Source organism: Lytechinus pictus, chromosome 12, assembly GCF_037042905.1.
Source record: "Lytechinus pictus isolate F3 Inbred chromosome 12, Lp3.0, whole genome shotgun sequence".
Lineage (NCBI taxonomy): Eukaryota > Metazoa > Echinodermata > Echinoidea > Temnopleuroida > Toxopneustidae > Lytechinus > Lytechinus pictus.
The window spans coordinates 17,559,065-17,616,997 of NC_087256.1; the positions used below are offsets into that span (position 1 = coordinate 17,559,065).

Here is a 57,933-nt window from a genome sequence, read left to right on the forward strand (position 1 = left end):
CATAGGTGAGTAACATCACAGTCCCACATGTGCATTTGTATGTATGTTGTTACTTGGTTTCTTTCGAAGCTGTGTCTTTTCCGGTCTTTTCTAGCCAAAAATAAACAGACAGTTACTTTCTTTCTTGTTTATAAATGACTTCTTAAACAACTCTTGAGAAAGTAAATACTTTGGGAAGGCATTTCATTAATATGAAATGTGAATTTTTCCAACATTTTGGCAAAAGTTTAGGGAAGGAATTTTCTCACACTTTTTTTTGCCCTTTCATTATTTTCTTTCATTTTTTTTGACAGTGGTTAAACCATTTATATCCATTTATTCATTTTTAATGTTTTTCTTTATATTTTTCGGGCCACCAAACTTTAATTTCGGGCCACCAAAAAAATTATTTGAAGGTTTTGGTGGCCCGAACGGGCCACCACCAAATAAAGTTAATGTGGAGCCTTGATTTATGACTTTAATATTCAACATTTTCACAAAGATTTTTACTTGATTCAATCATGTCAATCTTGTAATTTGTATTTGGGGCTTAAGCCTGCGATTTGTACTTTACTCTACTTGCTCTAGGTTTTCTATGCATTTAGTGAAAAATTGCAGTCTCCTACTCTGTATATAAATCAAATAGGAAACGCTCGTAATCACACTGCAGTCACACAGTTCCACACACAGAGTGCGCATTTTTATTTTTGAAATTGGCATTGATTGATCCATATCTAGACCTACATGTACATTGTAAGCAACGTTAGGCCTACATCTAAAAAATGTTGACACTAGGCCTACGTCTACGTCTAGATCCAGATACTGTTACCGCTATACCGGTACCTATTGATGCTTTTTTTGTGAGATTGTTGAATGTTGGGTGTCAGTGTCAGTTTATGGAATTGTGGAAGGGGGTCGAGAGGCTAAACTAAAGTAAACTCTGATTCTGTCTGAAGTAAAAAGCTCCACACTCCACTTATTGCGCATAGCTAGGCCCTATGCCATGTATGCGCAATAAGTGGAGCGTGGAGCTTTTTACTTCAGACAGAATCAGAGTTTAGTTTAGGCTTTAGCCTCATGACCCCCTTCTACAATTCCATAAACTAACAACACGGACATTCAACAACCTCACAAAAAAGCATGAATAGGTACCCGTACGGTATAGCGGTAAAAGTAACAGTATGGTGAGACTACCACATATCGACCACCTCTTTTGAAACCGACCACCTTGCGCGCGTTAAAATTTAGTTAAAATTATTGCGTATTACAAACGATACGCGCGGGAGAGTGGGCGCAGTGTCCATAGAAACGATAAGAATCGATTTTACGAGAAAAAAAGAAGCAACAAAAAGTAACAATTTAGTAGAATTAATCAAAATTGTATTGACCAGACCCAATTCCCGCTGAAAAACCAAAAAATCCGATAGGAAACGGCTTTAGAACAAATATCCGTCGTCAGTCGTCGAATCATGTGCCGGAGCTCGCAGTGGAAGTAGTGAGACGATCATTTAGCACGTTGACATCATAGAACTGATTTGGAAGAGTAAAAATATTTCGCCACCGCGACAAGAATCGGCCGTAAACTTAGTGTATCGCGGGTGGTCGGTTTCAAAAGACGGGTGCAAATGAGCAAATGTAAAATCGTCGTATTCATTGTTCGTCGATATATACGCGGATTGAATCGGAGTCGCCGAGCGAAACATGGAAATCTGATCTGCTCAATTTTCTGCACAAATGAGACGAAAACTGGGTAAAATTGATGAATATTTTCGCAGATATGATGCTTAGCCTTAGAAGATTAGGTGGTCGATAAGCAGGATAAGGGGTAGTTCCAACCATATCTGGAATCTGGATCTAGACGTAGATGTAGGCCTAGCCCCACTCACACGTATTGCGAGGTTAGTATACTAACCTCGCACCACGAACCGCGTTTGGCAGTGGATTTCTAACTATGTAGTGGGTCGCGCGTGCTGGGATCTCACTTCTTAATCTTGGGTCCACAACACACGACTTCTAGTTCTATGGCTTGAATTTTCTGTGCGCGGTGGCATGTAGTGAACCCTTGGGTGGGCCTAGCCCTAGGCTAGACGTGTCAACGTTTTTTTAGTAGCACTCATCACCGCTCTCTGCTCATTTTCAGTTTCAGTTTTTTAGCAGCTGAGCTGAATTCACTCACTGCACTGACAAAAAAAATTGACATGCAGAAAATCTGCTCAGCTCATCGACATCGTCGCTCAGCTGCAATTGCATACTCACCTCTTCTTACTTCACTTTTGAGAGCCCACATTGGGCTTAAACTTATGTGATAACTACGAGCATTCTACGAGGAATACCTACCATCATTTAACATCAAAACTGACAATCAAAATCAGTCGAAATTAAACTTGAGGAACCGGTGTCCGCACACAAATCTACACGAAGCCAGCCATAGATATCCGAGGTCATATTTTAGATGACGTAACATGGTAAAGGGCTCTTTTTTGCGATGCAACGTATATGCTCAGAGTTCGAAACAGAAGCTAGGAAGCAGCGAAATTCATTGACTTGATTGATTGTAGTAAGAGCATGCGCAGTGATATTTTGAAGTCGCGCGCAAATTATGAATACCAGTCACAGAGATATATTACTAGTTCTCTATATGATACGGGCTATGATACCAGTGCAGTACCAGTCATATGAAAAGAAATGGAAGGGGAGAGGGGGAGGGGGGGGGGGGGTCAATACGGGATTGAACCTAACTTAACTCAACAGAGGGAGAAAAAATAAAGAGGAACGATAGACAGATAATAGTGATCATAATCAAGGATTAACTCTTATTATAGTTTATTCGTTTTCCGATTTCGAAAAGGAAAAGGCAAGAACGAAGTATTGAGTGAAAACTTATTCTATTTTTTAGATTTAAGACATAAAAAAAAAACGGTCGTGATTCAATAATTTGTTTCAGGAATGAAATATGAAATAAACATGGTAAAACCGCTTGTTTTCCGCTTTAGTGTTTTTTGCATATTTTAATTATCGTTACTTTCATTACAGTTATCGTTGACATCATCATCCATATATTATCAACATCATCAATATAATCATTACCCCCATCATCGTCAACACCATCGGCATCAGTATTATTATCATCAGCATCATTAACATTACCATCAACACGATCATCAGTGCAATATCATTATAACCAGCATCACTGTCTTCGTCATTATCAACATCATCGTCACCAGCATCATCATCATCATCATCCTCCTCATCATCATCATGATCATCATCATCGTCATCATCATCATTATATCATCACCATTATCACCATCCTCATCTTCATCACCATTATCACCATCATCAACATCACCATCATTATCACCATCATCATCATCATCGTCATCATCATCATCACCATTATCATCGTCATCATCATCATCATCACCATCATCATTATCAGCAGCATCATCATCATCACCATCATCATTATCAGCAGCAGCAGCATCATCATCATTATCATCATCACCATTATCATCATCATCGTCATCATCATCATCACCATCACCATTATCATCATCATCGTCATAATCATCATCGTCATCATCATCACCATCATCATCACCATCATCATTATCAGCAGCAGCAGCATCATCATCATCACCATCATCATTATCAGCATCATCATCATCATCATCACCATTATCATCATCACCATCATCATCACCATCATCATTATCAGCAGCATCATCATCATCATTATCACCATCATCATCACCATTATCATTATCATCATCATCATCACCATCACCATTATCATCATCATCGTCATAATCATCATCATCGTCATCATCATCACCATCATCATTATCAGCAGCAGCAGCATCATCATCATCACCATCATCATTATCAGCATCATCATCATCATCACCATCACCATTATCATCATCATCATCATCACCATCATCATCATCATCATTATCATCATCACCATTATCATTATCATCGTCATCATCATCATCACCATCACCATTATCATCATCATCGTCATAATCATCATCATCGTCATCATCATCACCATCATCATCACCATCATCATTATCAGCAGCAGCAGCATCATCATCATCACCATCATCATTATCAGCATCATCATCATCATCATTATCACCATCATCGTCATCAGCAGCTGTAGCAGCATCAGCAGAAAGGAAGGCAAATATCGTTTCATTTGAAATTTAATCAAAGTAAAAAAAAAAGTGCCAACATTATATACAAATATACAATAGATTAACATTTTAGTGAGGAAAATCAATTTATCAAAACTTAATTGAAATACCATTATAATTAAAAATAGTATTAAAAGGTGGGGTCGACTGCATTATCAGTGAAATATGATTACCTTTAATGATTTGCTCCCCCAATAAATAAAGCATTTAAATGACACCTAGCTTTCATTTTGTTTCAATTCGATATAATTTTATGTTCAATTCAGCCGTTTATTATTCTTATCTATTTCTATCGTTTTATCTTTTTATTTCATCAATAAAAATGTATTCTTCAATTTTATTTTTCAATTTATGCTAGTTCAACTTACTGTATAGACTAAACATAATATACACAGTATCTATACGTCGTACTAGGTGTTGCAAGATCGTAATGATTATGACGTTATCAATTGTGACTTTCTGGGTTTCCTGAACCAGTGATTTTGGATGCCAAGGAACGGGGTATTCTAATGTTGACGAGACTTTCACTGAGGCCACGTCTCATGCTCAACGGTGTTCCCGGGGTGGAGCTTTGGGGAGTGCCACTGGGGAAAAAAAACATTTATACACATTATTATAGATGTGAATCCAAGATTACTGCAGGGAAGTGATTTTGTTTAATCCAGATTATGATCACCCTTCCCCATGACCCCCCCCCCCCAAAAAAAAAAAAAAAAAAAAAAATCTGGGGGCATTTGATACTCTTTGTGACTTCTCCGTTCTCCTTTCCTAGTCTTTATAATACCACGTCAATTACTTTTACAGGCCCACCATTCTTGTAATTATTCTACTGTTTATAAAACAACACAAAATGTTCTATTTCTTAATAATAATTGTTATTATACAGCAACATTTAAACATGGTGCTGGGATTAGCTTTTGTTTGGTAGTTTAATCACAATTTGACTAAAATGTGGTCACCTCTAGAAAAGAAAGAGACACAGAAAGAAAGAGAGTGAGGGAAAGAACAAAAAGAAATATGGATATAATGCATCAGTTGATATAAAAAAAGCGAAACGGGAAAAAGCCCCCCCCCCCCCCGGCATGAGGGGATTTTGAAATAAAATAATATCATTTTTCTTTATAACTCACCTTGGTGTTGGAGGATAGACGGCGACGCCGTTGAAGATAGGTTCTCCTTGAGAAGCATAATGAGTAGGACGTCGGAGATACTTAGCGAGTCGGACTTTGAATACGATGCTGGGAATAAGGGCGAATGAGACTGCCGACAAGGCGAACCAGAAGACGTTCTTAAAAAGAAAGGTAAAAGGTTGATTAGTGCTCTCAAATCAAACCGAAAATTGTAATTATATCTTTTTAAAGAAAATGAATTACTTGCTACCCTATATAGATACATAAATGGAAAAAAAAACACGATATAAATGCTTAATTTAAAGTGTCATTTGGAGTCAAAAGGAAAGCTTTTATTTCGAAGAAATTTGTTAATGGATATAAAATAGATTTTCTTACCAAACCCGGCAAGAAAAATAGACATAGCGACCCGACGACAGCATCATAGATGTTACGAACAATACCACATCGTCCCATATCATCTTGAATCTAAAGAGAGAGAGAGAGGGTAGGTGTAAACGTATTAAGAGGATGTACATTTTGCGCAGATCATTATTCCAAGTGAAAGAAACTATGTTTTCATTTGGTGTGATTTGATTTATTCCTGTTATAATCTTCAGGCCCTACTTACATGTATATTGCTGACATACACTACATTTCATTTTTTTTTTCAATTCATTTCGTTTATTTCCATTTCCAACTATTGTGGTATGTGTCGTTCAGTGTCAGTACAACTTGATATATTAGTGAACAATGAACATGAACATTTTATGTACAAGATAGGCAATATACTTATGCAAACAGTGTATACAAACTTTATATTTAAATTATTTTATTATGACACAATCAATTATTTTGCTATACGAAGCAGTATGAGCAAGAAATTTAGCATGCAGCTGTGGATTGACCAGAAGGGGCCCAAACGGGGGCCCACTTTTTCTTAAAAGATTATCTGACAAGCAAAAAAGAGGACCATCGCTCCAACCAAATGATATCCCCCCCCCCTTGACACACCTTCATGTGAAGAAACACAATTTAGTATTGTGTTTTGAATTATTTCCATCTCGGTGTCGCCCCTACCCCGCCATGCACCGATGTGAAGTATCAAAATAATTACCTTAATCTTGATCGAGGGATGATAATATAGGCACATTTGTTGGTTTTTCTTTGAGATAATAAATCACTGAATTTATATTCATCATTTAATTATTGAGTACTTATTTTAGGCCCCTCAAATGTTTACCTAGCACAGAAAATTTTTGCAACGGCCTTTTTTATGGGGCCACGTGAGATCCTCCTCAATAATTAACGCAAAATATTTTAATACCATATAAATGTTTTTTATATATACTTACCCTTCTCAAGACTTCATCGATGAACTGATCTGCCAGTAAAAGTATGCTATCAATGTAAGTTTCCAGGCCCTGTTACATAAAACAAGCAGAGAATATATATATATTACTTGTGAAAGCATTAAGATGAAAATGCACTTTTTTAGGGGGGGGGGGTGAGTTGAAAAACGAAACATTCCAAGCACCTTTTCTAATCATGAAAAGCAAGGAGGCGTATAACTAAACAATATTACTGCGAATGAAAAGCGCTGGAAAGTATTTATATCGGCCTGCTCCAGGCCGGATAGGGGGGGGGGGGCATTTCAATGACTGTTTGTCATGTTTGTGGGAATTTATGAAAAGAATAACGGCAGGTATATCGGTAATCAAATAATGCAAGCGCGTAGCGCCAATTTTTTTTTTTTTTCTAGCGCTCTTATTTAAAACTGAAAAGGATGAGTACCTCACTGAAACAAATGACATCCATGTTACCTTTTAAGTTCTATGTAAAAACAGATCAATCTAAATTGCGAATCAATTCATGCTAAGCAAAGAAAGTATGCTACATTTTCATAAACTTTCAATGTAAAAATGTTTTTTTTAAATAAATCTAGAGGCATATTTCAAATAATAATAGATAGCTTCACCTCAAGGGCTGAGGAGATATCCGTAGCTATAAATATGTTCCGTAATTGAATTGCAGTTTCGTTATGTATTAATCTTCTCTTCTTATCTGAATAATGAAAATCTTTTTAAAACTTCATTTTTAAGCACATCTGTTCTTTCATCGGTTTCGTTGTTTTGCGTGTAAACACCTTGGGATTTATTAAATAACCCTACCTAACCCCTCCCCAAAAAAAGATGTACATACCTGTACAACTATAGGCCCAGCCTCGTCCTGTATAAAGTCTGCCAAAGTGGATACTGAGTCAAAGACGTCACTAGCAACTATCTGCTCACAAGAATGATAAATAAAACTTATAGGTGGATAGGTAATTTTGAAATAAATACTACGTATAGGTAAATAAGTGATCTTGCCTAACGACAATATAAAAAAAATAGTGAAAATGAAGAATAGAAAATGAAAGGAATCAACCAAAAATTATCAATAAGGACATGGCATAAACAATTATTAGAAGGAGCTAGAACAAAAACACTTAATGATATGTTCATATATCATTCTGTTTTTTTATTTCGACTTAACATAAAATATGAGATCATTTTTTTATCATCATACAAATTGACCGGAAATTGAATATCCAAAGTGATTCAGTATATACACACCTTACATATTTTGTTTAGAGCAACATCAAGATAGATGAATAAAGAAAAAAAATCAGTATAGACTCATTGATGCTAATTTTGCAATATAGAATGAGAACTTGATAGTAAGAGTATGTCAGTTTACATTCAAGGTAAAACAAAAGTTTTGAAAACTTATAATGATCATACTGTTTCTTTTCTCAATTCCCGCAAAACAAAAGTTTTGAAACTTACAACGATCATACTGTTTCTTACCTCAATTCCCGCAATAGATGCGTTTAATCGTGATACCTCTTCGAAGAGTGTTATCTGCAATATATAAAAACAAAAGATGGTTAAAACTATGTAATCTAACCTGGGGTCCGTTGCATAAAACTTTTTACCTGAGAAAACTCAGGTTGTTTTTACCGGAGTTTTTGCCCTGTGTTAAAAACGGGCCCCATATGTCACTATAGCGCAAATATAGGGACTTGGGACACCACCCTCCCCAAAAATTATTGTAATATTACTCCGAAAATCCATTACCCATAAAAAAATAATAATAACAGATAGAGGATAATATATGATACCATATATCGCTTTTTTAATTCTGTTGGCGCAGTACACCATGCACTAGCAGACATATATGAATAAAAAAATAAGACGAAAAGAAAGGGAAGAAAAAAAAAAGAAAAGCAAAGAAAAAAAAGGAAAAGAAAAGAAAAGGAAAAGGAAAAGTAAGGAAAGGAAAAGAAAAAGAAAGAAAAAAAAAGAAAAAGAGGAAAGAGAAGAAAAAAAGTAAAATAAACTTTAGAATAGAAAATAAAAGAAATAAAAGAAAAGTAAAGCAAAGTAAAATAAAGTAAAGAAAAAAAAGAAAAAAGTAAAGTAAAATAAACTAAATTTATTTATTTGTTATTTATTTATTTTGTTTTATTTATTTTATACTGCAGGGTAGGCCTGTTCAGTTCTTAAAACTGCTTTACAAAGGCGCCCTGCAGTTTAAAATACATGTCAAGATAACTATGAACAACAACAACAAACAACATCAAAAATACAAAATACAAAATATCTAACATCAGAAACAATTAACACCAAAATATAGAGTGGGAAGTGACAATTTAAACATACATAGCATTGTAAATCAATGGAATATCATTTCGCTCAATTCGTATGAAAGGCTTTGCATAATTTTTTAAAAACTAACAAGGAGGTACAAACTTGTAAATTTGAAGGAAGTGCATTAAATAATTTGGGTCCGACATATGCGAAAGATTTTCTTTTATGTTCAATTCTAGCTTTGGGAAGCTGAAGGGGGCATCGTAAAGAATACCGTGTCCTGTATTTCACGGGCCGTTTACATACTAAAGGTTTTAAATAATTTGGACCTAAATCATTCATTATTTTATATACAAGAACACAATACTGATATTTTATACGCTGATCTACTGATTGCCACTTCAGTGACTGCAACAAAGAAATTTGTGATGTATTATAATCTTTTTTTCAAAAGCATTCTGGCATATTTATTTTGAAGTTTTTGTATCTTATCTAAATGTATTTTTGCACTGCTTCCCCAAGATGTAATACAATAATCAATGTAAGGTAAAATCATAGAAAAGTACAGCTTCTTCATAATATCAAAGGACAGTAAGTGCTTAATCCGCCTTACACAACCTATTGCCCGAGATATTTTACAAACGATATTAGTAATATGTTCGCACCAAGTCAAGCCCGGATCAAGCATGACACCTAAGTATTTAATCTTTTTTACATTTTCTAATTGTATGTTCCTGAATTTCACTGACAAATGAGCACCCCTCAACTTTTTCTTTTGACCAAATACCATGGCTTTTGTTTATTGCGGGTGTAAATGCATATTATTTAAGTCTAGCCATTTACTTATTGAATCAAAATCATCTTGCAAATACTTTTGTACCTCCTTAATTGATTCACCGTGATTAAAAATGGCGGTATCATCAGCATAAAGAGACATTTTAGAATGTACATGCAATTTCAAATTACACATGTCATTAATAAAAATACAAAATATCAATGGACCCAGTATAGATCCTTGTGGGACACCTGATCTTATCTTCAAAAATTCACTGCGACAACTGTTAATCATTACAAATTGCCTTCTGTCTGTTAAATACGATTCCATCCAGTTGTATTCATTGCCAGTAATACCATAGTACTTAAGTTTTGCAAGTATAAAATTGTGAGGAATAACATCAAAAGCTTTGCGTAAGTCCAAGAAAATACCACCAGTAACATGTTTTCGGTCCATTTTATCATACAAAAAGTCTGTAATCTCAGTTAGACAAGTGGCAGTAGAATAAGACGGTCTGAAGCCAGACTGACAATTTGCAAGTAGATCATTTACATTTAAGTACTTATACAATTGATCATGTATTGCTCTCTCTAGTATTTTGGACAGGACTGGAAGCACAGAAATTGGTCTATAATTGTCAATATCAAATGATCCTCCCTTATGTACAGGAGTAATTCTTGCTGTTTTAAACTCTTCTGGAATAACACTAGTTTGTAAAGTTGCATTAAATAAATGGGTTAAAGGGCCAGCTATACTCTCTGCTGCCAGCTTAAGAAACTTAGGGTGAATGCCATCTACTCCGACCGCTTTCGAACAATCAATATGTAATAGTTCTTTCAAAACATACTCCTTTTTTATTGCATAAAATTTAAATTCACAATCTGGAATAAACAGAGTTTGTAAATTGTTTAATAAATCTTTCGAGAAATTACCCGAAGCGGCTTGCAACCTTGAGCCGACTTCATTAAAGGCTTTGTTTAGAACGTGAGCTATTTCATTGTTAGGTATTTGATCATTATCAATTGTTAATTTAACATCATGACTCGTGGTTTTATTTTTCTTAGGTATAAGCTTCGATAAAATGTTCCAGTTCTTTTTTATGTCATTTTCGCAGTCCTTAAATTTGTCCTGATAATACTTCTTTTTCAAATTTTTAATCAAGTTATTAGCTCTGTTACGGGAAAACTGAAATTTATTCCACCAATAAATTAATCTTGTTTTTCTAAATTGCTTTCGATAATAATCCCTTTCGCGTGCTAACACCAAAAAATCATCATTTATCCAAGGTACCCCTCTAAATTAAAGAAAAGAAAAGATAAAGTAAAGTAAAGTATTGAAAAGAAAACGGAAAGTAAAGTCAATGGGGAAAAAAAGGGTAGAATAAAGAATAGGAAAGAAAAGCAAAGTAAAATAAAGTAAATAAAAAAAAGAAAAAAGTAAAGTAAAATAAACTAAATTAAAGAAAAGAAAAGATAAATTGAAAAGGAAAGTAAAGTAAAGGAAAGATAAGGGAAAAAAAACGAAAAGCAAAGTGAAGGAAACAGAAAAAAATAGAAAAGGAAAATAAAGTCAAGTAAAGTAAAATATGTAGAAAAAAGGAAGAAAAAGATAGGAAAATTCAAAAAAAGAGAAAACAAGAAACGCTCATAAAGAAAAGCAAATAAAAGTAAAGAAAAGAATGGAAAAAATGAAAGTAAACTTAAGAATAGAAAAGGAGAGAAAAGAAAAGTAAAGTAAAGTAAAATAGAAAAAAGAAACAAAATAAAAGAATAGCAACGTTAAGTAAAGCAAAGTAAAGAAAGGGAAAGTTAAAGTAAAGCCAGGTAAAGTAAAGAAAGGAAAAGTGAGGAAAAAACTAAAGTAAAGAAAGGAAAAGAAAAGAAAGGTAAAGCAAAGTAAAATAAAGTAAAGAAAAGAAAAGAAAAGAAAAGAAAAGAAATAAGTGAAGTAAGTTAAAACATACTAAAGAAAAGTAACAAAAATAATTAAAAAACGTACAGAATATGAAAGAAAAGATAGGTAAAGAAAAATATAAGATAAGGAGAAAAATGAAAAGCAAAGAATAGCAAAGTAAAAAGGAAAAAGAAATAAAGGAAAATCAAAGAAAAGAGAAGGCAAGCAACGTTCATTAAGTAAAGCAAAGTAAAGTAAAGAAAAGAATAGAAAATGGAAAGTAAAGTAAACAATAGAAAAGGAGTGAAAGAAAAATAAATCGAAGTGAAATAAAATAAGATAAAATAAAGTAAAATAAAGAAAAGAAAGAAAACAAAAGAATAATAACGTTAAATAAAGCAAAGCAAAGAAAAGAAATAAAAAATAAGTAAAGGGAAAAAAACATAAGAAAATAAAAAAAGTAAAGTATATAAAAAGATAAAAATAAAATGAAAAAGATAAATTAAATAAAATGAAATAAGATTAAATTTTTTTTAAAGATTAAAAAAGTAAAGAAAGGTTAACTAAATAAAAGAATAGAATAGAAAAGAAAAATAAATAAAGTAAAATAGAGTAAAGTAAAGTAGACTAAAGAAAATTAAAGTTAAAGTAAAGCAAAGCAAAGTAAAGAAACGAAGAGAAAAAGGAACGACGGAAACTAAAGTAAAGGATAAAATAAAGTGAAGAAAATAAAAAAATAAATTACATCAAAGATAGGAAAATAAAAAAATAAATTACATCAAAGAAAGGAAAATAAAGAAAAAAAGACGAAAAAAGAAAAAAACGTATAGAATATATTTAGGAAAGAAAAGTTAAAAGTAAAGTAAAGAAAATAGAAGAAAAGAAAAAGAAGAAAGCGAAGTAAAGTCAAAACTTAAAAAGAAAAGAAAAATAAACAAAAGATAAAATAAGAAAAGAATTGAAAATAAAAGAAAAGCAAAGTAAAGTAAAGAAAAAAAAGAGAAAAAAATAAAAAATAAAAAAGTGTAAAGCAAAAAAAAAGTTGAAAAGAAAAAGTTAAAAAAAGCAGAAAAAAGAAGCGTTCAATAAGTAAAGCAAAGTAATATAAGAAAAGAACAGAAATATCGAAAGTAGAGTTAAAAATAGAACAGTTAAGTATGGTAAAATGAATTCAAGCAAAGAAAAGTAAAGTAAAGTAAAGCAAACAAAAGATGAGAATTTAAAACAAATGAAAAGAAAGTAAAGTAAAGAAAAGTTGAGAACAAAAATAAAGTACAAAATAAAAAAAAAAGAAACGAAAAAACGAAAAATGATAGAAAATAAAGTCAAGGTAAAATAAACAAAAGACCAAAGGGAGAAAGTAAAGTAAAGTTAATAAAAGAAAAAGAAATGGAAAAGAAAAAGCAAAGAAAGTAAAGTAATTAAGTAGAGCAAAGTAAATTACAGAAAAGGAAAGAAAAGTAAAGCAAGGGAAAAAAAAGAAGAGAAAAGAAGAAAATAAGTAAAGTAAAAAAAAGGAAAAAGAAGGAAAGAAGGGAAAGGAAAAGAAAAGAAACGAAAAAAAAAAGAATAGAAAATGAAAGTAAGGTAGAGCAAAATAAAGTAAAGAAAAGGAAAAAGGGAAAGTAAAGTAAGTATAGAAAAGAAAAAAGAAAGAAAAGAAAGAAGGAAAAATAAAGTAAAGAAAGGAAAGGGGAAAAATAAGAAAATAAAATAAAAGGAAAGAAAAAGAACAAAAACCCTAAAAGAACATAAAAGAAAGAAAAATGAATTCAAAATTAAAACAAAAAAGAAAATGTATGAGTTGTCTGGAAAGAAATCATAGTTATTGATTAAATGCTAAAAAGAGGAATGTTTATTGCACTTGTGTGAAGAGTTAATTGATTTTATTTCTGCAGTCACATTACAATAAAAAGAAAAGCGTTGTCAAAAGATCCACTATCATTGGCATCATTGGAATCATGGCACATAGAAATGAAACTCAAATACATGACAGACGGTATTTCTATGGATGGATTGCGAACCTCATCACTCTCGAGATGGCGTAAGCCAATTTTCTACTAAGCTATCATACCCTACAATGCTCGCCAGCCCGGTTAGCTCAGTCGGTAGAGCATGGGACTCTTAATCCCAGGGTCGTGGGTTCGAGCCCCACATTGGGCGCACATTTTTTTTTTCTTTTCCTGATAATCAAACAGTAGTCAAACAATGTCGAAATGTGTCAATTTTTTCCACTATGCTTACTGGATGTTATAAATTAGGTATATTCGCGATTATATTTTATACCTAATTTCAGCAGAAAGGTAAAGTAAAAGCCATTCATATAACTCCTGATGTAATCCTACCATTCTAATTCTCAGGAAAATAGATATAGATTTTTACATGCATGAGAGAAAAAACGAGAATCGAATCGAATAAAATAAAAGCTAAGGAAAGCATTGCAAAGTAAAGACTAAAAACGAGGGCAAAGTAAACACTAGAAAAGAATAGAAGAAATAAGAAAAAAAGGTTAAGTTGAGTTAAGCAAAGCAAAGTAAATTAAAGGAAAGAAAAATCAAAAAGATTATCTAGTAAAAAAAACAAAAAAAGAAGGAAAGAAAAGAAAGGAAAGGAAAAGAAAGAAAGGAAAAGAAAGAAAGAAAGGAAAATAATTAGAGTAAGGAAAGAAAAGAAGGAGAAAGGAAAATAAAGTAAAATATAGAATAGAAACGAAAAGAAAAATTAAAGTGAAGAAATGATAAGAAGAGAAAAAGTAAAGTAATGCATAAAAGAGAGAGAGAAAAGAAAAGAAAGGTAAAGAATAGAAAAGAAAAATAAAGTACAATGAAATTAGAAAAGGAAAGAAAAAAGGGAAAGTAAAATAAAGAAAAGAAAGGAAAAGAAAAAGAAAAAGAAAATAAAGTAAAAAAAAATGTATAAGAAAAGAAAAAGTAAAGTATATAATAACAAAAAAGAAAAAAGGGCAGACTGGAAAAGGAAAAAAAGGAAAAGAAATGTAAAGTAAAGAAAGCGAAAGAAATGAAAGAAAAGGAAATGAAAGAGAAAAAAAAATAAAAAAACAGGAATAAAAAAAAAGGAAAGACAAGTCAAGAAACAAGTATAGAAAATGAAGAAAAGTAAAGATAAGAAAAGAAAAAGAAGAGCAAGCACAGAACAAAAAACAATTAAAAGATAATTAAGAGACAAAGCAAAGTAAAGAAAAGAAAATTTAAAAAAGTAGAGAAAAGAAAATAAAAGAGAGGAAAAAAGGAAAGGAAAACGAAAAGAAAAGAGGCAAAAGAGAAGAAATGATATAAGATAAAAGAAAAGTTAAGCTCATTTGCTTTAAGTAAAGTTAAGTAAATAGAAGAAAAGAAAAGGTAAAGTAAATTAAAGAAAAGAAAAAGGGAAAGTAAACAATTGAAAATAAAGGAAAAGAAAAGAAAGAAAAAACGGAAAGTAAAAAAAGGGAAAGAAAAATTTAAAAGAAAAAGAAAGGAAAAGGAAGTAAAAGGAACAAAAAAGAGAACAAAATTAAATAAAATAATTAAAAGTAAAAAAAAGAGAGAAAAGAAAAAGTATAGCATATCAAAGAAAATAATAATGAAGTAAAGTTAAGCAACGTAAATTAAAGATCAGAAAGGGAAAAACAAAATAGATAAGTAAGGCAAGGTAACTAAACAAAATAAAAGAATTGAAAGAGGGAAAGTAAAGCAACGAAAAATTGGAGCAAAGTAGAGTAATGAAAAAAAAGGAAATGTAGAGTTAAGTGAAAAAAAAATAAAGTAAAGAAAAGAAAAGAAAAAACAGAGAAAAGGGAAAGTAAAGTAAAGTAAATAATAGAAAATAAAAGCAACGAAAGAAGGAAGAAAAAGGAAATGTAGAGTTAAGTGAACAAAGTAAAGTAAAGGAAAGAAAAGAAAACAAGAGAAAGTAAAGTAAATATTAGAAAACAAAACAACGCAAAAAGGAAGAAAAAAGAAATGTAGAGTTAAGTGAAACAAAGTAAAGAAAAGAAGTTTTAAAAAGGGAAAGAAAAGAAAAGCAAAGAAAAGAAAACAAATAAAAAGAAAAGAAAAGAGAAGAGAAACGAAAAGCAAATAAAAAAAAGAGAAAAAAAAGAAAATAGGAAAAGTAAAGATAGGTAAAGCATATTAAGAAAAGAAAATAAAGTAAAAAAAAAGGAAGAAAAAAAAGAAAAGTTTTAAAAAGGGAAAGAAAATGAAAGGAGAGGAAAGACAAGAAAACAAATGAAAAGAAAAGAAAAAAGAGAAGAGAAACGAAAAGTAAATAAAAGAGGAGAAAAAAAGGAAAATAGGCAAAGTAAAGATAAGTGAATTAATCAAAATAAAATAAAATAAAAGTATAGTATAGAATAGGAAAGAAAAGAGAAGAGAAACGAAAATTAAATTCAAAGAAGATGAAAGGGAAAAATATAAAGTAAAGTAAAACAAAGTAAATAAAAAAAAGCAAAAGAAAGGAAGGGCATGAAAAAAAAAGAAGAAGTAATTGAAAATAAAATGATATAAAATAAAAGAAACGAAAAAAAAAGAAAAAGGAATTGTAGACTTAAGTGAAACAAAATAAAGTAAAGAAAATTAAAAAAATTAAAAAAAGGGAAAGTAAATAATAGAAAATAAAAGCAACGAAAGAATGAAGAAAAAGGAAATGTAGAGTTAAGTGAACAAAGTAAAGAAAAGAAAAGAAAACAAGAGAAAATAAAGTAAATATTAGAAAACAAAACAACGCAAAAAGGAAGAAAAAAGAAATGTAGAGTTATGTGAAACAAAGTAAAGTAAAGAAAAGAAATGTTTAAAAAAGGGAAAGAAAAGGAAATAAAAGAAAAACAAATGAAAAGAAAAGAAAAAAGAGAAGAGAAACGAAAAGAAAATAAAAGAGGAGAAAAAAAGGAAAATAGGCAAAGTAAAGATAAATTAATTAATCAAAAGAAAATAAAATAAAAGTATAATATAGAATAGGAAAGAAAAGAGACGAGAAACGAAAATTAAATTCAAAGAAGATGAAAGGGAAAAATATAAAGTAAAGTAAAACAAAGTAAATAAAAAAAAAGCAAAAGAAAGGAAGGGCATGAAAAGAAAAAAAAAGAATTAAAGAAAATAAAATGATATAGATTAAAAGAAACGAAAAAAAAAGAAGAAAAAGGAAATGTAGAGTTAAGTAAAACAAAGCAAAGTAAAGAAAAGAAAAGGGAAAAAAAGAAAAGGGAAAGTAAAGTAAAGTAAATAATAGAAAATAAAAGCAACGAAAAAAGGAAGAAAAAATGTAGAGTTAAGTGAAACAAAGTAAAGTAAAGAAAAGAAAAGGATAAAAGAAAAAAAGTAAAGAAAAGAAACAAACTGAAAGAAAAGAAAGGTTTAAAAAAAGGAAAGAAAATAAAAGGAAAGAAAAGAAAGGAAATGAAACGGAATAAAAGAAAAGAAAAGAGAATTGAAAAGCAAATAAAAGAAGAGAAAAAAGGAAAATATGAAAAGTAAAGATAAGTAAAGCATATTAAGAAAAGAAAGGAAAGTAATGGAAAATAAAGAAAAAGAAAAAGAAGGAAAGAGAAAGAAAAGAAACGAAAATATATGAAAAGAAATGAAAAGAAAGACAAAGGAAAAGTTTAGTTAAGTGAAACAAAGTAAAGTAAAGAAAAGAAAATAAAAGTGTATAAAAGAAAAGCAAATTAAAGAAAAGGAAAAAAGGAAGGGAAGAGAAAAGAAAGGAAAATAAAGGGAATGGAAATACTATAAAATATAATAAAAGAATTGAAAAGGGAAAGGTAAGGTCAACTAAAGCAAAGAAAAGAAAAAAGAAAGTAAAGAAAAAAAGTAAATAGTAGAAAATTAAAGAAAGTAAATTAACGAAAAAAATAATTTAAGTAAAAAAAAGAAAAGAAATGTAAAGCAAGGTAAAGTACAGAAAAGGAAAGAAAAAAGGGAAAGTGAAACAAAATATAGAATAGAAAAGCAAAGAAAAGTAAAAGGAGAAAAGGAAAAAGGGAGAAAACAAAAAAAAGATAAGATAAAAAAGAAAAGAAGATGAAAAGAAAAGAAAAGATAGTGAAAATAATCCAAAAGAGGAACATACAAGAAAAACTAAATAAAATCAGAATTTTAAAAATGCATTTAATAAAATCATTGTTATTCATGAAAGAACAGAAAGGAATAAAGAAAGAATAGATAAGTAGAGCAGGGTAAGCTAAAAAAATACAAAAGAGAAAAAGGAAAGTAAAGAAAATAAAGTAAAGAAAAGTTAAGAAAAGAAAATAAAAGAGAAAAGAGAAAGTAAAGTAAACTTTTTTTTGGACTTTTCAAAATGAAACTTCATTTACAATCAAACTATAACATATATACAAATAAAATATCAGAATAATATACTTTATAAGTACAAATAAGGACTCATATAAACAAACCAAGAAATTACATTAAACAACCAGTAAAGCAAAGGTAGGCTTACATTCCTACATTAAAAAAGACCAAACTATGAAAGAACAGAAAGGAATAAAGAGAGAATAGATAAGTAAAGCAAGGTAAGCTAAAAAAAAATAGAAAAGAGAAAAAGGAAAGTTAAGAAAGCAAAGTAAAGAAAAGTTAAGAAAAGAAAATAAAAGAAAAATAAAGTTAAGTAAAGAAAAATAGAAAAGAAATATTAGCCAAAGTAAAGTAGAGAAAATGAAAGAAAAAAGGGAGAGTTAAACAAAATATAGGATACAAGAGCAAAGAAATATGAAAAGAAAAGAAAGACAAAAGAAAAGAAAAAAGCTACATACAGGAATTAAACAAAAGTAAAATGCAGTGAAATCCTTGGATTGTATCATAATAATATCATTGTTCTTCATTAAGTGCTCAATGAAAGCGGAATATTATTTGACTTGTGTGCTATTTGTTTTTGCTTTTGATGGTATTCCTGCATTCACGTCATGTAATGCATAAAAAAATCAATAATATATTACATTCAAAAGTCACGGTAGACAGGGCAGGTGGAAATAAAACTCAAATGCATGACAGACGGTATTTCTATGGATGAATGACACACCTCGAGATGGCGTTAGCCAACTTTTTCGAGTAAGTTATGTTAACCTTAAATGCTCGCTAGCCCGGTTAGCTCAGTCGGTAGAGCATGGGACTCTTAATCCCAGGGTCGTGGGTTCGAGCCCCACATTGGGCGCACATATTTTTTTCCTTTTTGTGATAAAAAATTAGCCAGACAACACCGATATGTGTTAGATTATTTCCGCTATGATTACTGGATTTTACGAATAAGTATCTCTTTGATTCAGTAGAATAGTAATACATAAAAAAAGTCATTCACTCAGATAATTATCTAATGTAGTCATACCATTTTCAAAAATACATACATATATTTAATTACTTCGTAAAATCATTCGTAATATATAGGTCCATGGTAAAATGTACCATTGTTTTATGTGTGTGTTTTTATTAAGTAGCTATGGTAAATGGAGCATAATTGTATCGTCTTATTGTCCTATTTTTCATGTCAAAGTTATTCGGTAGAAGAAGAGGGGGTAAATGAAATTAGAAACGAGGTTGAACTAGTGGCGTTCAGACAATAACATTGGGACGAGGACAAAGATTATCATACAAACAGGTTGGAAAAGGAGGAGGCTACTTTTGAAAAAAAAGCGAAGCTTGTAGGATACAGCCTCTTAATGGATGGATTTTCGCCACATCCTCATTAACAGTTTTCTCATGTTTTTTTTTATTAGAACCATTATAACCTCAGGGTGAATGTCTCCTTTATTAAAAAAGCAACAAAATGGCTCAATAATTATATTCCGAATATTAAACGGATCGGCAAGGCTGTACCGTGTATTCACCTCTCTCATTTGAATTTTTCTCTTCCTCTCGACTAAAAATAAAAAATATAATTTTACTTTATGGAATAATGCTATGTTGTTGCATATTGTTATGTTCTGTTGAAAATGATTATACTTGTATGTACTTGTTATTGTAATGTGGAAATCGAATCAAATCAAATATTTCGACGGGCATATAATTCAAAATTTGATCCGATTCTCTTGTGAACATAACTATTGTCTTACCGTAAGATTAAGCGTGAGTTGGAGTTGCTGGTCATTGATGCTTTGTAAATCATCGGCAAGATCACGCAAGTCGGATGCCATCACCTTATATCAAAAGAAAATTTGTATGTATTAATGATTTATTTGAGTGTATAGCTATATAGAAAGAGTGTCATAAGAATGATGATTACAACATGAATAAGAATGAAAATGATTAAACAACAAGAAATACTATTTCTTCTTTTTTTCCCTTCTTCTTACTTCCTGTTTTTCCATTACTACTACTAGCTACTATACTCCTACTTCTATTACTACTACTACTACTACTACTATTATTACTATAATACCACTACTACTACTACTTTTCTACCACTGCTACTACTACTTCTATACTGCTACTACTACTACTACAACTACTACTACTACTGCCAATTAAAAGGTGAAACTATTCTTTTACCGGAAAGCTTCCAAAGACAGCATCAGCTCCAGTGTTGAGGGCGTCACTCAGGTTTGTCAATGCAAACTGATCAAGTCCAAGTTGCATCTATATACATCAGGAGAGAAAAAGAGGACCAGGATATTTGATCTTTCATTCAATGCATGCTATATCTACTCGACTTTTACTATCAGGCATAGTTCTCCGAAAAACAAGCCTCACATTTTGTGAAAGATGTATGGGTTGCAAGGATGATAGTGTGGGTCATGGACATAGCAGGGATTCGTGAAGTTTCCTCAACGGCAATGATAATTATGATCAATGATTGACTAGAAGGCCGTTCCATGACTGTGATCGTACATTCTTTGGGCATTAACTATATATATAATCAGACCGGGCGATATTCCATATTTTTTAATGTTAAAAAACATCAGGTCGAGCTAGAGCCTTTGATCTTTAAAGACACGATTATGTCTTTAAATTAAGTCAAATGAACATTCATAGCCACTTTTTTTCGAGACGATCATTTAGGTATGGAAGCTAAAGAGTGCCACCCAGATAATCATCTTGTCACGTTTTCATGCCGTAGGACAGATGTTCAACGGATTAGATCTCGGATTTTGCCATGTCTACATCCTGTAGAAGAGATGGTCAGGTGTTGAGATGTAGACGTGACGATATCGTCATGTGATCATCTTTCTTTCTAAAGGATTTAAACATGATGAGATCTGAAATCCTGTCATCTTATCATCTCTTCTTAAGGATGTAGATATCACGAGATCTGAGATCATGCCATCTCTTCGTCTGTTCTATGGAAAGTAGGCATGATGAGATCCGAGATCTTGTCATCTCTTCTATGGGATGTACATAGACGAGATCCAAGATCTCGCAATCTGTTCATCTCTTCTAAAGGATACAGACGTGACGAGATCCGAGATCTCGTCCTCGCTTCATCTCTTCTATCATTTTTCTACAGGAGGTAAAAATTAAGAGATCAGATATCTTGTCATCTGACATGTCTGATCGTCTCGATGACATTTTTAAGCTTCCAGGGAGAGGTTTGCATAGATAGTTAGATACCTCTCCGATAGCTCCTGTGATGTTGGAGGGCGATAGCTGACTGGTCAGTTGGCTCAAGAGGGCGTTAGCATCATCACTAGGTAAGACATCCAAGCCGGACACTGTATCATTGACCAGTTCATAAACACTGGTTAGATCGGGCAGCATCTAGAGAAATGACAGTTAATGATAAAATTCACCTTATAGCAATGTCATAAACATGACGAAAGGGAGCTCTATCCAACAAGAGCAAATAAGTCCTTTTATGAAATCATAAAATGCATCCAAATATTTTAAAAAGTTTGCTTTGCATTGCTAGTAGCTTTTGAAAGGATTGTTCAATGATAGCAATTATGATTGTGAATTTATGTGGTGTCCCATCAACAATCAATTAAAAAAGGTTTAAATCGTGCTTGACATTGCAGCAATTGCAACGAAATGGCGAGCAACAAATATAGCATAAAAACCGAAGACTAATATTGACCACTCCTATTCGAGAAATTCGATTGTGATTGTATGTGATTTGAACATGCTAAATCATGTAATGTATCGCGACACTTGTCATGCTTGTGCACGAACATTGCCGAGGGTCGTGGGTTTGGGTCCCATGGCGTGTTTTCTTTGAAAAGGGGAATTTACCCATACTGTAAAAAGCAGTCGAGGTATTGAAGCCATGGTAATAATGTGTGCTTTGTATCGTTTAGTAAAAGGCAAAATAGTATATAAATCCACCCATTATCATTTTGAGTAATCGTTGTTTAGAATTTTTGTCTGGTAACAGTTTAAAATAAATAAAGGCCCCAAATCACCTCTCTTATGTCCATATCGTTGACGACGTCGAGAAGTCCGGACGATCCAAGTTCAAGGGCATTAAATAGCGTGGCATCTTCTCCACAATTTCTGAAATACAATACGAAGAAAAGTAATCAAATTGAATAAAGAAATCGTTTATTCTTTCACTGAAATTTATAAAGGGAATTTTTGTTTCAGACATTTATATGGAAATCGCCAAATAGAATTTGACATTCGATCACATCAAGGAATTAGTTTAAAGAATCTGACCGGTCCAAGGGTGCAGTTTACGGTTACAAATCATACTGTCATGGGTGATTTGTCATAACTACTATGCCCCGAGATGAAATCGAGAGACATAGCATGCTTGATAAATCAGCGGGGATTAAAAAATCAATTAATTGATGACGAGTGTTTGACGAATCATTTATTTTTATTTTATTTCCAGGCAGGCAAAATACTAGAATATGTACAAGAGGAAGAAATTACCGACTAGTGCCTGAGGATGACTAAAAGAAAACTAGTTTCTGTTATTAAGCTCTCCTCACTAGTCGGGGTTTACAAATATACAAAAATAAAATTGGTATAGAATGGCAATGAATGTATAGATGCATTACTTAGTAAAACAAAGAACTTATGATAATATAGAAAGTGTTTGTTTCCATGTGAAATTATAATATCCAAACAATATGAAATGTTTATGCATTAGGGACAGTCCTATGATTTCATTTCTCAATTTTAAGACGTGTTTTGTGGAGGGTAAGGAAATTGTGATAGGAAAATCCCATGAAATATTCATGTTCTAGAATACAGGTTACAAATCTGTTATCTAAACTCTGTAGATATAAGTGTTCACGTTGCTTGCATTATGGTTTGTTTCATAAGTTAATGTGTCAATTCATATTGACTCATCTTAAGTTTAAAAACATATAAATGAGTATTGAGTTTAGCATTTTAGTATTAGTTTAGCATATAGGTGTTTGAGATGTCAGCAGTTTGTTTAGTATTGTCATAATAACCTCTGATAAACTCCAATTTAAAGTAATTGGCTGAATCCAAATTTGTGATTGAACTTTTCATTATTTGTTAATGATATCTTAATGAATCTGGATGGTGTATTATAAAGTTGTTTTTAAGTCACTTGTGACACTTTCTTCAATGTAAACACTGGGATGTCCCTACAGGAACACACCCTGAAGTGTAGAAATTACACCTTAAGAGTTTGAACATAACACCAGACAGTTTTAAATTAACTAAAGGTGTTGTAACATAGGCGTTGAATTAACACCAAAAATATAACAGAGTAAAATGAGTTATTCTCTATAGACTATGTACAGCAGCTAACATTATTTTTTGTGGTGCTTAGCTAAAGTTAGATTCTCTATCCCTTAGTACAAGCAGCAGTTGGAATCAGATCTGTATTACCAAGATTAAAATTCAGTTTGATTCTAAAACACCATCCAGTTTCATTAAGAAATTATAATTAAAATACAGTTTGATCAGGGATGCATTTTTATGATACAAGGAAGGGGTATCTCATTTGTTCACACAGTTATTAGAAACAGTTAGAAAATTAGAAACAGTTAAAAACTTAGAAACAGTTTTGTGAAACACCCCCTGTGCTCAGAATGGTTTTTCTGCAATGGCATGCAATTTTGCATGTCGCCTTTTTGACACTGCCAAAAAACAAACTGACCTCCAATAACACGGCAACATATCCAGAACTCAATTTAAATATGTTTACCAATATAATCTCTGGGATGTATATACACAAATGGCACTTTACGTATAGATAAACGATAGAAATACTTTATAATATATACAATATTTTGAACAGATAAAGTGTCTCTGGCAAAACTTAGATGCGGAGCTCGAACGTATAATAAAAAGGAAAAATAAGATTCAAATTTTCTTGGTGTTCTCTGTTCACTGTACAGATTTTGGTTTGATATGAAGTGGACAGGCAATATGGTTGCAAACATTTTCAGTAACTGTTTTATAAAACTGAAGACCAATATACTGCCATGGGAGGTTGCAAGAAACTTGAGTTGCAATTGAACAAGAATCAAGTGCAACGATCAAACACAAGTTTCTTGCAACGCCCCATACCTCACGCTAAAGCAGAATCTGTCCAAAATGAAATCTTTTAAACAGATTCTGCTTTAGCGTGAGGTATGGGGCGTACGTTTAAAATACTGAAGATGAGTGTTAAGAAGAAGTCAGGATGAAACTAAATTTCGTTATAACTGAATAGTCACTACGCATATAGGCAATTTCTTACTTTCTTGACAATGATTAGAAGTTGTCGTTAACAAGTAATCTTTGTCTGTGGTGTGAAGGATTTTTTAACGTGTTTTTTTTTTTGTCGTTCCTGGTGTTGATGGCGGCAGGCCTACTTTAGCTGTTGTTAATATTGTTCTTGTCTACGTTGTTGTTGTTTCTACTGCTACCGCTTGTAAGCCTGATGTGGTTGTTGTGTTATTATTGTTGACATTGTTGATATTGATGTTGTTGTTGCTGCCGCTGTTGTTGTTGTTGTTGTTGGAATTTTTATTGGTGTTGTGGTTATCAATATTGCTATTGTTGCTGCTGCTGCTGTCATTATTTTTGACATTAAGTTTGTTGTTGCCGGTGCAGCTATTGTTTTTGTTGTTATTATTAATAATGTTGTTGCTATTATTGTTGTTATTGTTGTGCAGTCGCTGCTGATGCTGTTATTCCATTCTATATTTGGCGTCATGTTCCATTACTGGGCAGCAGATAGCTTGCTATACTCACTCTAAGATTTCATAGACAGTTACGTTGAAAGTTGAATTGCCAAACGAAAAGCGATCCGTTATGGGACTCCCTCCCCACACTTCTGGGTCATCAACAACCTGATAGGGAATGGTGAATATACAGTAAGTTAGTTTTAAAGAGAAAATGAATTAGGAAGAGAGAAAACAGCACGCAAGATTGCTGTAGAGAATGGATCGTATAAGTGCAGAATGACTAGAATTATTTCTATTGTTTGATGATCACAATAATAAGCATAAGTACAAAGAGTACTCCGTAAGAATATAAAGAGAGGCTATATACTTTGTAGGAACCCCTTCCCACAAGAAAGTTAATAAATTATATAAATAGATATTGTATATAAACAAATTAATGAATAAATAAATTAATAAAAAAAGAAATCGATAAATAAGTTCATAATAGGAACGAATTAATAAATAAATTTCAATAAATAAATTAATGAATTGCCCCTTTGTAACAAAAAAAATTAATAAGTAAATTAATGTAAAAGTAAATAAATAAATACAACAGTATACTGATAAATAGATAAAAGCTATAACAACAACAGTAAAAAAACACACACACACACATTTGTATGCATAAATAGAACAAACAAAAAATCGATTTGAGGGAATACCTCTTGGATGAATGAGAGGTCGATGAGCGAATCACAGACGATGGTGAGGGTAGAGCCTAGGATGAGAAGGAAGGCCGCAAGTAAACATATCAACAATGAGATTGAGAAAGACCAGCATACCGATCTGACGAGAAAAAGATATAAAAATTATATATATTAAAGTGAAGGTTGTGGGCTTAAGAGGGTTTCAGCATCCACCCCCTCTATAAAAGACAATTATCAATCAATGATCAAAGAGGGTTTTTGTTTTATATCTGCAAATTACAAACCTAAAAAATAATCGTTATGCCACTGGACTTAAGATTTGTTTGAATTTGTTCTTAAAATTATAGCCATTTAATTCTTAGAAAAATATGACGTGATTTGAAGGGGAAGAGAAAACTCTCTGAAAAGTTAGATTTCAGTTGTTGTTCAATCTACTCATACGCAGATCAATTAAGGGGGGGGGGGCGAGACTCATTGGGCCCTCTCATTCAAGTATTTTCTTAATATTTAGAAATATATTTATGTATATGAATCCCTTTGCTTTGAAATCGTTCCATTTTTAAACTTCATTTATTACTTTTTTAAAAACTTTTTTAACTTATATATTTAATCTTTTTTTCTTTTTTTAATTCTATAGCGATCGACCTACCCCATCAACATTTTGCCTCCGCAGTCACAGCCACAGCCCCGACTGTCCGGGCCGTTGTTGCACCTCAGGCCGGCAAGGGCAATGAGGAGCCCAAGACCGGTAAGGATAACCATGAAGGATAGTAGGACAGGTACGAGGGATGCAATCATATCACTAGAAAGGCGGTGGTGGGAGAGAGAGAGAGAGAGAGTGGGGGTATATTATTTTCTAAAATAACTGATAATTCGAATCAATTGCATACTTACAATAATAATGATTAAAATAAGTGGAAGCTTTAAAATGCAACTCTCTTTTACTTTGAGGGACCAATCCAGAATTAGATAGAAAATTCAATCTAATAAATGTATATAGAACTCTTATTTTTAATCTAACTTTGGATCCCCCACCGCAATCTTATAAATTGATTTTCAATGTGAGTAATTAAGCATCTATTTGGTAAGATGGTGAGATATTTCATCTTGTCAAGCTGACTTATACTAGCCTTATCATCTCGACCTTATAACTTTGCAAGATGACATGGCAACGTAAGGAATGTTTTTATAAAATGCATGTCGTCATGGCGACGTATCTTGCCAAGTTGACCTCTAAAAAGATATATTTCGTCTTGACTAAATAAGTTTGTCTTAGACTATTGGTGTATACTTTGTGTGAGATAAGTCTACACTAGTTTTTTGGATCAGATTATGATGCAAAATAGTGAGACAATGTATTATCAATGCTTGTAAAAAGACCAGCAGGGGTCCGTTTCATAAATGACTTGCAACTGTTGTAACTTTGCCATAATGGCAACTACCATGGTAACAGGGCTCAGCAGCCAATCAGAATCAAGGTTTCCATGGTAGTTGCCATAATTGCACAGTTACAACAGTTGTAACTCTTTATGAAACGGGCCCCTGGTTGGGCTGCAACTGTTCGTTTTGTTATAATTTTCAGCAACTACACAATTACTTCCAGAATCACGCGGCACGTATTTTTATTAAATACAGACACTTGGTAGGTCATTTGGTTGGATTGTGTACAAACTCATCTTGAATTCGTTACCACAAGTGGTATTTATCCTTTGATTGATGTTCGCTAACTGCCATAGAAACCCCTTGTTCCCTCCAATTCCTAATCTCTACAGTAAACAAAAATTAAACCAATGAATGTTAAATGAATTTTTACTTGATTCAATTTAACAATAATATATATACATACGTGACATTTTTTTCTACTGGGATTTGAACTGTTGTGTCGATTGTCTCTTTCAGTGTATCAAAGTGGAGTGAGTCAAATACCTGAATATTAAAAAAAAATACCAAAACAAAATGTGAATGAAAAGAAATAGAAGTAATCATGGAAATAGTTATAGAAGTATTAGTTGGAGGGCCTAGTAATAGTAGTTGTAGTAAGTAATAGTAATAGTAATAGTAGTAGTAGTATAGTTGTAGTAAGTAATAGTAATAGTAGTAGTAGTATAGTAGTAGTAGTAGTAGTAGTATAATACTTTGTCATCGACTCATTGCATTATGTTACGGCTTACAAATTTGCACTTCAATCACGAACCATGCATGCATGGCATTCTACAACCGTTCACTTTCTGTGATATTTGTCTTCCTCAATATTGAATTAAATCATAGTCATACACACTGATTATACTTATTATTCATTTTTAGAAAGGCATAATTATAACCGCTTGTACTCACTTCGTTTAATGACTGAGAGGTTTCGTTAACTAGTTCTTCGACCACTTCTTGCAACTGGCTTACTGCATCTCGAATTTCTATCAGACGGAAGAAAATAATTTGCATTTTACAAGGACGTACAGGCTTGGGGTGCTCTGGGAGCACGTGCATCCTCCCGCTGAGGCAGAGGAGTTCCGACACTGGCAAGCAAAACGAAATTTGTACCCCTTCTTAATTCTGCTTTCAACAGCTGATTTTCCAAACTTTAGTTCCATTTCCCTCATGCTCAAACCAGCCTACGCACTTGTTTCATAATGAGACCACGAAAACGGGGTGGGGTTATCGGGGAGAAGTATCCTCTCAATTACAAAAAAGGAGCGAAAATGTCCAATATCTAAAAATCATAATTATGGGGGGGGGGGGGCTTTGCGTGATTTCGTTGTATAGGTCATAAAACAAAATAAAATACAAATTATTATGAAAACTAAATGTGTGGAGGTTGGCTAGTTATATACAATAATTGAACAAAATAACAAATTGAAAACAAATCTAAATGTTATTTTGGGGAGTAGTTATATATTGTCACTTTTAATCATCTTCGGAGTTATTTTATGTGTATCATGCTGGTCCCAACCGTCCTATTGAAACTGTCACTATTTTTAATACCGAACTATGTCAAGAAACATTGTCCGATCAATACATAATTGATGATCCGAAAATGCGATTATTTATTTTCGTTTTCAATACAAATGACTTGATTTCATTTGATATGATTTGATTTTATATCACGTTAAGCATGTTCTTCCAACATCAACACTTCTGATGTTGGACCCATCTCATATCTTACCATATTTCAGATTTGAAAACGCAGCCAGATCGAGTTTAAACCCAAATTTACTCTTGCAAACTAGGTTTAGAGAATACTGTAATTCTCTTTATAGAGCACTGTGAGTACATGTTCGACATACTCTACAAGCAAAAAATAGCATTCTCAAACGTCATGACCTGTATCGATTTCAATTCAATTACAATCTGGACATAAATAATATATCTTGAGTTTAAAAAAAAATTGTAAAGAGACACCAGGCAAAAAAAAAATAAAACTATTATAAATTACCCAGAACTTGAACAGTTTTTACCTGTAGTACTACGTTTAAATGCAGGACTCAATAAATAAATATATATGTACATAATAATTCTGGTTATGCTTTCAGTCACGTAGGCTTATTGACAAGCAGCATTTTATCTTCATTGCATTATTATTTTGTTTTCAGCATATGCTTGCTCATTTGTAATGTTCTTACATTCTCTTTTGAAATTTCTCCCTAATTACCCTGATTGATGAATAAAAACAATATTTCTTATCTATGTCGTATTTATAGTGAAGTTATTATCCCTAACACCATTCTCTTCGGGTCACTGTATTTTGTTTCTGCCTTGCAGTGTTTGTTATATTTTTATATTATGTCCTTTTTAATGTGAAAAAGGAATAAATAAAATAAAAATGTCGTCATCAATTTCACAATAGCTCACATATACTGCATTTAAAAAAAATCATGAGTTTGAAATTAATTCATGTTGGAAGTATTCTTATGAAACTATCTGCAATAAATTCATACGGATTTTAAAATGTAATTTTAACACATAACAAGGCATATATATACATATATATATATATTACACAGTGAAATATCGAAATGCCCTGCGCCCCCCCCCCCCCACAGCACAGGGAGTCGATCCCTCATAATAACTTACCATCGATTGATGTTACGCTTGTGTTAGCTATCAATTCAGGAACATCTTGCAACGTCTCGTTTCCCTGATGAGGATAACAATAGGCTAAGTGTTACCTTTTTTACTTTACTTGACAAAAGTGGACCGGTGGATCATCCCCCTAATTCAGGAATAGGGTTCCTACTAATTATACAAGCTGTATGGGCGCGCAAATGGCAAAGGTGAAACCAAAAATCTAATTTGTTTAGATATTTTTTTCTTTGTTTTTTTTTATCTTGTATATTCTTCTTTCTTTCTTTTTTTCTTAGCGCTTTGAAACCTCCGTTTAAAGCGTTTTATAAATTCTGTATATTATTATTATCATCATAAAAAGGATCAGGATTCATTTAACGCGCTAAGAGCGCAAAAAAGTGGCAAATTTGTATGTTTAATAGTGTTTGTATACCATGTTCAATTGTATTAGACTGCTTTCCAATCCAAAACTATTGGGGGGGGGGCAAATCGATAAGTCGGTAAGGGGGTGGTCACCCACCATTGCCCCCTCCCCCCGTACCAAGGTACCAATGCCAATGTTTTTTAAATAAAAATCGAATGAATATTTAAGAACTATATTCAAACTAAGTTGGGAAACAATGAATACAGTATCATTACCATACGGAACAAGAGCATTCACAGCAAAGAAAGGCAAAACTCTATAAATCAAGGATTTAAAACAAATCCAGATCGGCTGTGGAAAGGTCCAGCCGAATGTTGGATTTATTTTAAATCTTTAGGATTAACTTTCAATTCTCAAAGGATTTAAATCCAAATCTTTTATATGTATATTTAAATCTACAAGGTTTGATATTAAATTTAATATTCGGATGTTTTCTATTCACAGCCGATCTGGATTTATATTAAATCCTTGATTTTGAGAGTGAATGCTTTCGTTTCTATTTTTTCTGCCGGCAAATGCTATCCAACCTGCGTCATCTAAAACAGATGCTTATTGGTTGTTCATGTATGCATTTCAGTGCGTTAGTTTCGTCTATCGACCTGCTTTCTTGTTACCGGTTCTCTGATTGGCGAAGCACGTTGCTGTGTGTAGAACGCTAGATATAGAGAACTGCACCATGGACCTTCGCGGTCGCATACACACACGATGTGCGTTCGTAAATGAATGGATCTATTTACAGATCCATGGTGAATGCGTCATGAATTCACTGTCCAAAGGGCGCGAAGAAGGCAAATTTGGCGCGAAAATTGATCTTGCTGCCTCTCGCATGGGGATGTGAAGCTTTAAGAGTACCAATTTAGGGGCATGGAATTCGTGACCCTGCAATCGTTTTACTGCCATTATTTTCATGCAATGTAAGTGTACCTCAATTGAAACATGAATAGTAAATGATGTTTGTCTTGTAAGCCAATATCAAATTCATGTTCCATACAATTTCCGCATTTAAATGGAATTATATTACAAGCAGCAGACGACATTTCGTGTACATAACAATGCAAAAACAGGTAACGAGGAGTCTTTACAATACAACTACTGTATTAACAAGCCCGGTTAGCTCAGTCGGTAGAGCATGAGACTCTTAATCTCAGGGTCGTGGGTTCGAGCCCCACATTGGGCGTACATTTTTTAAATTTTTATAACCAACAAAGTCAAGTATGTGAATGAAACAAGTCATTATACAATGTAAAAAAGAAAGAAAGAAATCTATCACGGCTCGGTGTAAAAATGGCAGAGATAAAAATGGCCGAGGTAAGAATGGGAGAGGTAAAATTGGCAGATGTAAGTGGCAAAGGTAAGAATGGCAGATGTATAAATGGCAGAGGTAGAAATGGTTGAGGTAAAAATAACGGGTATAAATGGCCAGTCTTAATCCCCCATGCCAAAAAATCCAAAAGCCCCTCCATGTATAGTAGATTAAATAAGAAAGGTTCTGAGAATAAAATAAGAATTATACTGCATGTGGGACTAATGGAAAGGGTAACATTTTAAAATCATACTTTAGATCTTCTGCACCAAGTTGATATACAAAAAATCCATAATTTATTGTTCGAAATAGACATGAAATGAAATACTCCGAAAATTTGCTTTGCCCAATTGATCGTGGACCCGGCAGCCGCTGTGCAGTGCCAGATCGACGAGGCTCTATCCCTTTAATTGAGTTCACTTGGTATTTCTTATTTTTTTCCTGGACTTACATGCACGACCTTCTCATGTCGAATCGCTCTTCTAATATTCAAATTTGAAGCACACTTTGGATCCCAAGTATTGTACTTAATTCATTAAGGGGGAAATTCACCCTGACATAAAGTAACTGTAAAAATAGCAAAAATAATTAGAATGATATTGGTGAGGGTTTTAGGGAACCCAACAAAGATTTTAAAAGCTATTAGAATTTTATATTTTAATGGTGACGTCATTTGCGAGCATTTTTTCCCCATAAATGGTGTTATAAACAATATCAATGATATGTTATTAAAAAAAATTAAAATGGTTATTATTGTACTCTAAGTATATCAACATACAAATAATTTCACATCCGCTCCTGAAAGATTTTTTTAGCAATCATGAACCACTGATTAAAAAATTGAAAAGTATACATTTTGGTGCATAAAATACGGGGCAGCTGCTCGTATATGACGTCACAGATCAAAAACTCAAACTTCTAATAGCTTTCTTAATCTTTGATGGGGTTTCCGCAAACCTTCACTTCATTTTTCTGCTATTTTTACAGTAAACCATTTGTCAGGGTGAACTTCCCCTTTAAAACACGTCGATAGAATGGTACCTAAGAAACGCCTATAAATTTAGATCTCTGATTCGCTACACATTTCCAAATTCATGCGGTAACCGTTACCATAGAAACTAGTTCAGGAACCTGACGTCTAGCTGCAATGAGGTATTGCTCTGAAAAACTTAACACTAATTGCTATTATTATATAATTTACATTAAACTATATACGTACCATATCAATATCTATGTTCGGATCCATTATGATGTTAAAATGCGAAAAATTACTTTTATTACAAAACGTTTTATAATTTTTCTGTTATCCAAGTTATGCAAGTGGTTCGAAGAAATCCCGAACTTGTCTAAGATCAGTGTGTTAATGGTAGCGCACTATACGAACTGGCCAAGATAAATCCTCTCATATCACTCACATTGAAATCCTTTTGGCATGAACATGCTTTAGTTTAATCATATCGATGATAAAGTATACAGACCCAAAATGATGAAAAAAATCCAAATAATATCTAATCAGTTCATAATACTCATTTTGTCGATAGGAGTCCATTCAAGGTCAATAATTATGACTGATATTAACTGGAAAGGCTCTGTCCTTTCCTTGTTGATGTAGTATGTCATGATCTTTACCTCTGCCATTTTTACCTCTGCCCTTTTTACCTCTGCTATTATTACTTCTGCCATTATTACCTCTGCCATTTTTACCTGGCACCTCTATCACAAATTACCCCCAAGAATGATATCGTGACGATTCTAACGAAAATGATTATGTAAACTATGACAAATTCTAATTATAATGATATGTGATTTGATAACAAAGCATGATAATATAAGGAATGTCAATCTAATTTGCTCATTCGTTCGCCAAATGAGTTGACATCCATTAATATTATAAAATCATGCTGAACTTTTTTGACTCATGTGGGGGGATCAGTTGTATATAACTGTTTACTTGGTTTAGGGCAAGACAAAATTGCAAATTGAAATCAGCTATTGACACATAACATGGTTGATTTACATTTGAGTTGCACTTACATATACTTACGACTGTTCTTCCATGAGGTAATTTGATAAACAAAACAATTTCAATTCAATTCAATTCAGTATTTATTTCCAAATTCATTAAAAAGAACAAAATGAGAACAAAATTATATATACACAAAAAAATATATATAACATAAAGCAAAGCAAAGGTATCAACAGAACATAAATGAAACAAATAGTGGTAATGAAAAATTATGGTTGGTACATAATTATAAAAATATAGATGAACAAAATAATGAATGGAAATTGAGCATGCACAAAAAGCCATAAAAAAGGCTTGTTAAAACGCACATACCCAAGATATATCAATCGTTATAATAAATTCAGTATATGGTATGGATGCAGCAAGTACCAAAGAATAAATAGAGATAAGAATAATCATTTCTATAAAACCAAAAAACTAGATTAAACAAACGTGAAACAAACTTCAAGGTAGAACAAAACAGAACAAAGATAAAAACAAAACAAAACAAAAAATATAAACAAACGGATAAAAAATCAAATAAGCAAATACTACAAAACCACGTTAAGAGAAATGAATAATTGCTCAGTAATTTATTTTCATATTGTCTTTTAAAAGTATTATCAAATTGTACATGTATATTATAATGTGTACAGGTCTAAACTATTCCACAGTGTGGGGCTAGTATGTCGTATTTAATATTTAGATCTACCACTTGAAAAGGTCCATCTGTGGAATTTGTTAAATGATCTAGTAAAGTAATTGTGAATGTTTGCATTAATTGAGAACATATTCATTAAATAGGGTGAAAGACTTTTTGTGTGGTACCGTTGCATAATTGAAGCAATTTGAATCTTGGTAATATCTGGAAGTTTAGCTGTACGTATAATGATTTAAATAGCAACGAAGTCGGTGCATTATAGTCTGTTTTCTTACATACACGTATTGCTTTTTTGTAGAATCAATTTTTGTATATGGCTAAATAAGCATTGTAGAGAGTAAATAATATATAATAGGAACATTACATTTGAAACGATTTATGATTCCTATAAAACGTGCTATTTTGACAGAGATAGAACTTATATGATCATTGCAACATAAATTATTGTATAAAATCACTCCTAAAAACTTAACTTAGTTATAAAATTGGAATTGAGTTGTATCCATATGGAGAAATGTGTCAGTTTGATTATATTGCACATCCCTCTTTTTATTAAATAAATTGTATTTGTATTTAAGGAAAGTCTATTGCACTTAAACCAGGCAGAAATTTGGGCAAGATATATATTTAATATTTCAACTAAAGTAGTAATGTTATCATGGGAGGCAAGAAGTGACGTATCATCGGCATACAATATAACATGTGGTTCATGGCAAGAGTTAACAATGTCATTAATATATATTAAAAATAATAAAGGCCCAAGAATAAACCTTGGGGTACACCTGTTTTTATTTCCATGAAAGACGAATGGGTAGTATTATATACAGTAAATTGTCTCCTATATAATAAATATGACTTGAATTAACCATACACTCCTCTTATACTGTAATATTGCAACTTATTGAGTAAAGTATCATGAGAAAGAGAATCAAAAGCCTTGGAGAGATCCATAAAAATTCCTATAACTTCTTTACCGGCATTGAGCTCACTAATTATTCTATCATGAATTTCAATAACTGCCATTTCCGTGGAGTAATTTTGACGGAAGCCAGATTGACTATCATATAAAACATTGTGACGTAATAAAAAATTGTATAGTCTGTTAAAAACTAATTTCTCCAAGATTTTTGAGGAAAACGGCAAAATTGATATTGGACGGTAACTGACAAATAGATTAGGATTCTCCTTTTTAAAAACGGGAACAACTTTTGATATTTTCAGTTTTGAAGGTATAATTCCAGTTGCAAGAGAGAAATTAAAGATAATTATGTAAAAGCGGGTCTATAATGAAAGGTAAAACATTTTACACAACAGATGGATCAATGTCATCAAATCCGCTACTCTTATTAGGTTTAAGCGATTTACCGATATCTAATATTTCTTTGTTTGTAATCGGTTTAAAATACATGCTCATTCTATATTTACCATATAAAGGGTTAAGAATACCAAATAAAAACATTAAAAGACAGTGACACTCTCACACACAGAACAGGCAAAATCAAACATATCAAATTAGACTTTGAAGTTATTCAGAGGAGGGAATATTGTGGGAAAGTAGGGTAGAAATAATGTTTGATTTGATTTGATTTATTTTATTTCCACATTTCAAAACAAAAACAAAGTATATACAAGTATAATTAAAAAAATTTCAATATTACATAATAGGCAAATATTCTGTTTAAAACATAATGAATAATGTACATAAATCATTATAAAATATCAATTGTACTGTGAAAATTATATCTATATATACATTTTCTTTAATTACTGAACATATATATATATAGAAATGTGGGAGACCTCCATCTTAAGCTTGGAGCTTGAAAGTGATGGAGGCCTCGAAAGGAAAGGGGATAGAAAACCAGACTGTATAGTGCAATAAATGTTTTGATATAGTTGTCGAAAAGTGAGCCTAGCCCTCCAAAAGGAAAATGTTAGCTTTCAATTCCATGTGCCCTTTTTTGTTCTTTGCATTTTGGTAATATGGAAAGATATCTGACGATAATTACTTCAAATAATACTCAAAAGCTTTGAACCTTTTAAATTGATGTTTATTTTGATGAGCATTCATTGTTTTCCAATCTAGAATCTTATACATGTTATATGAGATTTGATATGGGATATGATAGATTTCCCTGTTTAGAAGCAAATACCGTCGTACTATATCAGCAATAATCAAAGTGCGAAAAAATATCAGAAGAATATCATCTTTCAAAATTCCATTTGAGTTCCTTATCGTTTTCCGTTTGTTTCCATAGTGTGAAGGCCGTAATTTACGAAAGTCTTTAGACCTATGCAAAGTCGGCACTAGTATTTTTAAAGTAGATTATGAAGGGGGCCAAAGGAATCAGAAAAATTGGCGGCAGGGGAGGCAAAATAAGCACTTGCCTGCCGCGTTATTATAGGCCTATGGTTATACACAAACAAGGAGTTCATTTTATCATTCTATTTCTTTCTTTTTCCTCTCACCTCCCTGTTCAGCACATGGAAAGCAATAAACAATTATCTTACCGTGTCAATCAGGTCACGAATGGTTGCTAGGGCGGATTGCATCTCGTTTCTAAGGTCATCAAGGTCAACGACCCCGATGTCAATCTATTATAGAGAATAATATGAAATGAAATTTTAGCCGATAACATTGTCTGGTAAATATGATATTTCTGCCCCGGGCAACTTCTGATTAACTATAAGCAATTATACAATTTGTTAAACATCTATTTATTCAAACACATGTTTTGTTCAACACAATGATTAAAAATTGTGAAAAGTATCGTCCGATTCAGTAAAAAGACAATTTTTTGCTAAATTAATATTCATTTTCGAAGGCCCTATACAGTGCGTCCCAGAAAAAACGAAACCGAGATTAACCGACGATTTATCATAACTTATTCACAAATACAATAGACAAATGACCTACCAATGTAAAGCTTAGAATTTCAGATGAAAGAGGAGATCCTAAGCTTTAAAATGGTAGGTCATTGTGTATTGTATTTGTGATTAAGTTATGATAAATCATCGATAAATCTCGGTTTCGTTTTTTCTGGGACGCACTGTATAGGCTCCAATGCACTACCCTATAAACATGGTGCAACTTTGCACCTTTTAGGATGCAATCAGCATCTCAGGGAGTGAAAGAATTATGGTACAGATTATACGCGAAATGTGCTGTCAATATGTTTCAGTTATGGTGCCAGCAGAAACCTTTATTCTTAGTGTGTATAAAATGTGGGTGAATGTATTTGGGATGATTGTAGTTACCTATCTCGTGTGATATAAATTCTACAAAATGCCATTTCCCACAAATTTAAAAGTCACAAATTTGACACAGCTGTGGATATATCAGAGGCATCATTTGATTTTCATTTCCCCTTCAATAAGAAAATGTTTATATCCATCATATTACAAAATTGGAATGGAATCTATATTACATGGTGCATTTGACATCACAAAATCTAAAACTTTGTTTCGCCAACATTTTGCTCTATTCTTTTTTCTTTGTGAAAACCAACATCGTTGGTTAAAATGGGGGTGGTAGTGATTTGGATGCATATATCTTACCGTGCTAAAGTCTATACTGCTGGTGTCCAGAATAGAAGGATCTGGAATACCGCCGCATGCCCCAGACAATGCTCGTAGGGGATCAGCAAGACACTCATCTCTTATTGTAGTCATGTCATTTTTGGCTACATCAAGTGCATCAAGAAGCGACTGTCCGGCCGAGACTAGGTTTAAAGATGTCTGGAGGAGGAGGTCTAACGTCGAGCCATTGCTCGTAAAAGATGCAAGTTCTTGATTAAAAAATGGAAAGAAAGGATATTCGACAAATAAAGGAAAAATAAAGGAAAGAAAACGAATCATAGAAAATTTTAGGAAAGGGGAAAACTCGGAGGAAAGGGAAATCAAAACAAGAATGAATAAGGTTAAAGGGAATAAAATTTTGAAAAATAAGAAATATAGTAAAAAAAAAAAAAAAAAGGAAAGAAAAGAAGGGACAAGAGAAAAAGTTAGGAAGTATAATAATGTTAAATAATAGAAAAGAAGTGAAAAGAATGGGAAAATGAAAAGAAATGAAAAGTAAGTGAATGAAATAAATGAGAAAAATTGTATAGATAAGTAAAAGAAATTATAAAAAGAAACCTCCGACTTTTCTTTGTATGGACTATAGGGCCTAGTGTAGGCCTACTGCATGCATGTAGGCCTATAGGCCTACCACCACATTCCTTTGCTATACGCATAGCTGCTTCTATGTAAACATAACATGTAGGCCTACTTATGCCTATTTATATTCTTCATGACAATATATCTGGTGGGTTTTTCATAAAGCTGTTCGAAAGTTAAGAGCGACTTAAATAACGACTGGTGAACCTTTCTTACGCGCTAAACCATCGCCAATGAAAATATCATTTACCACAAGAAAGGATCACCAGTCGTTCTTAAAGTCGCTCTTAACTTACGAACAGCTTTATGAAACGGCCCCCCTTATTTTGGTATGAATTCATGTTTCGAAATAGAGAAATTTGTTGAAATGCAAGAAAATAAATGCTTATTTGAATTGAATTGAAAACTATATGTAGGCTATATGATGGAAGAAAAGAAAAGTAAATAAATGAAAAGGAAAAACAAAGACGCAATGAAAGTAGGCCTACCAGGAATCAAAATGAAAGACAAATGCTAAAGAATCCATAAGTTATTTTGTTTTACTTAAATGTTTTTTTTTCATTTCAATTTATCCTTTCACGTTTTCCATTCTTTAGGCCCTATAGGCCTAGCTATTCACGCAATCAACTCGCAAAATTGATATTTTGTAGGCTTGAACTGCAGTAAATATCGTAGCACGACGCCTCGATTAAATTAAGTAGGCCTACTCTGTTTGACAGCAAGATTACTCATCGATCTTCTACAGTATACGGTGGTACTTAAGTGGCACGCTTGACTTATCAATGGGGAATCCCCTTTAGTCACGAGCAAAACCGCGCCATTCGCTGCACGCACAGACACACACGTATACACACAGAGAACAAAGCACGTACAATTCAGTCGATAGGTCTAGTACGCATTGTACCCTCCTGCCCGGCATGCCAGGCATGTGGAAAGCCGTGATCGTCTAGTGGTTAGGACATTGCGTTGTGGCCGCAATAACCCAGGTTCGAATCCTGGTCACGGCATTTTGCTGTTTTTTTCTTATTCGTGAATATCATTTTTTCAACCCTACATTATGTCTCCATTAATTGATCAAATGATCTTGAGACTATATCATTTTTTCCAATGAACTGAGAAATGTAGACATTTGCTCTCAAAACAATTTTAAAAAGCAGATAGGGTCCTTAACACTTACCTAATCCTAAATTCTCAACAGAATCAGACAAATCGTTCAAATACGGTGCTGTTTCCAATAACAACGGAGACGCCACCTCCTCTCCAACAGCTGTAAGTATCGATATAAATATGGATCTATCACAAATAGAAATGACTATGTAGTTAATTGTTTACTATTCGTTTTGATTCTTGTAAAAAAAAGGGGGTGAAATCACAAATTAAAATCAATTTATTTAATTATGATTGTTTTAATGGATCACCGCTAACATTTTTTTCTCGTTTTCACACTGACGCCCCCGACCCCCTTGTTTATTTCTTTCACGCATTCTCCCTCTCTCTAATCTTTCTCGGTCTACAAATTTGCGGTAATAAGTTTTGTTGAGCTATTTTCCCCATTTTTATGTATGCATGATACTTTTTATGAAGCGTTATTGCTATCATATTGCTCGTTTTTCCCCCTCTCTTTATTTCTATTTCACTCTGTGTATTTTGTGTAATATGTGTTTCATGCTGAATAGAATTAAACATGTTTTAAGAAGTTAACGGCAGATTTTACTTCAGTTTTTATTAACCAGCTTCCCAACTGCTCAATATCAATCTGAGACATTTTCATCGACAAATATTTATGGTCTCTACATCTTTCCCACTAAAGTTCTAGCTAGCAAAAAAAAAACCTGGAATCTCTCTTTCCAAATTTTCCCCTTCATTTCTCTCCCATACACACGCACACATATTCTCACATCATAACAAACAGATTACACAAAACATGAACTCTATCCTTAGCTCAATGGCAAACAACACTCAGAGAGGTTGTTCTTCATAATTGCAAGAATTAACCCATCCCCTATAAAAAAAATTAAAAAAAAACCCAATATCTTACCATCTAATTTTGTATAGACAGCTTCTGTAACAAAACCAAGGTCATCCACTCCGACTTGATTCAAATCCTGAAATTTATAAACAGAAATGAGGTTTATGACAGAAAAGCACGCCCCTCCCAAAAAATACTTTGATTGAAAGCAAAACAGCACACATAGAACTAATTTGTAGAACGGGAATCATTTTTTTTTCATGAAACCGATTTCCCATAATAGTTTGTTCTCATGGAACACGATATGACAAGAATGAGAATGAATGGGGAACAATGACGTAAAGAAAAAAAAAACTATTGTGCCTACCTGTATGAAATCATCTTTAAATGTCTCGATATCTTCCAAAATGTTATTCGCCATTGTGCTCGTGTGTTCAACGGTATCGACCATACGAATAATCGACGGGGTCGTCAAGTAACTCAACGTCCTGTTCGTGGGGTGGCATTGGGGGAATTAAGGGTATCGATTGAGAAGAGGAAAGAAATAAATAAACAATGGGAGGACGGAAGGAAGGGAGGAAGGGTGGAAGAAATCAGAGAAAGAAATGGGATGGAAGGAAGAAGGGTGGAAAAAATGAATGAATATAATTTATGAATAAATGAAATCTTAATAACAAATAAGTAGATAAATAAATAAATGAATGAATAGATAAATAACATAACAGACAATGAAAAATAAACGGAACAAAAAAATAAGAAAGGCTGCAAAAGTGAGAGAAAGAAAATAAATTAAAAAAATAATCTAAAAAGAAAGAAAGAAAGAAAGAATAAAAGAAAGAAAACGCAAGAAGGAATAAAGGAAGAAAGAATGAATTTACAGAGAGAAAGAAACTAAAAAAAAATAATTTGAATAAAAAAAAAAAACATGAATTAATCTAGAAAATAATTCTACAGAACCCTCTCGATCTTCCTCTGTACATAACAATTTGCATGATAATTAAGTAATTTCTTTCACAACATTTTAACAGAATTATAGAGATTGAGAAAGAGTAAAGTTTAAAACCCTAAGAACAGTCACGTATCATTATAAGGTTTTTGTTTTGGGGTGCTTATAAACTTCTTCGTCAGTATGTTTGTGATACGACGAGCATGTTAACGTCGATTTTAATTGACTGTCAAAGAGATGTGTTTAAGTTATTAAAAACACATCATAAACTGTCACATTAATGACAGAGCAAAAAAAGGAAGAGAATGTTTGTCATCAATATACGCACCCGATGAATGCACAAACGATGAGCAACAGGGAGCAGACGATGATACCACCCTTGGTTCCCATGGCAACGAGGTCCTCATCCTTGCGAGTCCCGCCGCATTTTCCCGCGCATCGGCAACAGCAGAAGATGATGCCGACGAGGGGCATGAGGATAGCCATAGTGATGAGCATGAACGACGTAATGATAACGGGCATCTCGACATTCAAGGTCTATTATTTTGACAGTTTTAATAATAGTGTACAAGGGAAGAAATTAGATGAAATCAATGACATTAATTTATTGTTTATATATACATTCATTATACTTAATTGCAGACTACGTGCAAATTCTAAATATATTACATTTTTGCTCTACAAGTTTTCGTGTTAATGATTATGATGATGAGAAGTTCGATGGTGACGGTGATGAAGATGAAAATATTGATGATGATTATGATGATTACATTATAATGACGATAATGTTAGTAATGATGCTGAAGGTAACTACGAAGATAATGGTGACGATGGAGGTGGTGGTGATGAATGATGACGACGATGATGATGATGGTGATGTCAATAGCTGTGATGATAATGATCATAACTGGCAGTAATTATCATTATAGCAATGATGGTGATGATCATAGTGGTCGTGGTGGAAAGGACGGTGATGGCAATATAGTATAATAATAATAATAATAACGGTATATTTACCCAGGGTAACCACTTCAGTTCCGAAAACTGTTCTCCCAGCGGGCCCTGCTATTATTATTACCCCGGCTAAGCTAGGCTATACCGAATCAGGTGCACACAACTTTTTGAGGAAATAAGCTGCCGATGGTGGTGACGATCTATTGTGATGACGATGTTGATGGTAATGATGAGGGTGATGATCAGATGATGATAATGAGCATGACCTTGACGGTGGTGATTATTATCAAAATGCAGTAAGATCTGTTCAACAGTTGCATATTTTAACTTAAAATTGACTCAGAAACACATGTGGATTTACATATTTCAGTTTACTGTTGGATGCAATTCTTTTGTATAATTTAATCACACTTTGACTAGTTTTTACAAAATAATTTCATGAAATGCAGCAAGGATTTAGAAAGTAAAAAAAAAAAACGACTTTCGCATACCTCCTTTACTGTTGAGGGGACGTCGAAGTCGTCAGCTAAATGCTTTTTCAGGAGCGCTGTCAATAAAATACATATACGTATAATTCTTATTAATCAGTGATTTTTTGTCGATATAAAACTATAAACGTCACATTCAAAATTATTACATTAGATGTGGCAATTCTTTACATGTTGATGGACCCCATTTTTTTTTCTCCTTTTCCGGATTTGAGTAGATGAAAAGTGGGAGTAATTACAAGTTTCCCCATTTGTTTTTATTTTTGATGTTGATTATGATTTTACTTATACTATTCATTTACATCACTTCAAAATATCAAGCAAACTTTTGGTAAAATAAATACCCGATGTTTAATGGAGTTATTTCTAAAACAATGTGCCATTATTTACTAATTTATCGAAGTTCCTTCGATCAATTCTCATAGAATTGAATTATTACCAAGTCTGTTTTTGCTCACTTTATAAACATCTGTAATAAAACATTATATTACATATATCACGTCCTATACAAAATTATATTAGAAAGCGACAAATACAAGGGGAATACTCCAGGATGTTTTTTTTCCCCAATAAAGATGTAAAGATGTTCGCAGTTATAACTAAATCGGTGTGTACAATATCACATCTAAAGTAAAACTACATTCATACTGTACCGTCTATTCAAGCAATGTACAACTCTATAAAACACGTCAATACATGTTGCATAAATGAAAAATAAAAAATAAATAAAAAACGGGTAGGATTACCTATCACTTTGCTCGGAGGCACTGCTCTCACTACTCCTTCCCGCACCCAGCCCGCAGCTCGATCGCCGATACCCTCCCACTCATAATCCATATCATCAATCAGATAAACATCGATATCGTCGTTCCGCATAGCGGCATCGAACACGAGAGTTCCGTTGTCGTAAAGGATATTTCCCTGGTCGCTGAACACAACACCGCGTTCATTACGAATATGTGCATCGTCTGCTAGAGCGGCCTTCGCGGGATAGGCGGTCATGAAGACGAACACCGTGATGATGACGAGCACGACTCCGCTTTGGACATTTTGTCGACCTGGGCGACGAGTACCTTCGATGAATTCCCACATTGTTACCCTATCTGTTAGTGTTTCCCTTTTTGTGGTTGAAAATTATCAAGTTATAGCTCAGAGTCTATTCGATTCACTTTAAAGTAGGTCTATGCCAAGAGGGTTTTATTGTTATTGGACTATTGTTTACCTTCGTGATTCTAGAGTGAACTTGAAAGATTACGATTGAGTTCGTCTTGTTTGCACTTTGTTATTTTCTTGTTAGCTTCATTCACTTTCACTGTGTACCATTTCATAAAAAAAAATCAGACTGCTTATGCTCTTGAGGTTTTCCTTGGAGTGGAAAGTAAAAAAATGGTATGGGTTTTAACTGAAAGGATGGTGTTCTGTCTCCTATATAGGCCTTCTGCGTTGTTAAACTATTTTTTGTTGATTATAGTAGCGCGCGAAAAAAAATTTTATTGGGTGCGCATTGTTTACGTCACAATATGTGATGGCGCTCAAAGTTATCGGAGGGCAAAAAAGAAAAATTGGCATAAAAATGGTGCACAATCCTCGACCAATTATTATAAGCACGATAGTTGTAAACGAAATGCGTTGGAATAGCATGTAAATTAAATCTGTGATGTTCATTAATCATTCAAAAGTGATGACAAGGAAGATCACCTTTTCTCAACATAAATGTAGAAACAACATTCCTTCGTCCTTCTACTAGCACTTGCTTCTTGCAGACGACATCCGATAATGAAACCGATGAAATTGGTCCAAAATGTAATCCGTACGTCCTTATTTCTCGGTTGAAGACACGGCTTGGTTCATGGAATATTTCTAATTCCGATTTTTTTTCCTTTCAGTGTGCGTTAATATAAGATCTGGAAAGTTTGATGTTCGTTTCGAATTATTCGAAAGTTCTGATGTCTCTCTCTCTCTGCGCTTTTAATTCAAATATTTCACTAGCTCAATCAAAAGGCTGAAGTATAACGTTGTATTACTGCCTCCCCATTAAAACCGAGAGGAAAGTATCTTCAAACTCAACTGTATAGCATACAGTTAAAAGAGTGCTGCTTTTTATTGATTTATTCATTTTCCAATGCTTTACATACCATGCAACTGGTACAATAGGGGGCAAATGTTTTTTGTGATGTGAAGGGCAAATTATTGGTTTTCTTGGAGTGCTTTGTTTCCGGGAAGGGTCTGCGCGGTTCGAGTGAAAGTGATCAATGCATTACGTCATAGTAAGGAGTTAGATTCGATGAAGGTAGCAGTTGGACGTGATCTTGGCATGGACAGCTTTCCCCGAGGGAAAGGGACAACAGCTGTCAATAAAACCAATAATTACCCCACCCATCCCATCTCCCCTTCTCTGTCTGTCTGCCCCCCCCTCTCTTTTTCTCTCCCATAGGCCTGCATAACGAAGCGCGAGCTGAAAATCTTGGATATTCCGACCTGAAAAATTTAACAAAGAACAAATAATTCGAGGGCGAAGCTTGAGTCTTTTTTTTCTTTTCGATTCAGACTTAAAACGGGATGTTCTAAGCACATCTTTTCTGATATTTCGACCTGAAAAAAATAGACAGTTATAACACAATTTGATAAACATAGGTAGGCCTATCTCATTGAACAATATTATTGCGAACGCAAAGCATTCCAAGAGAACTGAATTAACGGCAGTGTTGGCACCGGGATATTTAAACTAGGACATGTAGGACTGGGGGCAAATAGGGATCAAAGGCGGACACAATTTGTTTTGCCTGTTTCACATAATCGAGCGTGAAGCTAGCTGAAAATTGTTTGTACCCTAAGATTATAACTGGACAGTATAAGCACTTTTTTGTAACAAAAAACAGGATGGGTATCTCATCAGGGGCGTAACAGGGGTCGGTGGCCAGGGGGGGGGGGGCAAGAGCTAAAAATTTCCCGGTCATATCATGGAACAGGCAATGGCATCATGAGGCAAACAAAATTTGAGGGCGATAATTATGGTGTATCGGGCAAAAAATAAAAATGCGAACGAAGCGAGCGAGCACAATTTTTGCCATTTTTATTACAAAAAAAAATCCAATTTTGTGATAGATTTGACATAATGTTAAAAAAGATAATATCATATTTCACCCTTCTCTCTTTCTTTTTGTACTCCACGGTGAATAGGATATTTGTTATGATTATGCGCATCAGGGCGAAGCTCTATATGCTCGAGGGGGCCAGTATGGCGCGTATGGCAAGAAGTAGCTTAATATTCGCTCGCGAGATAAAAAAATCACCTTTTCATGAGAATCTAACATGAAGATAGATTTTGACGTGATATTCAGAGAATATAATATACTTTTCCTTCAGTTTGCTCTTCTTTCTTGCCTCCTTTTTATTTTTTGTTTGGTTGTAGAACTTTTGGGGGCCATACTGGTCCAAACTCATCCATACGACAGTGCTATGTTGGTGGGGTCCGGGGCGGAGCCCCTTAAACTCTTGATATTAAACCCATTTTAAAGCCCCGGAACCTCTTGATATTAAAGCCATTTTAGACCTTACAGATGGCCACTAATTTTAATCAAATTGCGTGTATATTTATATAGCTTTCACACAACTTATTAATTCAATTCAGTTGTGTACCGTAATCATCCAAATATTTTGAGGGGCACACCATAGCAAATGTGGGAAAAAAAGTCGCCAGCGAGCCAGAAAGAAAAATGGCCTTTTGAAATGAAATTCTGATTATGTGATAGATTTTTACATCATAGCAAATATCATGTTATATATATTTTTTTCATTCAACTCATTTCGCTGCCGCCTTTATTTTCTTTCATTTCCCCTTGGATGTGGAATCCCCCCCCCCCCGGTACGCCAGTGCTTCAACGCAAAGTTTAATGCAGGAAGGGTCCATACAGGGGCCGTTATAGAGCCCATTAAAGGTTACAGATGAAGAGCCCCCACTGTACGCACCCGCGTAGCCAGGATTTCATTTTGGAGGGGGCGGTAAATGCACGCAAAGCGTGCCAACACTTACAGAGCGCGCGAAGCGCGTTCCCTATGGGGTGGGTGCAGGGAGGGGGAGTTTCCCCCTCCCGCGCGAAGCTTTTGGTGTTTCATAAATTAAAATGAAAGGGAGCCATCCATTACGTCAAACCCCCGTTTGAGAACGTACCGCAGTTCAGATTGCAAACTGCGGTATTTCACCCCATTTTGCATTTGAAAATCTAAAACATCATTTCCAAGCCCAGGGGGCCGTTTCATAAAGCTGTTCGTAAGTTAAGAGCGACTTAAAGAGCGACTGGTGATTATCGCCAATGGTGTGTACCATTTACTGCAAGACAGGATCACCAGTCGCTCTTAACTTACGAACAGCTTTATGAAACACCCGCCTGATCAACCCCGCTTGGCCAGGTAATCCCCGCTGTCTCAATTTCACCTCCACAGGCCAGATTATGAGCGTTGAGCCAAGGACGAAATGATAAACAACAGCTGTGCTATTACGTAAGACTTCTCTGCCTGTAGTAGGACCTTCTGAATGAAATTATTGTATTCGATATTTAATCACGTTTTCAAAGGCATCTTGTATTCAGAAATTCAATGTTTTTTTTTCGAACGAAGAAAATCGACCTCGAAATAAGGAAAGTAAGGGAATAGAAATGACGGCGTGCTTACCGGGTCCGCACTCAGCGCTGCGCATGCATCCCATCGTGTGTGGCCCCCTGCTGTGACTGTATATGCCGGGCTGTTGTGTTGTCTTCGGACCGAGGTCAAGAAACAGGTGTTTTGATACTTACATTGCATGCTTGGGGCAGTAGGGTTTGTCGTACTTGGAGAAGAGAATTAATTGCAAGGGAAACTGGGGTATAGTGTTCTCAAATGGAGGTTTTTCGTCATGTCTCTTGTCTCTAGTACCTATATCAGCTCCAATTCAGTTGACTATATTGTGATTTTGAACCTTGTTTTCAAAAGTGATTGTGAACGCACAAAAAGGAATACAATGGAGGAAATTAAAATCATAATAACCCAGCGCGAAGCGCGGAAGCTAAAGCATTTTATCATTTTTTTTTGCCATGAAGGGTCCCGAGAAAAGGGTATTCTCAAAGATATATTGAATACTTCCCTTGGAAAGATCAGATTTGATTACAAACAATTTAGCGACAGTGCATATCTTTAACTCGCAAAACAGAGAAGAAGTGTATATGCCGGGAGGAAGATATTCCTCCCCGCGCAGAGCAATAAAACTCTGAAATTTCAAAGGGCGGACGTTTCATCAAATGCAGATATCTCTAATACCCCATCGGCTCTAATTCAATTGATTTCCTAAGATTATTGAACTTCATTACAAGGAAAATAGTGAGCAAAAAGTTGAAACTTCTGTGATTTATTGAAATTATATAAAAAAAGGATGCCTAATTTCTTTGACTTATCCTGAAGCGCTTCATTTTGAATTATAAAGAAACCTAAGTGTCATTCAAAATTTCAAACTGAGGGCGCAAAACAGGACAGGAGATGAATGTGCAGGGAAGTGACATGAAGATTAATATAATTTGATAAAAAGAATATTGTACTTTTTTATTTAATACGACACGAATTTTATACATTCCTCTTTTTAAATTAGGAACATGTTTGCCCCAAAATTATGGTTGTTTAGTAATGAGCTGAAAAGCGGAAGAAGTTGACTTTATGGAGGTGAAGGCAGAAATTGATATAAAGATTTTACCCGCCCGGAGCCGACCCGACCAGAAGTTGCGCGATCAATTAAAAAAAAGATAACTTCATATACTTCAGCCTAACCTTACTCTAATTCCATGCCCTAATGTATACATTTGAACTTTAACTGGCAAGAAACACATATAGCTGAGGTGGAAAAACAGGGTTAGAGAAAGGATGGGGGAAACAATGGAGAACTTCAATATTGACATTAACCGCGCGCAGCGCGGGAGCAAAATTCATATATAAATTTAGAGCAAGAGTGAAGGAGTTTATCTTTTGAGAAAAAAAAAAAAAGAATAAAAAGAAAAAAAAAACGACAAAGTTACCTTTCTTCCCTTCCCTTTTCCTTTTCTTCTCTCTTTTTCCCTTCTTTTTTTTCTTTTTGGGGACGTTTTTTTTGGGGGGAGGGGAGCGGCCGCCCCCCTGGCTACTCGCCTGACTGCACGGGGTCTTGGACAGTTTTTTAGCTTTGGAGATTTAGCAAGTTTATGATAGACTTTCATACGACATTATGCTTTATACCATCCACCTTTCTTTCCGCTCGTTATGGTCAATCCTCGGCAGCCCGGTAGTTTTATCTTGTCCCTTTTCTTTATTTTCCAATTTAGCTGTTGGCTCATTCCATTCTATCTTCATTTCCCGCTTTTGTTTGCCCTCTTGTCATCTTTAATTAATTTCCCTGTCTTACTAATTATGCTAATGTACGTGTATATCGGGGAGAATTGTTCTTTCTCACTTGTTCTTCTTTCCTTCCTTTTCCCGTTTTCTTTCCATTTTACCTTTTTATGCTTTTTCTTAGTTTTCTTTTCCCTTTCCTTCCCCCCTTTCCCTTTCCTTTTCCCTTTTCCCTTTTCTCTTTTCTCTTTTTTCACTTTCCTTTCCCTTTCTTTCTTTCTTTCTCCTCCTTTTTTTCTTTTTCCCGTTTTTTTTATTTTCCCGGTGAACTCCACCGGGGGGGGGGGGGCAACCTGCCCCCCTGTCCCCTTCCCCGCGTTACGCCACTGGGGTATTTAACTAAACAATTGATTAGGGCGCGTAGCGAGAAGAAACTTTTTAATATTCAAGACTTCTTTATCAGCATGCAGGATGCGTATCTCGCTAAAAATAAATAATGAAGACTCGAATCAAGAGAAGATTAAGTTTTGCATATTGATGTGAACACTGGTTTTAAAGCCCCAAGCCCCATTCTATTGAACAGATCATTTTATGCAGTGGCGTAACTACGGGGGGGGGGGGCATGGGGGGCACGTGCGCCCCAATCGGCTGGCCAAAAAACGGGGAAAAGGAGAAAGCGAGAGAGAGAGAAAGGAAGAGAAAAGTACCGGGAAAGAAGAAATTATTGTTCATTATAATCATAATCATGTTATGTTACATTACATAACAAACATTTTTTCATAAATTTACGAAACATAATTTGCTCAGGGCCTATGTCTTCATTGTTCCTGGTACTCTCATTGTCTGTTTAACGAGATATATAATCCTGTAGTACTAAAACCTCCCGTTTTCAAGTCAATGTATACCAAATATCGCACTTCGAGTTATTATTGTTTTATGTAGTGACATATGCTTCTTTTTTTTCATGTTTTAGTACAACATGATTATATATCTCGTCAAGCAGACAATGCGAGCACCAGGAACAATGAAGACGTAGGCCCTGGGCAAATTATGTTTCATAAAGTTATGATAAAAATGTTTCTTATGTAATGTAACATAACATAATTATAATATAATATAACATTATAATGAAAAATATTTTCTTCTTTCCCACTAGGTTTCTCTTCCTTTCTCCCTCTTTTCTCCTTTTCCCCCTTTCCCCGTTTTTTTTTTGGTCAGCCGATGGGGGGTGTGCCCCCCATTCCCCCCGTAATTACGCCACTGTATGTCCATATGGCAAATACCCCTCCAATATTATTATCTTTTTTACCCCACGATGGTTTAATGGTTTTATTAGAGATTACATTCATTTTTTTTTACATTCCATCTAATTCCCTTCCCAAAGACCCCAACATTGATGAATTGGAAGAAACGGGGGTTTCTCTTTAATGTTGTAATAAGGACATAAGTATTTCGTTTGGAAATGGTGAACTGGCTCTTTACTTGCATTGTATGATTCAATAATATTGTTTCATTTGTTAAGCGGTATTTTAGGAAGAATTTTCACCAATAAAACAATTATCTCTTGTGAATTTTTTTTCATTTCTTTCATAAAAAGTAGGGGGATGTTTGTACAGGCCATCCCTCCCTCCTCGAAAAGTGGGGGGATATATCCCCCCCCCCATCCCCCGCGATTTACGCCAGTGTTTCATGCTTAATGGATTCCTTAGAAAATAGTCCTTAGGATGTCCTTGTTTGGGGTCAATATATACGAAAATTTCAGCTCGCACTCGCATTGTTTGTTTAGCTAGACAGGTACGTATCATGATTACAAAAATTTGCTTATAATGTCCCATTTTAGGTCTGAATATCTAAAAATTTTAGCTCGCGCTTCGCGCTCACATTATTTGATCAGTGACTTATCCGTTTAATGGCACTGTCCTTAAAATGTCTCTATTATGTCAGTATACCTGGCAATTGAGCGCGCTTCGCGCGCTCACTAAGTAACTAAAAATGTTTGCTGGTGCCCCCCCAATGCCGTGACCCACGGTACGCCACTGATCAACAGCCACTAGCACTGCGAGCGCGAGATAGCGAGAGTTATATTATTTAAAGGGAATCCAGCCTTGGCCATAAAATGTTGTCTTAGGAAGGAGAAAAATAAATTAAACAGAATGGTGAAAGTTTGAAAGAAATCGGACAAGCAATAAGAAAGTTATAGCTGCTTTAAAATTGAGATCACCAATACTATGTAGATTTCAAATTGGCAACTGGGTAAGTAAATTATGACAAGGGGCAAGGACAACTTTCCCATAGGCCATGTACTTTATTATCAGGGATTTGCGGTTTTCTCCTAAGTACCCATTCCCCTGGGGCAGTAATCTAAATATAACCCAGGTAGTATATTGTTTTATGTCATCATGGAAGAAAAATATATTTTGAAATAAAACTTTTGGGGAAAATGACATTTTAGCCATAATATGTATTGGAGTACATGGAAGAGTAGTCCTTGCCTTACATCACTATGACATCCTATATGCGGCCAATTTGAAGCCTCCATGGGTATAGTGATTACCAATATTTAAAACTTTTAAAAATTTGTAACTTTCTTGTTGTTTGTCCAATATTGTTCAAACTTTCATCTATCAACTTGTCTGATATTTCTTTTCCTTATAAAAACAAGTTTTTATTTGGGTTGGATTCCCCTTTAACTCTATGGCCCGTATTCTGAAGTCGGGTTTTACTTAAACTCAGGTTTAAAGTTGTGGTTTAAGTATGGGAAGCCAAACGTATCAATTTTTTTTATTAAGTTGTATGTTTCCTATGTTTATTGTGCTCTTTCCTGATTCATCGACGGTGAAGACAATGATATATTTATACTTCCTAGGCAATTATGAATGATTTGAGAGACAAATTAGCAGAAATATGATAACTCTGCCGTTAGTGATTTATATAACAATTGGCTTTCCATACTTAAACCACAACTTTAAACCTAGATAGAGCCTATCGGTGATTGTTGTGCTATGCTGTTTGTGCTATGCTGTTTCATTTTCGATTTTGGACTATCTTTTGGATTTATATAGGAATTAGGATTTATACCTTGGATCCTTTTGGATTTTGCTATTGCTAATTTTGGGGAAATTCGGATTGCAGAAGGGTAAGCTGACATTTTTGGGCCTTTCACGCACTCTGCACTTAGTCTTAGATATAGCGAGGGTTTGAATTTCCCGCCAAACCACAATGGCGGGCGCCACTAACGTGGCGGAGAATCTAGCTCACCGCAAGCCTCCAGAAGAGGAGGGAGGTTTTCAAGTAATAAGAAAACTAAAATTAGCCAAGAAAAGAATGAGAGAAGGTAGTTTAAGTGATGTTGAAGAGCTGGCAGCGGATACCGATTTTGGCACACCGCCGTCAACTCCTTTCAAAACAGGAATAAATGCCCCAAAAGCAGACCTCCTAAAGGTACTCTTAGTACCTATTGATAGAAATAAAAACCTTAGTGTAGTTAATGAACTAACTGTCAAGAAGGATATTGGAAAGGCTTGCAGGTCTCCCCCTGACTTCATTAAGTTTGTACGAGGTGGGAAGGGTCTCTTAGTAAAGTGTAAAAATGACAAGCAACGTAAAGCCTTAACTCAGATACCAGAGATTGGCAATATTCCAGTCAAAATAGAGGAAAAAACCTATGCCTCGAAAGGGGTCATATTTGGAATTTCTCTAGAAACTTCTGAGGAAGATATTCTGAAGGAGCTAGAACAAAGCAGAGTAGTGAAGGTTGAGAGAATGAAGAAACGAATTGAGGGTGATTTGAAGCCCCTAAAGACAGTAATATTGTTCTTCTCTACCCCCCAAATTCCAGAACATGTTGAATTTTGCTTCCAGAAAATAAGAGTCAAGGAATACATTCCACCAGCACCCAGGTGCTTTAAATGCCAAAGATACGGGCATTTAGCAAGTGGATGTAGTGCTAAGGAAAGGTGCCCCAGATGTGGCCTAGGACATTCGGTAGAAAATTGCGAACTGGAGCGACAACATTTCAAATGTGTAAATTGCAATGGTAATCATTCGGCTGCTTTTAAAGGTTGTGAGGCATCAAAAGAAGCACAAGAAGTACAGCAAATTAAAGTACAAAATCGCATCTCATATGCGCAAGCAGTGAGACTACGCTCCGAACAAAACGAGGAAATTAAGCAGGGAAAACTTTTTGTAAACAAGGCAGAAATTAAAAAAAGTAACAAATCCAATTAATAGAATAAACACTCAGAAAGGAAATGCAGTTTCTGATCAAACCGAAATGGAAATCGTCTCGGATTCGCAATTTTCTACCAAAACAGAGGTGACAAGTAAAATGTCTGAGAATGTAGGCCAAACGCATAGTAATTTCTTGAAAGGTGCTTCAGACATCACGCTTATTTCTTTCTTTATTAGACTAATCAGAATAGTAACAAAGCCTGACTGTAATCCATTTGATGAAATAACACATATTTTGAAAGATACTCTGGGTTTACATCCCACAGACGTTGATTTACAGTCGATTCGCAGCCTATTCTACTAGTCTGATCACCCTCGTGGCATTCAGCATTCTCCAGTGGAATGCACAGGGTCTTGAATGCCACGGGGATGAGCTTATTAGATTTTTGAATCAACAAAAAAGACCCTTAGAAATTATTTGTGTACAAGAAACTTGGTTAGAAGAGGGGAGGGTCTTACAGATACCAGACTATATAGGAATAGAAAAGGAGGGTCCCGAGGGGGTTGCGCTATATACGTCCATTCCTCACTAAACTACAAAGGTGTTTTTAAACACGATGATCTGGAGATCATATCATTAGAAATTTTATTGGATGATGAGATTTTAAATGTAGTTAATTTCTACAACCCGTGCAGCAAACTTAGCACAGATTCGCTGAATGAACTTTTAAAAAATGTGAGGGGGAAAAACTTTGTAATATTGGGCAGTGGCGTAGACAGGTTCGTACACCTGGGGGGATGACTGGGCTGCCAACGCTAGTGAGGGAGCGAAGCGACCGAGCGGGGGGAGGGTGTGGGAGGGGTTTGTCCCCCTCCCACGGTAGGGAGCTTTTGCAATTTTGAACTTGAAATCGTGCAATCTGATGCATACTTAATGAGGTAAAATAACACACACAAGCGCGCACGCACACACACACACACATACTCACACACACACACACACACGGGTGCGCGCACCACACACATACTACGCCTTGAATGGACAGACACACATCGACAAGATCTACACACCGTGGCATACGAATACAGAATGGACTGACACATAGTATTGCATATTGAACCACACTACGTATTTATTTATCTCTGTGAATTTTGCTGTTACACCTCTTCAGAAAAAAAACCAATGTCAACTGTGTACACGCAGGTATAGTCTTTGTTGTCTTGATATGGGTATGTGGTTATGAATGAAAACAGCCTCTGTGGCCATTTGTGAATAGAACACATAAACAACAAACAAATAACAATATGTCTGTTCATTATAAAGCATAATGAATACGTACATACTATGCTTTTTTTACCTCAAAGAAACAGGCATAGTATCCATAGATGGATATTGGCTGGCGGCTCATTAACATACAGATACAAAAAACATAAACAGTATCACTATGATCCATGGAGTAACAATACTGCTTTGTGAAGAAATCGGAACCATAACGGCATTGCATCGTTTCAAATTAGGGCATTACTTACTTCTATTTGATCTCAGTCTTATTATAGTAATAATAATAATAATAATAATAATAATACAAATAAAAAATATTACTAATACAAATAATAATGCTAATACTAATAGGTTCCTTTTATCTCGCATTTCAAGACAGGGTAAATTCACACTGCGCTTTACATGAAACAAACTTCTTTAAACATTTCAAACTTATGTCTTCATGCATAAGATGTAAGATTTTCTTTTTTTACCGTCTGAATTGGCTTTCACCGTGTGAATGCGGCTAATAACAATAAACACAATTACAATAATGATGAGGATTATTATTATAATCATAATTATTATTATTATTATTAATATTATAATTGTTATCATTATTATTATTACTATTATTATCATCATTATGACTTATCAAGTAACCAAATATCATTCCCCAAAACCTGGGGGGGATGATTGTACATGCCATCCCCCCCCCCCACCTTGTGAGGTGGGGGGGATGCATCCCCCTCATCCCCCCCCCCCCCCCCGTTGTCTACGCCCCTGATATTGGGAGACTTTAATGCCCATAATACATTATGGGGCAGTAAAAAAACAGATGCTAATGGCAAAGTAGTGGAAGAATTTGCAAACGAGAGAAATCTTGTTATCTTAAAGGAGAATGAAACCCTAGAAACCAGCTGACTCCATATCAACGAGAAAAATCAAAGAAACATATTGTTGAAAGTTTGAGGAAGATTGAATGAATAATAAGAAAGTTATGAGCATTTGAATATTGAGATCACTAATGCCATGTAGATCCTCCAATTGGCAATGCGACCAAGATCTGTGATGTCACACACGTACAACTCCCTCATTACTTTAGTACTTATTTCACTTATATTCTCACTTTTATAGAGTCTATCACAAGATGAGGTGTTCTCTTTATGAGAGGACAGGTACAGAGGTTTCACAACATTATATCATTGGTGAATCGTTTGTCATATGATTAGAATGAGCAAAAAGAGATGTTTTGGGGTATATTTTCAGTGTCTAAAGGGGAGAGTTGTTCATCTGTGACATCATAGATCTTGGTCGCATTGCCAATAGGAGGTTCTCCATAGCATTAGTGATCTAGACATTCAAATGATCATAACTCTTCTATTGCTAGTCCTATTTTACTCAAACTTTTGTTGATCTTATTCTTTGATTTTTCTGCTTTCACAAAAGCTAACTTGCTCCAAGAGTTTCATTCTCCTTTAAATGATGGAAGTGCCACTAGAGTAGACTACCACACGGGTAATTTTTCTTGTTTGGATCTAACATTAGCCCCTCCTTGTACAGCGAACAAAACAACGTGGCAGGTCCTGAACAACAGCTTTGGAAGTGACCATTATCCATTGTTAAGCCAGTTGAACATACTGAAAGGGAATGGTACGCAAACAAAGATCGACCACTCCCAGTATATCAGTTCAATGTTATCCACAAAGAATGTAAATTGGGATGAATTTAGGCGGCAAACTGATGAGCAGTGGAATACCTTACAGAAAGGAGGCAAGGTCATAGAGTTCGATTCTTTCATGGAATCAATTAAGATTACCCTGGAAAATTTGAAAGGACATCGAGCTACCAAGAATATTAAGAAAAACCCAGTACCATGGTGGAATAAAGAATGTTCCTCTAAAATAAAGGAGAGAAATAGAGTAAGGAGCAAATTGAAAAGTTATGTAATACCCCCTCCAGATTTATTGGAGGATTTTAAGAAGAAAAGATCTATTGCCCAGAAAACTTTAAGGCAAGCCAAAAGAGTTTACTGGGAAAAGTACTGTCAAGACATTGATCGTTTTACTCCTTTATCCGAGATCTGGAATATGATTAAAAGGATCAATAATGATGGTATTTCGCCCAGGAAAAACATTGTTCTCATGCGAGAGAATAGTTCCGTTGTTACTGGCAATGACGTTGCGGATACTTTCGCCAACCACTTTAAAAACATAAACGATAGTTTTAAGGGCAAAGTTTTTACCCCTGAACAAATAGATATTGTTAAAAAATATGAGGACATCATATCATCATTTGGTGATGCTAAGGGTAGTAGTGTCCTTAATGAACCCTTTACCATGTACGAATTGAAAATATCTTTAAAAAAATGTAAAAAGTCTTCTCCAGGTAAAGATGGCGTTGGATATGAAGTATATAAAAATCTCTCACACAAAGGGAGAGTGATAATGTTAACTATAATTAATAGCATATGGGAAACAGGAATTGTTCCCCTCCAATGTAAGCATTGCGTCATAGTCCCAATATTGAAACCACACAAGGAAGCTACAGACGTTTCTTCCTACAGGCCTATCGCTCTTAATGACTGTTTCATCAAAATAGTTGAGAAAATCATCAAAGAAAGAATGGTATGGTTTACGGAAAAACATAGTTTGTTACCATCTTGCCACAGTGCTTTTAGAAAGGCAAGAAGCACAAAAGACAATATAACCCAAATTGAAAATGACATTCAAAAAAGTATTGGGAATAAAGAACATACCCTGGCCGTTTTCTTTGACATGGAGAAGGCTTATGATAGACTATGGAAGGAAGGCTTGATTTATAAACTTAATAAACTTGGTTTCCAAGGCAACATGGTCAAGTTCTTATGGAACTATTTAAGCGGGCGCTCTTTCCAGGTCAGGGCAAATAAGTACCTCTCAGTTATACAGGACATAGATGAAGGGCTACCGCAGGGTAGTTCCCTAAGTCCCGTCCTTTTCAATTTAATGTTGTCGGACATACCAATGGACGAATCTGTCAATATTTCTATATACGCAGACGACTGTGTTATATGGAAAAGTGGAAAAAACATTGATTTTCTAAAAAGAAAAGTACAAACCTATGTGAATATCCTAAATGAGTGGTTCAACAGATGGGGTTTTACCCTTTCTAAAGAAAAATCTGTTACTTTGCTTTTTAGTAACACTAACAAATGTGTACAGATTGAATTAGATGAGGTCCCCTTACCACAAAAGGACGAACATCTATTTTTAGGAGTAGTACTGGATAGAAAGTTAACCTGGAGACCATATATAAATATGATTGTAACAAGAGCAAAAAAGAAAATAAATATAATGAAAAGACTAGTGGGAACTAAGTGGGGAAGTAGTTATAAAAGCCTTTTGACTTTTTATAAAGTGGTCATCAGGCCATTGTTGGATTATGCAGCAGAAGCATATGATTCAGCTCATGATCATGTGAAGAACTTCTTGTTGACTATTCAATACCAGGCTTTAAAATTGTGCACAGGGGCGTTGCCGGGTACCTCCCTGGAATCCTTACAGGTAGATACTGGTGAATTACCACTCGATCTGAGAAGATACATGCTTAGCAAGGTTTACAAAGCAAAAATAAGACAAAACGCCAAACACCCACTCCAATCTTCATTGAAGAACTGTTGGCAATTTGAATACGAAAAAAATAAGAAAGCACGAAAACCTTTTGGTTTGAGAGTTTTGGAAGATGAGATATACTACACAACTGAATCCTTTCAGTCTTATACACCCTTGCCTCCTTGGCATCTCTCTCCACCAGAAGTGTCATTGAAGCTGCATGAGCTTGTATCCAAAAGTGATAACGTTTTTTATCAATATAACACAACTGTGGAGTATATTAATACAAAGTGGAGAGAGAATCTCCATATTTACACT

At 34.2% G+C, this 57,933-nt stretch overlaps 2 protein-coding genes and 4 non-coding genes across 6 annotated transcripts; 4 read left to right on the forward strand and 2 right to left on the reverse strand.

Annotated features, from left to right (window-relative positions):
• Nucleotides 1-4,172: 4,172 nt before the first annotated feature.
• Nucleotides 4,173-10,662, reverse strand: LOC129272490 (prominin-1-A-like). The gene is made up of 7 exons (XM_064107888.1): nucleotides 10,630-10,662; nucleotides 8,140-8,193; nucleotides 7,493-7,573; nucleotides 6,646-6,714; nucleotides 5,690-5,779; nucleotides 5,312-5,469; nucleotides 4,173-4,765 (listed from the first exon to the last, which is right to left on the reverse strand). The coding sequence occupies exons 1-7, from the start codon at nucleotides 10,660-10,662 to the stop codon at nucleotides 4,627-4,629; spliced, it is 624 nt and encodes a 207-aa protein (XP_063963958.1). The 3' UTR covers nucleotides 4,173-4,626.
• Nucleotides 10,663-13,680: 3,018 nt separating this feature from the next.
• TRNAK-CUU (transfer RNA lysine (anticodon CUU)) lies at nucleotides 13,681-13,753 on the forward strand. The gene has a single exon. It is a non-coding gene; the product is annotated as a tRNA-Lys (tRNA).
• A 4,913-nt stretch (nucleotides 13,754-18,666) lies between these two features.
• Nucleotides 18,667-18,739, forward strand: TRNAK-CUU (transfer RNA lysine (anticodon CUU)). The gene has a single exon. It is a non-coding gene; the product is annotated as a tRNA-Lys (tRNA).
• A 20-nt stretch (nucleotides 18,740-18,759) lies between these two features.
• Nucleotides 18,760-44,441, reverse strand: LOC129273620 (prominin-2-like). The gene is made up of 18 exons (XM_054910685.2): nucleotides 43,011-44,441; nucleotides 42,268-42,323; nucleotides 41,151-41,359; nucleotides 40,244-40,364; nucleotides 39,946-40,012; nucleotides 39,085-39,174; nucleotides 37,308-37,537; nucleotides 36,261-36,344; nucleotides 29,366-29,429; nucleotides 27,632-27,708; nucleotides 27,144-27,223; nucleotides 25,947-26,099; nucleotides 25,313-25,436; nucleotides 24,679-24,776; nucleotides 21,918-22,008; nucleotides 21,130-21,276; nucleotides 20,071-20,157; nucleotides 18,760-19,718 (listed from the first exon to the last, which is right to left on the reverse strand). Exons 1-18 carry the CDS (start codon nucleotides 43,354-43,356, stop codon nucleotides 19,623-19,625), a joined length of 2,220 nt encoding a protein of 739 aa, XP_054766660.2. The 5' UTR covers nucleotides 43,357-44,441; the 3' UTR covers nucleotides 18,760-19,622.
• TRNAK-CUU (transfer RNA lysine (anticodon CUU)) lies at nucleotides 30,885-30,957 on the forward strand. The gene has a single exon. It is a non-coding gene; the product is annotated as a tRNA-Lys (tRNA).
• TRNAH-GUG (transfer RNA histidin (anticodon GUG)) lies at nucleotides 38,843-38,914 on the forward strand. Its single transcript has one exon. It is a non-coding gene; the product is annotated as a tRNA-His (tRNA).
• Nucleotides 44,442-57,933: the final 13,492 nt, after the last annotated feature.

What these genes read in the sequence shown, in the direction of transcription:
- LOC129272490 (XM_064107888.1), bottom strand. Translation starts at nt 10,662, where the DNA reads ATGAAGTCGGCTCAAGGTTGCAAGCCGCTTCGG. An exon ending in CATCTATTGCGGGAATTGAG is followed by an intron (nt 7,574 to 8,139) that starts GTAAGAAACAGT and finishes TCTTGTGAGCAG; the next exon opens with ATAGTTGCTAGTGACGTCTT. An exon ending in TCGATGAAGTCTTGAGAAGG is followed by an intron (nt 5,780 to 6,645) that starts GTAAGTATATAT and finishes CTCTCTCTTTAG; the next exon opens with ATTCAAGATGATATGGGACG.
- LOC129273620 (XM_054910685.2), bottom strand. Translation starts at nt 43,356, where the DNA reads ATGTGGGAATTCATCGAAGGTACTCGTCGCCCAGGTCGACAAAATGTC. An exon ending in GCAGTATAGACTTTAGCACG is followed by an intron (nt 36,345 to 37,307) that starts GTAAGATATATG and finishes TCTCTATAATAG; the next exon opens with ATTGACATCGGGGTCGTTGA. An exon ending in TCACAGGAGCTATCGGAGAG is followed by an intron (nt 20,158 to 21,129) that starts GTATCTAACTAT and finishes TGATGTATATAG; the next exon opens with ATGCAACTTGGACTTGATCA.